General features: G+C 40.9%; 1 protein-coding gene across 1 annotated transcript; it reads right to left on the reverse strand.

The window, feature by feature from the left end:
• Nucleotides 1–27,774: 27,774 nt before the first annotated feature.
• On the reverse strand, nt 27,775–57,963 carry pcgf5b (polycomb group ring finger 5b). The gene is made up of 9 exons (XM_039784316.1): nt 57,942–57,963; nt 50,926–51,693; nt 49,589–49,685; nt 48,578–48,633; nt 43,777–43,836; nt 43,086–43,264; nt 42,669–42,767; nt 41,377–41,466; nt 27,775–28,206 (listed from the first exon to the last, which is right to left on the reverse strand). Exons 2-9 carry the CDS (start codon nt 51,038–51,040, stop codon nt 28,159–28,161), a joined length of 744 nt encoding a protein of 247 aa, XP_039640250.1. The 5' UTR covers nt 51,041–51,693; nt 57,942–57,963; the 3' UTR covers nt 27,775–28,158.
• Nucleotides 57,964–72,089: the final 14,126 nt, after the last annotated feature.

Genomic DNA, 72,089 nt, shown 5'->3' on the forward strand with positions numbered 1-72,089 from the left:
CTGTAAAAAATACTCTGTTACAACTAAAAGTCCTGCATTGAAAATGTCACTTAACACTTGTGTCGTCTTCCTATCAACCATGCACATTGTTGTTTTCTGGGTCAAAATTTTAACCTTAAACTTTTTGGGGCGCCTTTTCGATAGTTTTGACGCTTTATCCAATTTATTTTATTTATTTTATATATTCATTTTTGTCACTTTTTTCAACTTTTTTGTCACCTTTTTCAACTTTCTTATATAATTTTTTGACCAAATGCTATAAAATTGAATAAAACACCAGAATTCAATGAAAGTAGTGAACTGATCATTTATTTGACTTGTGAAGAGCGTCGTATGGAAGCATCCACGTTATATTTTTGGACACTTTGGCTGAAAGAAACCCAAATTTCTGATTTCTGAAGAGACATTTTGAAAATGGGTCAAATTTGACCCCGAGGACAACAGGAGAGTTAAGTAAAAGTCTGTAAGTATCATCAGGAAAATGTAGTAAAAAAAATTCTCACATTTTAGAAACTGGAAACGATCCAAACAAGTTGTGTGTTTTGTGTGCAGGAATCTTAATGTGTAAAGTAACTAAAACTAAACTAAAGCTGTAACAGATGAATGTAGTGGAGTAAAAAGAACAATATTTCTCTCTGAAATGTAGCGGTGTAGAAGTAGAAAGTGGCATGAAAAGAAAAGACTCAAGTGAAGTACAAGTACCTCAACATTTGGACTTAAGTACAGTACTGGAGTAAATGTATGTTATGTATCTACAGTACTGGAGTAAATGTATTAAGTTACACGTTTTCTTCAGCATGTGGTCCTTTCAGGCACGACAGATAAAAGAAGTAGGGATCCAGATTTCTGGGGTTCGGCCGAATACCGAATCCACTGGTTAAGATTCTGCCGAATCCGAATACCAAATCCTCCTCCCATCCTCAGTCCATGAACACAGTAAACTCATGAATGAAGTAAACAGTGACTGTCCTTCCTTTGCCGTACCTGAAGTTGCAGCATTCTGGCTGCTGTCTGGAGATTCCTTCATGCACAACTCGTATTCTTTCAGATGTTTCAGACCAGATGTTGTAACAGCGGCCATGTTGTGTATTGTTTAGGGTCCTCGCCACCACCAGACCAATCAGCATTGAACAAACTGAACATGTAGCTGGACTTGAACGGTCTTCTTTTGACTGAAAGTTCTGCCAAACAACAACTTTCTCTGCTCACCAGTTCCATGTCCACTTTCTCACAGCCTGCTGCACTGAACGCTCCACCTACGTAAACACCTTCCCGTAATCGACGGCGGCTAGAGGGGTGATCGGGACGCATTTTTCTGTCCGAGCCCCGGCCCGCTTCCGACAGAGCAGTAACCGAACCCGACCCGAGCCCGACAGGCATTAAGATATTTATGTCCGAGCCCGACACAGTTAAAATCTTATTTTTTTCTCATACTAATGACACATGTACATTTGTTTGTGTGGAAAAGCCCACTTTTATTAAGCAACTGTAGGAAGGCCTTCGGAAATGTCGACAGATGAGCGCATCGGCGCACACGGGGCAACAAGCGCACGTTAATAAGCTGTTTAATTTAAAATGTTCAATTTGTTAACCTTTCCTAATTATCGAGCCCGACCCGAACCCGAACATCATTTCTAAATATCTGTCTGAACCCGGCCCGTGTCGGGTATCACCACTCTAATGGCGCTGTCACTACGTCGACCAGCGTAGCGAGCGTAGTACAAGCGTAGTACAAGCGTAGGGTTCGGTTCGCTGGAAAGAAATTTGAACGTTCGGCAGAAACCCAACCCAAAAAAAAAAGCCCAATACGAATCCTGGATTCGGTGCATCCCTGAAAAGAAGATTAATAACAGACTTTATGAATGACTATTAAGAATCAAATTGAGTTTAATCTTCTCTGACACCATGGAGCCGCAGAATGTTTGGTTTTTGCCCGTGAAGTTACTGAATCTGTCCAGAATAAAACTGGCCTAAATTTGAAATTTAAAGTGAAAGAAAAGACATCTGGGTTTCATTTAAACAGCAATATTTCTCTGTGAAAGTGGTGTAAGTATACGTCAGTGTCACTCTCTTTAAACCTAAACGTCTAAACATCTGTTGAGCTACGATTCACCAAAAATCAGAGGGAATGTGAGCTGAGCTGCTTCGTCTCGTTACTGTAGAAGGAACTACAGCTACTTTATTTGAGTACAGATGTGTGCAGAGAGAGCCCAGTGCAAAAAAACACAAGCAAAAGGAAATAAACACATTCGTCACACTTAGGGAGGAAAAAAAGAAGCTGAATAAAACAGGAGCAACATATCTATCTGTGTGTGTGTGTGTGTGTGTGTGTGTGTGTGTGTGTGTGTGTGTGTCCGCTGTGATCCCCGCGAGTTTGCACTGATGTGAGAACACAGAGGAGCCGAGAGGGAGGAGAGGCATCTGTTGTCAGGAGGAATATTTGGTTTGATTCATAGCAACGCCTCAAACTGTGGGACAGAGAGAGAGGGAGAGGGAGAGAGGGAGAGAGGGAGAGAGGGAGAGGAGAGAGAGGGAGAGGGAGAGGGAGAGAGAGAGAGAGAAAGAGAAAGAGAAAGAGAAAGAGAAAGAGAGGGAGGGAGGGAGGGAGATAGAGAGAGAGAGAGAGAGAGAGAGAGGGAGGGAGAGGGAGAGAGAGAGAGAGAGAGAGAGAGAGAGAGAGGAAGAGAGGGAGAGCGCAGAATGAACATCTGGGGGAAAAAAATAAGCAGAATCCTCTTCTCAGACCTTTTGGCAGTAACACACACATGCACACACACGCACACACACACATACGCACACATGCGTGCACACACGCATGCACGCACACACACGCCATACACACACACACGTGCGCCTTTCCTCAAAAACCGGAGTGGAGAGGGAGAGAGGTTACTCCAGTTCAACTGAGATCCAGAGAGAGAGAGACACAGAGAGAGAGAGAGAGAGACAGAGAGAGAGAGAAGGAGAGAGAGACAGAGAGAGAGAGAGAAAGAAAAAAAAGAGAGAGAGAGAGAGAGAGAGAGAGAGAGACAGAGAGAGAGAGAAGGAGAGAGTGGGTGAGAGGGAGGAGGGTGAACGGTGCACCCATTTCCTGCACATGAGGGTGTGTTTCTGCGTCCGTTCTGAACATTTCAGTACACACACACTGAGCGTGTCCGAAGAAAGAAAAACAGAAAGCAGTGAAAGTAAAAACCAGGGAAAACTACATCAAAAATATGTATTAAAAAAAATGTATAAAAAATAATAAACAACAACCACCAAGTGAATGTAGGCCACAGACCAATGGAATATAAGGACATTTGGGAAAGGTAAAGGAAAGGGAACAGATATGAACTTCTTGTGAAGGTCTTATTTGGAACGAGGATGACGAGTCTCTGCAGCTGAACGTCCAGTAGTTCTTCATCTTCAATGCAGACCACGCGTCACGTCTTCTTTCAACACAAGATGGTGCAGTTTACCCATGATTCCCATTCATTTCAGTCAGCACAGTAGTTGTCTTCCAGTGGTTCTCATTGCTGCATTATGACATTGTGTCATTGTGACTGTTCTCACTCTATTGAATAGGGTTTCCAAAGGCTTCAAGGTTGTTTTTTTGGGAAGTATTCAAACTCTCAAAGACTCCAGTGTTCACTGTTTTGGTGGGTGAAGTCCATGTTTCTTTTAGATTTCAACCAAACATTTAGTATGTGTTTGTACGGAAGAGGATTAGGGCCACATGTGAAAAAAAAATAATATTTGAGTTCTGACTTTAAAATCAGAATTCTGACTGTGTGTTTAAAATCTAATCTGTGTCTTTGTAAATGTTTGGAAGATATTACAAGAACATACAAATGACAAAGTAAGACCCATCAAGAACGACAAAAAAACAGCCAGTACACACAAGAAAATGTGGAAATACACATGCCAACAAAAAGGTCAGGTCCCAGTTGGTGGTTTTTCCCTCCTGATGTAGTCAGTGAAAGGGCCCCAAATCTTCTTAAAATGCTAATATCATGCTCATTTTCAGGTTCATAATTGTATTTAGAGGTTATATAAGAATAGGTTTACATGGTTTAATTTTCAGAAAACACCGTATTTTTGTCATACTGCACATTGCTGCAGCTCCTCTTTTCACCCTGTGTGTTGAGCTCTCTGTTTTAGCTACAGAGTGAGACATCTTACTTCTGTTCCATCTTTGTTGGGAGTCACACATGCTCAGTGGCTAGGTAAGGACTACTAGCCAGTCAGAAGCAGAGTATGAGGGCGTGCCCTGACAGTACCTAGGTAAGGACTACTAGCCAGTCAGAAGCAGAGTATGAGGGCGTGCCCTGACAGTACCTAGGTAAGGACTACTAGCCAGTCAGAAGCAGAGTAAGAGGGCGTGCCCGACAGTACCTAGGTAAGGACTACTAGCCAGTCAGAAGCAGAGTATGAGGGCGTGCCCTGACAGTACCTAGGTAAGGACTACTAGCCAGTCAGAAGCAGAGTATGAGGGCGTGTCCTGACAGTAGCTAGGTAAGGACTACTAGCCAGTCAGAAGCAGAGTATGAGGGCGTGCCCTGACAGTACCTAGGTAAGGACTACTAGCCAGTCAGAAGCAGAGTATGGGGGGCGTGCCCTGACAGTACCTAGGTAAGGACTACTAGCCAGTCAGAAGCAGAGTATGAGGGCGTGCCCTGACAGTACCTAGGTAAGGACTACTAGCCAGTCAGAAGCAGAGTAGGAGGGCGTGCCCTGACAGTACCTAGGTAAGGACTACTAGCCAGTCAGAAGCAGAGTATGAGGGCGTGCCCTGACAGTACCTAGGTAAGGACTACTAGCCAGTCAGAAGCAGAGTATGAGGGCGTGTCCTGACAGTAGCTAGGTAAGGACTACTAGCCAGTCAGAAGCAGAGTATGAGGGCGTGCCACGCTAGCAGCTAGGCGAGCATTATAACGTGTGTTACAAAGTGACCACGTGTGTCTCTGAAGTAAAGGCTGGACTACAATAGAGCTGTTTGGAGCAGTTGGTGAACAGTGTTTTCTGTTGGAGATGGTAAGTCCCTTTGGGGGGACTTTGGGCTTTTTCACTTTGTAAACCTATAACGTGCACAAAAAAGATATATAACACAATAAAGGAAAGGGGAAAAGCCAAAAAAGCATAATATGAGCACTTTAAATTCATCGTGGGAGTTGGACAAAGAGAACCGAATTTCTTCAAAGTGCAAACAAGAAACCATATCATTCAGCCACTTTTTGAGGAGGAGAAGAAGTCGACTTCCATTCCGTTCTAATGGCCCGTTTTGCAATGAGCATAGCAACCATGAGGGCTTGTTGTAAAGCTGAGGGGAGAGCCAGAGCCCAGTCTCACCAAGAGACAGTCAGGGGCCAGTCGTCTGTCATATACGACACCGTACAAACGAAAAACGTCAACCCAAAACCCCGTGACCTTAGAGCTCACCTGCTGCTGTTTGACAGACGGATGAAAACCTGCCTTAGGCTATGTTCACACCTGGTGTCCTTTCTAGAAGCTGCCAGCGTCTGTTTTACATTAGAATCCTGTGGAGTAAACCTTGTTTTCAACAAAGCCCTGAGCGCCATTCTAAACGCCACCGCCGGCTTTTTTTCCTGCAGCTCGGAGCGTCTTATTTTTCTGATGCGCCCCTCGCTCCACCCCTGCCTACCTCCTATATAGATATACAAAGTTTTTCACCTGATATATGTTTGTCATATGTGTGTGTGTGTGTGTGAGAGAGACGTTTTGTCCGATCCTCACTTCTGTCAGGGTTAAGGCTAGAATTAGGTATAGGCTAGTGTGTGAGCTAGTGTCCTCCCAAGTATAGTAGAACAAACTGTGTGTGTGTGTGTGTGTGTGTGTGTGTGTGTCGTTTACTGCCTCACATTACCACCTATTTACAGCCTCCCGCTGCTGTGGAAACATGATCTAATTAATCACACACATCAAACTGCTCAGATGTTGGGGGTCCTGTGTGTGTGTGTGTGTGTGTGTGTGTGTGTGTGTGTGCGTGCGCATGTGTGTGTGTGTGTGTGTTGCACCTGCTGGGCCATCTGTGAGACTGCTTTAAACACTGGCCCATGTTCGATTCAGACTAATATGAGGTGTGATTTGTAATCATTAATGCATTAAATGGGTTAATTTTGATAAATTAGTAAAAGAATGAGAAGAAGAATGAGAAGAAGAAGAAGAAGAAGAAGAAGAAGAAGAAGAAGAAGAAGAATACATGCGTGCGGGAATATACTTTCACTGGGGGGGTGGGGGGCTGCAGCCTAAATGGGCGCCCAATGCACATTCTTACACATATTCTCCTTTTCATCCATTGCAGTAACATCACTCCCTTTAAAGCCATTTCAGACATTAAGACTTGAGATCTCCGGCCCTGCTTAACACCAACGAGATACAAACTGGGACCGAGGCGACTCATTTCAAACGGCACCATCCAAAATACGGTACAGCAGAGGGCGAGATCAGAGATTTAGGATTCTGGGTTTTTAGCAGCAGTGGAAGAAGTATTTAGATCCTTTACTAAAGTAAAAGTACTAATACCACATTGTTAAAAAATATTCTGATACAAGTAAAAGCTGCATTGAAAAGGTTACTTAAAGCTTTAGTGCGTAACTTTTTGATATTAAAGGGGAACTATGCAGTTTTTTTTTAGCTTAATTTACCCTAACAGAACAGCTTCGGAGTCATTGGTATGGTTATATGACTTTTTTCGGGTTGAATGGTGGCCGTCTCGCTTCCCCCTAGCGCACATGTGTCAGAGTCAAGGCCCGCGGGCCAAACTCGCAAACTTTGATCTGGCCCACATATCAATTCAGGTTCACAATAACTTTTTGCCCGCCTAGTTTTTGTCGCTTTTTCCGACAGTCTTGGCGCTATTTCTAACATAATTCATTGTCAATAAACTGTCTGGCCCTTGATGTGATTCTCTTTTTCCAGCGTGGCCCTTAGAGAATTTGAGTTTGACACCCCTGCCCTAGCGCCTGTGAGCGGTAAAACCACCCTTGCAACTTTCGGCCGGCGGGCCGTGATATCAGGTCTCGCCATGTAACGAATTGCTTCACGCCACTGCACACATCCAGGATAGCTATAAGAACAAGGCAGCGATGGAGTTTTTCACACTATCGTCATGGCTGAGGCGGCAAAAAAAAGAAGCAGAAAGCTCGGAAAGCGTTGTCGGAGGAAGAGAGAAAGAGGAAACGGCAGACTGACCGAGAGAGGAGTCAGACACTTTATCCGCAACGGAGTTTCTTGTCAGCTTGATGTTGGCAAACGCAAGTTGCTTCTGCTCCGACGGCGTTCTAAGGCTATTGTAGGAAAAAACGAATAGTGTTGAGGAATCGGGAGAGAAGGGTAATATTTCGAGAAAAAACCTCAGTGGACATATCTCCGTGCGTTCGCCGGCTTCTTTGAAAACAAATGCACATTTCAATTCAATTCAATTTTATTTATAGTATCAAAGCATAACAAGAGTTATCTCGAGACACTTTACAGATAGAGTAGGTCTAGACCACACTCTATAATTTGACCAGAGGAAGAAAATGGGAGGGGGGGAAGAGTCGCCAACGAGTTTTGCCAAATATCTATTCCGAAGCTGTAGGGGGAGCTCTATAGAGAAACCTGCGAGCAGTGATCATTTATTTAACTCATGAAGAGCGTTGTATGGAACCATCTGGTTGAAAGAAACCCAAATTTCTGATATAGAAACTTTTTGAAAATGGGTCAGATTTGACCCGAGAACAACAGGAGGGTTAAACACAGTTTCCCTCTCAAAGCCACACATTCTTATAGGGGTTGATTCAGTTGAAGTTTCTGTGAATTCAGATGTCATCATCGTGACTTTCTAAAGTTATTCACATGAACAAAACACATGGCGATCCCCATAAAACCACATGACGTCTCCGAGTATGTGGAAGGTATATTTATAGTGTGATACGTGTACTGTTTATAGATGTCTTGCCCTGTACTTTATGTCAGCATGCACTGTACGACTGTATGTTGTCTCTGCACCGTGTCTCACATTCTGACGCGTTTCAGTGTTAACGGTTCCAAATTCACATGTCGTTACGAACAAACAGTGGACTAATAAACCTCTAAAAACATGTCTGAGAGGTAGAAATAATATTGGATTGAATATCCGAGTACAAAGCTCATGAAGCTTTATTCCCGCAGCTTTTGTGTCACAAAAAAAAAGATCAATTTTGGCGCTTTAACGCTCCGTTATTTAGCATGAAGAGTTTCTGAAGAACTTAGGCCTAGTCGACTTGAATACAACAAAGGCTGGAAAAACTGCACTACATTTAACATTTTCCATTCATATATTGTCACATTTGGCACCCAAAGAGGCAGTAAAATATGGAATTCTTTTTGCGTCTTCAATTCCAAGCAAAACTTCTCAAGTATCCAAAAGAAAAAATCGCTAACTGAAGCAAAAAAAAAAAGTCATCTCAAAGGTCAAACTTAAAACTGGCAAAATAAAACGTTTGTGTATAGTCGTAAACTATTGGTCATTTATATGTGCTTTTGGTCACGGTTCCCTCTGCTTGTTTCTCAGTGATCAGTCTTTCGCTCTCTCCATCACGTCCGCGGTTGCGCTCCCGGCTTTCTCGCAAACAGAGATTTGCGTAAGACTCGTCCGAGTAGACGAAACAAATCTGTCAGAGCCACCGCTTAAGACGTCTTTTGAGGGCTGGAGGTATGCCCATTACTTCAAATTAGAATAACGATGAAGGAAATGGCGGCGCCAAAAATGCAGAGACAACAGGGCAGTGGCGAGCTTGAGGATTTGATCAAATAAAAATGGATACAAAAAAAAGAGTCCTGAAGAAAGCAGGCAAAAAACGGTAGCAAAAAGCATTCGGAGGAACTGGTGCCTGTTTCAACAGTGGAATCGCCGTCCTTCCAAAATACACTGGCCAAAATACAGATAATGAAGAGATAATGTTGTGCTGATGTTCACAACTTTGTTGTCAGCTCTGTGTTATTAAAGAGCATAACAGAGACATCTTGTGTATGTCCTCATTATAATAATGGTTTGTGTTGATCTGGGCATACATGAGGTTTAACTTTATATTGTTATTTGGCAAGTAAGTTATGGTGCATCTCAGGTGATATTACAGAGTAATCCAAAAGTAATGTGAGCAGTTCAGCAGTGAGTGATACAGTAAAATAAGGCATTACTTTTTTGAAAGTAACTAATAGTGTGTAATCTATTACTTTTTTGAACTATCCCAGCACTGATACACACACACAGACACACACAGACACACACACACACACACACACACACACACACACACACACACACACACACACACACACACACACACACACACACACACACAATTCATTCAAAGTGCAGAGTTGCTTGGCTATAAATCTGACTCTGATTTACTCCTGCCATCGGGATTTTTTCCGTTCAGTCCGAGTATAGAAAGCAGTCACAAGTGTTGATGTCACGGATTAGTTTAGCCGTGAATGTTCACAATGCCGATGATTCCCAGCGGCAGTGACCTGGGGGAGGCAGCGTGTGCAGGTATGCTCGGCCGAAACGTCTTTAGATCTCGTAAAGTGATCCCGTAAGAGACGATGCTGCTGAAACCTGATAACACAGCAGTCGTATGTCAAAGAGCACCGCTCAATATGTGGAGAGAGCTGTAAAAGGTACAGCATTTACACTCAGCACTTTGCTCACACAATACACATAAAACTAAAAAAACTACACTTTTAAATCCTCTAAGGCCCACGGGCCGAATCCGGCCCCTCGCAAATTTGTATTCCGGCACGCATATCAATTAAGGTTGACAATAAACTTTGGCCCGCCTAGTTGTGCGCCAAACCAAACAAATACGGGAAACTGCACTCAAAGCAGAATTTGGCAGAGTTGCTGATTTCGAGACCCAGAAATTCCCACAGAATTGAAACGGCTGTGAAACAGGTTGCTGGGAGTCGACTGTGTGGTAGCCTGCCTGATCGCTTTGCTTGTTTTGCTAAATTCTCTGATGGCTAATGAACTTTTTCGCTGACTTTTTTAGGGCTTTATGTCGACCAAACTGTAAGTGAGAAGGCTATATGAGACACGCAATAATATAGTCAGGAGCGTGCCTATGTTCCCACAGCCCTATGTTCCCACATTTCTAAGATCTTTTTCAAAATTAGGCCTTTCTCCCAATTTGGTAGCCAATTACACCCAACCTATTATCCAGTAGCAATGGACTACAGATGGAATGTAACCCTTACCCTAACATAGGGCCTAATTTTAAGAAAAATCTTAAAAATGTGGGAACATAGGGCTGTGGGAACATAGGGCCTAATTTTCAGTGAAAAAGAAATTCTTAGACTAAGATGCCACATCTTTAATAAGATTTCTTTCTTCAACCCTCTGAGGTCTAAGGGCATTTCTACATTCCTTTTTTAAATTCACATTTTAAGGATAATCGCACATAACCCTTGTGTATCATATCAAAATGTTCAGAGCAAACTCAGCTTTCTGTATAGTGAGGCTCAAATATGTTCCAGAGCAATGTGTAGACAGATAATTTGGCCCTGAAGCTGAAAAGTTGATGTTTGCTTTTTGAAATTTCTCAAATCTCTCTCCTAAACTCAATTGTTTTGGTGCTTGAAATGAGTTCACAAAGGTATTGGGTTCACAAAAGTAGCATAATACCAGTAATATATATATATATATATATATATATATATATATATAAAATAGTAAATAAATGTCTGAAATGAGTGTTCAATGTGTCAAACATCACTTGGACTCGCCGCTGCGTCTTTTGTCCTCAGAGGGCATTTCTTTTACTGCACTGTAACTTTAGTTCTTGAACTTTATCTGTGTTTTTGTTTGTTTTTTATATTTTTGACAGTTTTTAAAGGCTCCTTAATGTTCCTTAATGTATGTAAAGCAATTTGAATCGCCTTGTTGCTGAAATGTGAAATCAAAATAAAGCTGTCCTGCTTTGCGTTGCTGATAACTTACGTTGTTGTCTTTAGGGTTTGCCAGAGAAATAAGGTGCCATGAATGAAAATTCAGCTTGATTCCTTATTGCAGAAGGCAGCAGATTTCCTCTAATAACATCTTGCTATGTGGAGTCATACACTGCACCAAAGACATCTCATTGATTCTACTTGTAATTCACACTTTTTGGGCTTTTGTGGCCTTTAATCGTCAGGATAGTGCGAAGACAGTAAAGTGAAGCTGTAAGCCCATGCAGGGATTTAATGATTTTATTTTATTCTCTCACAATCTAAGAAGAATTATGTTGTAAAGTCACTCTTTTTCTGGATTGTTGACGACATATAAAGAAACCAGAGTTCACTTCAGGTCTGATCTAAGGTTCCTATGTTGCACACTACTACCACAAGCACAGTATCACTTCCTACAGAATATTATTACTGTTCGGTTGCAGCTGCAGTCAGAAAACAAATCTTGGTCACGAGACGAGAGCACTAAATTATTATTCTGATCAGATAATACAAACATGGAAAAATGTTCAGGCTTTTGGGTATATGTGCTACAATTTCAAACCAGTTGGATATTTGAGAGCATGCATTTGTTGTGTGTTAGAGAAACAAACGGCAGCAGCCAATGACAGCTCAGTTGGCTGCGTGGTGAGCTGGAGTCCTGGCAGACAAACGTTTTAACATCTTCAATACATTCAATATAAATACAGAAACACACACACACACACACACACACACACACACACACACACACACACACACACACACAGGCCTGCTCAGACAAAGTTACATGGGCGTTGAAGTAACAGCATATTTCACATATTTACTGCATGCTGTCACACACCTGCTGCCATAAAACACACACACCCACATACACATATTAACACACAGACACACACACACACACACACACACACACACACACACACACACACACACACACACACACACACACACTGCATCACCGTATAGATCTTCCATACAAGACACACACACTTCGTTACCCGCCCTCTTCTCACACTTTCACACATCTCTCTCTCCTTTTTCTGACACAAAATCTTTTCACTAACACACACACACACACACACACACACACACACACACACACACACACACACACACACACTTCTGTATCATCAGGCCGCCTGTCAGGGCATTATGTCATCTTTCTATTCCAGAAAAACACCTGTGGCTCAGCGACACACACACACACACACACACACACACACACACACACACACACACACACACACACACACACACACAAGCTCCTCCACATATCGGTGGCTGAGATGATGTGAATATATTTTGGCTCCTAACCTGTTACATGTATTTTTATGCCATCATAATTACATTGAGGCCTATTCATACACATCTATTAACATTTTAAAGCCACAAAGATGTAAATATTTTAGTCCGTGGCAACACTTTTGTGTTGTGTCCTCCGTTGGGCCTCATACCACACACTGGGAGCGTCTCAGAGGAGAAGCGTTTTGCCTGCGCGACTTGCAGATCTTGTAGGTTTTGTAATTTTTCCTGGACATTTGTGTTTTTACAAAAAAGTAAGTGGTCTACATAGTTAAATGGCCTCTTCTATTTTGTCAAGTTATGAAGACATGGATCACAGATTTGTGGCTGTGTTTTAGTTGTTAGTGATGTGATTTACCATCGGGCTACTGCACAGGGTGTTTATTTTGAAAATTGACCTTATGCTCGGTTCCATTTCCTGTCTGGCCTATGCAATGCCCTTCGGCTCCGCCAACAACAGACCTAGCGTGTATTTTTAGGGGAGCAAAGCGCAGACCCTAACCCAACCCTTACCCAACCCCAGTGACGGAATGGCCTGGAATTTGGGCAAATGGCAGAAGGGCCGCCCCCTATGGACCCCTATGTTAATTTTGATAAGTTATTTCATGCACGCAGCCACAGATATTCCAGATTGTACTGCGGCAAGGTGCGTGGAAAGATTAACTCGGACTAATTTCCAAGCTAGGTTATTGACAAAAATTGGGCCGGTGTGTTGCAAATGCCAGGGCCGTTGTTTGATCCCAGTCCGTCACTGCCCAACCCTAACCCTACCCTACCCTTACCCTAACCTAACGCAACCCTACCCTACCCTAACCTAACCCAACCCAACCCAGCCCTTACCCTACCCTAACCCTCTTGTAAACTGCTTATATGAACCTCAGTAAATAAGTGTCTCTGTATGTACAGTATGTCACTAGTAGTGATGATAAACCTTAAAAAACAAAACCACGGTGAGTCACATCTGAAGGAAGCATTTGCATCTCTTTACTTAGGAAAATCTGGCTAAACAAAACATTAGATAATGATAATTACAGCAAAGTAAACTGATAACCCAGCCATAACTCATGTGGAATAATAACTATTCTAGATAGAAACTTGGGTAAAAGAGTTAACAAAGTAAATTTTTCTACATGTGTCCTCTAAGAGACAACAGTCTCGTTGAATTAGCAGCTTCTGAGGCCAGACTCATTTACATTTCGCAAGGATCTGTCCTTTATTCACAATCTAAACTCCTCAAGAGAGAGCAGCTCTTTCAACTTTAAATCATCCCGCTGCTGCTGCTCCCAATAACTTGGAGCAGAATTTAGAGAGGCACTTTTGCATAATTCATTTCGGACTCTCTGGACAGATAGCAACTCCTCTGAGACAGAAAACACCAACAACTTATATATGCAGCTGTAAGAGGACAAAGAGTTAGGAAGCACATATAAAGGGTTAGCAGAATGTCACTCCAGAATTAGATTGTTGTTTCAAGTTACATCAAGCAAATGAGAATGCATGAGAAGGCACGACATTCTGGCCTGATGCAGACTGAGTAATGTTACGGTCGCTTCCCTTCTGCATCTTTAATTCTCGAGGGGCTGGAGAAGTAATTCAGATCCTTTTCTTTAGTAAAAGTTCTAATACCACACTATAAAAAATACTCTCTTACAAGTGAAAGTCCTGCATTGTAAATTTTACTTAAGTAAAAGTCTGTATGTGTCATCACTTAAAGAATTAAAAATAAAATAAATGGGACCTCAATTTACAAAATGAACATCATGCTGTATTGAAGAAGACTTGAAACTCATTATGAAATGGCTATGGTAATAAATCAAGTGAGAAGTAGGCTCATCATCAAAAATCTGACTTTTTTTGGGAACCAGTGTAGTCGTCCCTTGCTGTAAATTAAAAAAACTGCAGGTTTAAGGAACTGCACAGCAATGCAGAAGGCGCGTATTGACTTCAGACTAAATCTGTGAACCTGTGGTTCTGCAAACAGAAAAATGAAAACACAGAGTTTTATGGTCCGTTTTTACAGCTTCACTTTTCAGACCTGGAAGCTTTGTCCATTATTTTTACAGTCTCTGGCCTGTCCTTTAAGTTAAAGTTCTCTTAGACGTGCTCCATAGACACTTCATCAGCCACACATGCACTTAACCGTATCAAAAATCACACACGTGGCAGTCTCTCTAATATACTGTATCCTCCGCCTCCTGGACCCTCACACCCTGTTCAATGGGATTGACCTCTGACCCTGCAGCCCGTCTGCAGTCATGCAGTCACTCCTTTGGCATCCTCATGTGTCGCCAGCTCTAGCAGAAGCTGGCTCATTACACCAACGTGACATTCCCGCAAATGGCTGCTGTTGTTGAGCCATGTGCTGAGTCGACGGCCCTGCATGTCATCATCCTCATCATCACTAACACACTCCTAGTATGTCCAACAAATCCCTCACACACGGGAAGAGGCAAAATAAAGTCACAAGTCAGTTTACTGTAACTAAATATAGCAGAAATGCAACTGAGTGAATATTTCCACCTGAAAGTAGTGGAGTAAGTGTATAGCAGCATATGTAAATACAAAAAGTACCTAAAATGATTCTAAAGCACTGTATTTGAGACATGAGGAATGTTACTAAGTTACTCTTCATCTCAGCTGTGCTGTGCCATTAGATCATAAAAGGTGAACCCTTGCTTGGGATCTAGGCTCGTTTCGCTGTGGAAATCAGTTCCAGTTGGCAGTCAGCCTTGGGCCATAGATGAAACATGGAACCAGACCAAGTATGCTTGAGCCGATTCTGGTTCTTCATCCGTCACAAGTCTGACATGTCTCTGGCAACCACGAGGGCCAGATTAAGGCCACTCCTGTACAAGGCCATTTTGGATCTCTTAACCTTCATGTTGTCCTCGGGTCAAATTTGACCCATTTTCAAAAAGTTTCTATATCAGAAATTTGGATTTTGTTCAACAAAATTGTCAAAAACAATAATCGGGATGGTTCCATCCAACGTTCTTCACAATTAAAATACATAATCAATTCAAAACTGAATTTGGCATCAAAAATGTGGAAAGAAACTTCAAATAAAGCGCCAAACAGACAAAAACATTGGGTAAAGCTTCAGAAACGTCGGAAGAACTGACAAAAACATCAGGAAAAGCGACAAAAGTGTTGAAAAAGAAAAAAAAAGTTTTATTTTTAAATTTTGACCCAGAAAAAACTAAAAGTTGCACGGCCGACGGGAAGGCAACACGAGGGTTAGAAGGCTGCTTATAGTGAACTGCACGGGATTAAGTGTTAAGTCAAAAACTGTATATAAAAATTGACGGCATGACAGCTTCCTAAACGGGAAGCCAAAAGTGGCCATCTCGATTGCCCCCTGGTGGCTGGCTGCAGTAATAAACCCCGCCCCCTCCATTTTAGCCGATCTGACATGGGACAAAAAAATAAATAATCTAAGTTAAAGACATTTGTCCAAAAGACGTTTTCTGTCGTTTCAGGTAGTTCTTTTCACGCTGATGTTCAAGTGTTGTGATTGAGTCACGAGTGAGTCTGGCAGGTGTATTGGCAGGACCTTTATACCGCATGTCATGGATGTATTATATGACCTGGATACAGCGTTCAAGGAGGATCCCCGTTCATTCCTATAAGAGTTGCTCAGTGACGCGTGAAGCCATCATGGAGCCAAAAATGACCCGGATGATTGGCAGTGGGGAATAAATGATTTAATTGTGTGGCTCTTCTAGCCTTTCCAAATGTCATCAAACGGAATGGATCATATTCTGATGGTGAAACGAGTCATTCTGCCGGGGTTGAGACACTCAAAGAAAAGATCCACTGATTTACAGACGCCTCTTTCGCCATGCAAGTCTTTCATCATGTGATGGGCTGGTAGCCTGCCAGAAAGTCCAAGTTTGGGCGAAGGGGTGAAGGCTATATGGCACAAGCATACAGCTACAGTAACTGTGCTTTGTCACCCGTCAACTAAGCAATCATATCCCAAAACATCAAACACACCGTTTCCAGTTTAGTTCTTGCTTGAGAGCAGACATGTGCATCGGTGTTTGCGTGTTAGATCGCTGCCTTCACGGGAAGAGAGCAACACGCGCCCACAGAGGACGGAGGTGACAAAATCTGAAGGTGGGGCTGGTGCTGTATGCGATGCACATACACACTTTCATAAAACACACTCATAACACGTCTCACACATAGTCACAGAAACACTGGAGGGGAACAAACTAATGCAGACGCTTTTTCACAGTCACACATTCATCGAAATGCACACTGCAGCACTGTCACACACAATTATACAAACACACACACACACACACACACACACACACACACACACACACACACACACACACACACACACACACACACACCTCCTGTAATGTCACCTATAAAAATAACCGACATGTTCATCTTATTAATAGCACATACATCACCCCACCAGGGTGATATAGTCGTCTTTTATTAGTGTGACCTTCAATCAGAATCCACTTCCAAACATATTTCATAATTCATTCATTTCAATTCATTTTAGAAATGAACTGAAATAAAAGTTGATGAATATGTGTCACTTTTGTGGTGACATCAGTGCTATTGCAGCAGTGCAAGGCAAACACTAACAACGCTCGCACATCAGGATCACCGCACCCAGTCCGAGAATACACACCGCTGCTGCTGCTGCGTTACCGCCCGTTTCCGACACTTTATTGGCCTTAAACCAGAGGCCACAAAAGGCTTGATTTGGAGTCGGGTAGTCTGCAGAAACTTCCTGTGTTCTTCAGATTGTAAATGTTGTGATTTGTAAATAAACCTGAATATGACAATAACCATGATTAAACTGCAATCAAGATGTGTTTGTTCATCCGTCTCCCATTGGATCAACTCACTGATGATCACTTTTGAAAAAGGGAAGTGATGCATCTCCCAACTGTAATGTATCCTTCAAACTCACCGATCGACTGCAGACAGTTGTCTCGCCTTTTGTTGTTGTTGTGTACAATTACGGTACGGGCCGCCGAAATGGGTTTCCTCAGGAGGGGGGCTGGCGTCTCCCTTAGAGATAGGGTGAGAAGCTCAGTCATCCGTGAGGAGCTCGGAGTAGAGCCGCTGCTCCTTTTGCTTCGAAATTATATCTCCAAACTGACCTAGGAACGCCTTGGGATCCCCAAGTCGGAGCTGGTTAATGTGGCTCGGGAAAGGGAAGTTTGGGGTCCCCTGCTGGAGCTGCTGCCCCCGCGGCCCGACCCCAGATAAGCGGACGAAGATGGATGGATGGATGTTACAATTATGCTCACCTTTATTTAGGGTCTGGTGAGTCTACACAACATTCTGGGATGGGAGAAAAACATGCTCAAGTTTGAGCGGGAAAAGCCACGGTGCCTCTGCAAAATAGCCTCGGGAAGGAACTTGTTTTGGTGGAACATGTGTACGTTCAAAAGTAGTTTTAGTCGTGTAACAGAAAACTCAGATTGGACAGATAGTCTAGCTAGCTGTCTGGATTTACCCTGCAGAGATCTGAGGAGCAGTTAACCATGGTCCTCACAAATCCACCGGAGGTTAGAACGCCAACACAAAGGAAACCCAAGGCAACGGATATCCCGATTGAATGACTGAAATAGGGAAAATAAGTGGAATTTAAAGGATACAGACTAGTGGTTTAGCAATGACACACAATCTTGCACAGTACTTTGCACTATTACTTTTTGCACTTTACATCCCACTCCATGTGTGTCCACTTGTCTTGATATTATGTCTTATTTGTATATTTGTATTTTTGTATATTATTTTGATATGAGCCTATATGTATCTTGTTGTCTCTATCTCTACAGTATGTGTCTACATTACTTTTTGTCTATGTTTACTACTACATGTCTATTTGTTGAATGTATAGAGAGTTAACACCTACCAAAGTCAAATTCCTTGTGTATGTAAGTACACTTGGCCAATAAATCTGATTCTGATTCTGATATGGAGCTGCAGAGGACCACTGGCCTCCATGCACGCCTCCCTCGCCTGTGTTAGATCAGGAGGATGAGGAAGAAATTAATTATTTAGACCTCAAACATTCTTATGAAATGTAAGCAAAGTTTACCAGCTCAAATCCAAACACACACACACAAACACACACACACACACACACCTATGATATTGCTCACTGCAGTCAACTGCAGTTTTATATTGAGCGTGGATAGCTAGCACCGCAAATCCTATTGGATTGGATACAGCTGTGTAACTGTCCCTGTGTTCAAGATTTACAGGAAGACAAGAAAGAGCGATTTTGAAATAAAAGGTGGTGGAAGAAGTATTCAGACCCTTTACTTACAGTAAGTAAAAGTACTAGTACCACACTGTATATAATACTATGTTACAAGTAAAAGTCCTGCATTGAAAAAGTTACTTAAGTTAAAGTATGTAAGTATCATCAGGAAAATGTACTCATATTTTCAAAACTGGAAACGATCTAAACAGTTGTGTCAATCAACTAACTGTTTAATCTTCTATAATGGTTGTACTTGTAGGCCATTATATTGTTGGGTAGTTTAATTTAAAATGTAACTTCTTTTATCAACTACATGTGTTTTGTGTGCAAACATCTTGCAAAGAAACTAGTAACTAAAGCTGTAACAGATGAATGTAGTGGAGTAAAAAGAACAATATTTCTCTCTGAAACGTAGCAGAGTAGAAACAGAAAGTGGCACGAAAAGACTTAAGTACAAATACCTCAATTTCTACAGAAGTACCGTACTTGAGTAAATGTACTTGGTTACATTGCACCATTGAAAAACATTTTAGCATGTGACATATTTAGCATGTAACAAACTAAATCAACACGGGGATACTGGATTAGAACTTTGTAAATGTATATTTTCATTGTCTTTAATACATTTTTTGCGTAATGTAATGTTATTGTATTTTGCAGTGATCCAACCAACACAGTGTGAACATGCGCTCGTGATGCCTCGGTGTCACACATGCAGCCCCTCTCAGCGGGATCCTGCCGGCTGCTGTGTGTCTAAGCAGACTCCATGTCAGCTCCCCTCAGGCTGCGGGACGTCCCGTGCCATCTGCTGTATAACTTGGCCTAACCTTTGATGCGCTGATATCTGTGTCGAGTGTTGATAGTGATACACAGTGGTCAGATGGTATCAGGGTGACATAGCTTCATGAAGATGTATCTATGTTACATATTTAGTGTGTCAAATTCCCGGAGATTTCCCCCATGTCTCCTAATGCGCAAAATTTAAATGTGGAAACATGTTCGTTAAAGGCCTGGTGACACCAGCAGAGTTTATTTGGCGACTTTAATTCATTCCAGTGGCATCGCTGTGACAAGTGGAAGTAAATCTGCATTTTTTTTTTCATCTTTAGTCCAAGTTTAGTGAATTTTGGTACTAAAATTTGCGCCGTTGACTAGTATCAAGCCATTGACCTGATAGCTACCGTGCACAACAGACATGAACACATTTGCTATCTGAGCTTGTTATTAAAGTTACAGGATCCTATCTTGCACCCGGCACAGCGCAAAGCCTGACACAAATGTCTTTGCTAGTTTAAGACCGACGCAGCAATCATTTTCCCGTCCAGCACCCACGTCGTTTAAATAGCAAATGTACCTGCGCCCGTAGCCGTGCTGGTCTTACAGGGAGGTGTGTTCAGGTGCATTCTGGGCGTATTGCTATCTTGAGGCAGCGGGAAGTGATCGCGCCATCGACCAACAAAAACCTGGTCTAAAGTCAATAACGCAGCATTTCATTGTTATTTTAACAGAGCATTAGTAAAATGCGCCTAGGCACATGCACAGCGCACGCACACTATGCTTGTTACACACACAGCATCTCACACACATGCAAAAGATTACAAAAAAAATATTGCAAGTCTTCCATCATAATAGCAATGCTCCAAGGTCCAAACGCGCCTGGCTTTTAAAGGGAATGGGAGATGATCTCTGATTGCTTTACTGCATGTTACGCCCAAAACCCTAATACCACTGATTAATGAAGTACACCACAAAAAACCAAGGAAGGGGGGGGGGGGGGCGGCTTTTTTTTTTCCGCTATGAAACTAGCGAAAGTGGATTTTGACGCGCCCTAAATGCATTGGCGTCATGCGCTTCACGCCGTGCACTCAGATCGTTAAAATAGGGCCCACAATCTCAAAGATGTCTTTTTCCTTTCCTATGGCCATAAGCGGTATTTGCAGCTGTGTTTTTTTAGACCTCACCTCACCGAGTGTCACCTGTGTGACATCATTCAGTTGATGTGTGATGTGTGACATCATTCAGTCTGTAATGTTAGCTGTGCCTCTGGCGGACCACATTGACTGCCGCTGTCATTTTTTCTACTCTTTTGGTGCCTAAACTTAACTGTTGTTGCCACATGACAGTTACCTTTTGTCAGCTACAACTTACTTTACTAACTGTAAAGGCCGCTAAACTTAATTGTCATATTATCGGTTGCCATAATTTCGTAGGATGTCATACAAGTCTTTGTGCATACGTTTCCGTACCATATCATACAAACCAGTTTTAAGAATGTGTTGTCGCCACAGAGATCCAGTTTGTAATACTGCAGAAGCAAGAGCTTTCATCGGTGGTGATCGGGCCAAAGGCATCACACAGGACTCCTCCCACCCAGCCAATCACCTTTTCACCCTGCTGCCCTCTGGGAAGTGATACAGGTCTATTAAGGCCTGCACATCCAGACATATGAACAATTTCTGCCATATGTGCCATAAAGGAACTGAACACTAACAAATAATGGTGCAGTAGCAGTCTTTCTGCGAATACAAATGTGCAATATCTGACTTTTATATTATTGTATTTATTATATTTATTGTTTTTAATTCTGTGTCTTTTGCCTTATAAGGGTACTGTCATTTTATTTGTGCATCACTGAGGGTGACAGCTGCTGTCCAATGACAATAAAACATATTCTATTCTAAAGTGACTGAACAGACATTTAAATGTTGGAGATCATCAGTTTAGGCAGAAATCAACACATCGCTCTTTCAAATAACTGATCTTGTGCGAAGGACAGCTCTTTCTGCCACTGTTGTCCTTAGCAACACATTTCTCCTGCAGATGATGCAATGTCAACGAGTGTTTACAGAAATGAACTTTAAATCTCCCTGACTCGTATGGTGTTCAGCCGTATAGCTACAATAGAGTCACATTGAGGAGCGTCCTCCCAGGATAATGTATTCGTAATGAAAGGACACAGCCGTATCCAAGGTCGAAGCCACTGTCAGTCCACCTGAGCTGCAGGGATGAGACGGATCTGTATCTCGGGCCAGACGCTGTTTGCCTTCAACATCACTGATGCCACTGCACTGTCTCTGTGTCTGTCAGACTTCTAGCAGTCCAGAGCTGAAGGACTTAGAGGAGATGTGAAAGGATGTCTTTAGAAACTAGATTTAATTCAGTCGGTTTTACTGAACAGATCAGAACAGAGCCACAAGGTTGTGCTTGTACAGAGATGGTGGTTTTTAAAATCAGGTTCAAATATTGTTTTTTTGTGATGTCCAAAGTCAAAGGTAGAAATACAGTAATTAAAGATGGTCCAATACCATTTTTTCGCTTCCCGACATCGATTCTGACACCTGAACTTGCATATGACATGATTCCGAGTAAGGATCCGATACGAGTGTGTCATATGTTTGATTAGGTTTTAACAGCTGTATACTACTCTCCCTGTTTGGATGTGATATGATTTTAATATTTGCTGTACGGCCTGGCTCAGGTGAAACTCTATTGAGAAACATGAACAAACACAAACAATGAACGGCAAAGAACTTTCTTTTATTTTCCACCTTGACAGTCAGTCATAACGGAAAAATTACTTTAAAGTAGATTTTCTTAAATGTATTTTTTCACTTTATATGTATATATATATATATATATATATATATATATATATATATATATATATATATATATATATATATATATATGTGTTTCTATCTGTACATAGTTGTCAAATGGTTATGTTTTACCTTTGTTCAGCGTTGTTGTCCATGTCTTAGCTGCATGTCTATTTCTGTGTACACTGACAGCAACATAAACCAACTTCCCTGTATGTGTAAACGCTTGGCCAATAAAGCTGACTTAGATTCTGATGAGATGGTGACTTGTGGTCTGATATACTCCCTCTCCATATTGAAACAGGACGTTGGTCGGGCTGCAGTGAGAAAGACTGTGTTATTTGTTTGATCTCAATGAAATAGAAAATGAAGTTAATTTTGCTTTGTACTGGCCGTATGATTTAAGATTGCAATTCTTTCACAAAGTTGAAGTAAAAGAGATGAGGCAGGATAGAGATCTGTTAGTTTGGTTATTCAAACATGAAAAGGTTTTTATTTGCAGACTTTTTAGAACAAGCATGGGCTAAAAGGAAGACTGCTTTGTATTGATGATTCTCTGTCTGGAAGTGACATTTTTTTATTTTTTTCATTTTTTGTGTCTGTGGGTTTGTTTTGTGTATGAGGTGTCTGGCTCTGGATTTATGGGTTGCACCGTTGTGTTGTGGGTGTTGTGGTATGTTTTATTTGTTCTTTGTTTTGTGCAAAGTGGAGAATGTTGTGTGTGGACATTGGACGGGAAGCTGTGGAATTAATTACTGTTGTACTGGTGTCATGTAATTCCGTGTGGGATGGGCCACTTAGTGGCATGACATGTAAATAAAAAATATCTATCTATCTATCTATCTATTTATCTATCTATCTATCTATCTATCTATCTATCTATCTATCTATCTATCTATCTATCTATCTATCTATCTATCTATCTATGGCTGTGTACATCTTTTGTTCGGCCATTTATTTATTTATGGGCCCTTTTTTTTTACACTGGTTTGGTAGTAAAATATTTTCTTTTTTTTAAATGGGTAAAATGTGAATACACAATGTCACAAAATGGTGATGAAACACAGTGGAAACACACAGTGGTAACGATGACAATGACAGTGTCTGACAACCTGTAATGAATCAAACGAGGAAGTGAAACTCGTGTGTTTGTACGGCAGCTTCACTGAACCAGAGTGCACGCTGGGTTGTGAGTGCGACAGAAACTCTCACTTTCTCTCAGCTCTCCTGTTCTTACTTTCAGTATTGAAACTAGTCATTATCTCTCTCTCCACCCACACAGATACAAACCCACAGCACAAACAGACAGGTTCACACAACCCCGTATTGCATACTGGGAACAGTAGGACTTAATTAATATAAAAAAAGTTAGTTAATTTAAGTTTATTTTATTGGAGAAATATAATTAATATTTCATTAAAACAACAATTTTATGAAATCCGAAGCTCTTTGAGTCATTAAGTTCTTCTGACTCAAACCACAAATTCGATTTTGTCTTTTGACGTACAACTCAGCAATTATTTGCGGCTCTTGTAGGCATACTGGGTGCAATGCCAACAACGTTGAATCGAGTCTAATCTAAAAAAAAATCTAAAATTCCATTGTCATTATCCTATTTATTCGACATACAATACGCTAGGATACAACTTTTTTGCCAGTTCACACTGATATTCATTTTGCGTTGCCGAGCAGCTCCGCTCACAAGAAGAAATGAAAAGAAAGATTACACACAGAGCTAGACAACAATTACACATATACTACAAAGATGAAGACATATCAACAGCCATGATAAAAAAACATGTAACATGACATCCTCGGATCCAGATCTTAATTGGCAGCACACAGATTTTGGTCTAGTGACAGGATAGACTGATGACATCAGCTTGTTCTTTATTAAAGTTTTACGATGAGTTAAAATATTTAAACCAAAGACTTTATGTTTTTCTTGGCTGAACCACTATGTCAAATATTCTTGACATCTTGTATTTAATTTCATTCACATTTAGCCAAAATTTATCCTGAATATCTTAAATTGTTGGAATCTTTGGGAGCTTTACTAAAATGTAAAACTCTGTAGGTTTGAACCACATTTGGCTGCACAGCATGAGTATGTACTGATTGACCCACAGCTAACCTCAGAGCCCTAAGGCATCGTCCATGACGACAAACGGCACCTCTGATTAATATTTAGATAATTTGATAACGCTTTAATGTAGCTGCTTACCGACTTTTCCTGCTAAAAGCTAAGGAGTTAGCCATCACAGGGGGTGTCTTTGGTGGAGAGTGTGTTGACATTTTTCAACCAATGGGAAGGCAGGTCCGTCACACAAAGACTATGTAGTGGAAAAGAGAGTTCACTCCAGGGAATCCGAGCGAGAACAAAGAGTAAAGTGAAAAAGAGAGATAACTCCGGTCTATTACCGTTCTATAGAGAAGAATGGCATCACTGTTTAGATATTTGGGATAAATTTGGGCCTTTTTGGAAGAAATGTAAATAGTTTGTCATTTTTATGAGTTATAATGTTCATTATGTTTATTTTTGCACTGGATGACTCCAAATATATAGGAGAACAGTTTTAGACAACACAAATGCTTGTGTAGCATTGCTGTGTATGTGATATCAATAAATATGACATTATTATTTTGATTATTGCAAAAGCGTCTGGACTTTTTTTGAAAAAATGTATATATTTTGTCAATTGTATAAGTTATAATGTTTATTTATTCACAGTTTGACACCCAAGACATATGGGAACTGATTTAGACAGGAGATTGGCTGGTGTGTGATATCAATAAATATGTGAGATTAATTTTCCGTTTTATTTATTTATTTGTCTTTAAGGGCATACAACCTTTTTTTTTTACACTCAAGTGACCTCACTACAGCACAAATATTCTAATAGCCCAGTTTTTCCTGAAAAAAAATGATGTACATTGATTGACTATAGACAACAGGGTTGATGTTTTACAAGCTTTTTAAGAAAATAAAACCAGACGGACAAGGAATTGTAAAAATGGCCTCAGGGTGATGAGTGTTAAGAAACAGTGCTGGAATCTATTAGGGGTGTTGAAATGAATCGATCGAATCATTGCATCGATGCACCGCGATGTGGACCTGGACGATTCTGCATTGATGCAGTGACCAGTGACAAACCTTAATCGATTATAGCTTGCTGACATTCCTTGTTGATTTTCCAGATGCTGTTTATTTTTTTTGTCTGTTGTGTTCAGTCTCTGCTAAATTCAGAAAGTGTCCCTAACAATAAAAAGGGGAGTTCATGCATATCTGGCTGCTAGATGGCAACAAACATCAGGCAGGACACCTCACACCCTGGACACTCCCTCTTCACCACCCTCCTCTCAGGCAGACTGAGAACCCCCAATACACGCACAAATAGACTCCGGAACAGATTCTTCCCCAGAGCTGTGAACATATTACAGAAATCATCCACACATCCCTTGCCCCCTCAGTGCAAACGGACTCTGTGCAATAACTGCTGTTTACTGTTTTTTTAGCTATTTATTGAGAACATGGAATGAATGTGTATGTGCGACATGTGCTTGGGTGAGGATGTGCTGGTGTATGTGTATGTATATATATACACACATACCAGTCCCTCCTCTGCAGCGCTGTGGAGGAAGGTCTGGCAATGCGAGACTATTGACAGGATTAAGATTATTGAATCGTCAGACCAGTGAAGATTCATACTCAGGTGGACGAGATGTATCTGCTGTTGCCTCCCATTCATCTTTAATATGAACCCAGAGTCCAGGGGTGAGAGGTCAGCAGCAGCAGCAACACTGTGAATTATGTAAAGAACCACACTACTTTTTTACTATTATTGTTATTATCTATTGGTTTCATTTATTAGCATTTTTCTCTCTCTCCCTTTTCTTTTTTTCTATTTCTATTTTATCATTTTGATGTTTTGGTTGTTGACTGATGGTTAGACCTGATTTGTGGTGAGGTCTATTGTGTATTTGTTCTGTTGTTTGTGGAATGTATGACTTTTTTGGATAATAAAAAAAAAAGAGAACCACAGGGACCTCTGGCCTACATAACTCTGACCTAAAAAAACAACTACAAGGGCAAAACAAGCAGCTGGAAGGACGAGCATGTGAGCACGCACCGTCTGTCTGACCCTGCCCACAGCAACACATAAAACATGCTGTTTGTGTGTGTGTGTATTTTTGGATAGGGTATATATGACCTGTGACAGAAGAAGCACTCAAATTGTCAATTTCTAAGTCAAAGCAGTAATATTTCACTGTCTCTGTTTTAACAAAATGACTATAATTAATAAGTAAGACCTTATAATTGCTGGCAATCACTGTCAGTTGCTTCTCTGCGAGAGAGAGAGAGTTGCAGAGCAACACAGCTCAGTTTTCCCAGAACTGTGATTCGCCAAAACCAAATTGAACAGTGAGAGCAGTGACGGGCTGGATACAAAAATGGAAAGATATTAGATTCTGCAGATGCTCACTGTCTGTAACTAAATAAATCATTGCATCATCTGCATAGAGGTTGAAGATTGAAGAAAACTATTCATTCAGACTTTTTCTGAAGCGAAGATACCTGACTGATATGATGTACAGAGGAGCATCAGATCCAGATAAGCCATGCCTGTTTTAGGCTGACTGTTGCGTTAGCCCAGTGGTTCCCAAATCCCCCACCCACTGCCTTTGTAGAAATAAGTATCTTCTCTGTGAAGGGGCGAGAAAGAGAAAAAGTGAGATGATGAGGTGCCGTTTTCATTTGAATGAGAGATTGGCAGTCGGTTCCTCATGCCGACCTTAAACCAAACAACTTTACAAGCGAGCTCCCGTCATCTCCATCGTTTGGTGTAAGGTGGTCATAAAACTCATTCCCAGTCAGTCTCTTTCCCGTCTGGCCGTTCAGACAAAATCAAACGTGTTTGATATAATCGTAAGTTTTAAGTCTTGGTAGTGAAGTTAAATCACGTGAACGCTGTCAACAACCAATGGGTGCGCGCCCTCCAGCACCAAACAGGAAGCAGCAAACGGCTAGAGACGCTGTTGTTTATGGTTGCTATGACAGTCTTTACATATTATGACAGACTTTAATGTTAGAAGTGAGATGATTTTCTTTAGATGTGAGATGGAGTTAGACTTTAGTCTTTTCAAAGTATGTTCAAAGTCTAAGTGTATGGTAGGCATTAGATGAAAATGTGTGCAACACTTTCTTGCCTTTGTTTTGGTAGTTGTGATAGTTTTATGGTGTGGCATCATCATCTGCTATACGTTTACCTGGCAATCCTTTGAATGAATGTTTGAATGACTAGTTTATTTGGAACAACATACAAAAGAATAAACAAAAGAAACTTAAAATACAAGACACAAAAGCAGTTCACTACGAAAAAAGGAAAGGCAAGAATAAGCAAAATAAATCAATACTCTTAAATAAATACTCTTTTTCCTTTTCGAGGGGGGGGGGGGGGGGGCCGTTTTTTTTGGGTTTATGGTGGGGGGGGGGGGGGGCTTTTTCGTCGCTACCATTTTTAAATTATCAATTATTATTCATATTTAGGTATGTCTAATATAATAACCCCCCCAACCCCCGCACCCCTCTAGTTTTGGGAACCACTGTGTTAGCCTTCAGATAGTGACAGTAGATGTGATCAAACGGCAGAGACATGAACATAAAAACAGCCATCAACAGTAGAAAATCAACATTTAATCTACAGAGTTAGACAGGCAAAGTGAAGATATGGTCATACTTCATTTCTGACCTTGACAGGTTTTTAGGCACAGGGACATACATTTAAAAATATCATATATTATAGCATATATTATTCTATGTAGCATAAAACCTCTTTAGCATGACAACGTATGCACTTCATCAGTGGCTGTACAAAAATACATTTAAATCTCTTTCTCTGCACATGGTGGGCGAGTGTATGTGTATGTTGTGTGTTTTGTGTTTGTCCATGTGCAAATGTACGCATTTCTAATGTTTTATATACTTGTCATGTATGTCTGCATATGCCTGTGTGTGTGTTTGTGTGTGTGTGTGGTCCTCTTCTTGCAGCCGGGGGTTCAGCCAAAGTCGATTCGTGGCCGGTACTCAAGAACCATGGGATACGTCTGAGGGAGAGACAGAAAAAAGAGAAACTGTTTCAGAGAAGAGAGAGAGAGAATCAATGTTCAAATGTTCACCACACAGCTGCTGGAACACTGAGAGGGATAATTACACAAACATGTAATCACATCCCACAAAGTTAGAACGTTCTGTAAGCAGGTTATCGTAGATTGAACAGACTTTGAGGAAGTTTTAATAAGGTGCAAGAAGAGTGTGCCATAGCATGTATTTAACTCGATACAACGTGACATGCTGAAACGCACGCACGCACGCACAACCTAAATGAGGCAAGTGTTAGCTAAATGTCACAAATAGTGTGTCATATTTAGAAAATACTAAATCAGTAAAACAATAATGGGACAGTACAATATCTACATTTTGGTCGCAGAAAAATAAAACTCCTATTATAAAACCTATTAGGCTCAATAACAGCGTTTGTTCAGCCTAGAAATTCATATATAATATCATATTTGGTCACATCATGTCAAGTTCCATACCATGAATTTCTTTAATAAACCCTCTAAGAGGTAGAAATCGTCTTTTAAATCACCCTGTAAACAGAACAGTCAACAGGAGCAACTGAGAGAGATGTGATGAAAAAGTTAAATGTTTTTAAGTGGTTTAGGCCAAAAGGTTGTCAATTTTATTTATAAAAATGAGGAAACATGAAGAGGGCTTCAAGTATCATATTCATTCTTTAGGCTGTGAAAGTGCCTGTGCAGAATAAATATCAGTTAGATTTGCAGCCACATCGAGCCAGATACATTTCCCAACTTTTCAACCCGTTAGTTGAAGCTCGGGTGTCCAATGACAGACCGGGCGACTCCTTTTTCATCGGATGTCAAACAGCAGGTTTCCTGAGTTCAGAATTAAAGAAGAATGTAAACCCTGTTTCCATTAAAGCGTCCAGGATCCACCTGGCTCTGCTCTGCAGGAACACAAGCCAAGTGCCTGATGCAGAAGAGCCATATAAGAAAAAAAGTAATCAAGGTCTGGCTGCTGCTCGCTCTGCTGAAGCTCAATTGAAAAGGTTATCATTCGATATGAAACGCAGAGAACTGAGTGTGTGGAACAAGCCACTCTTTCTTTTAGATTTGCTGGAGCATATTATGAAAAAAATCCAGAGGTAAGCCTGTTTATCAAAATGTAATTTAGCTTTTAATTAGAGACAACACAAAGCCTGTATATGTACTTTTAGTGCATCATTTTTCAGATTTGTGTAGAAAAATTTGAAAATCCCATTGACCAATGGTACAGTCTACTTTCTGGATGGGTTGCTTTCAGCTCATTCATGTCAAGATTATTCAAATCCTACACGTTTCAGACCAATCAGTGTCAGATCTTTTTTTTGTGATTGAAATGGTCTGGTGTTCAGCTGTTTCTGTGAATGGAAAACCAACCAGAGCATTGGGAGCGGGATTAATCATCATCTTGCTGTGCCAGAGGCAGAAAAACAGACAAAATGTGATCAATGCAGCCGTGCAGGTTATTGTTATTGGAATTACAGAAATGACTTTTAAATCAACAATTTTCCGTGATCAACACAACATATTAACTGTTTCTAGCAACCGCTACCAAAGCCTTCAAATTATGTTAGTCAGACGGATAAGTCACTCACTGATGATTAAGGCATTAATAACCTGCACTCCAAAACAAAGAACGTTTAACACAATGACAATGACAGACTTAAATCACATTTTATCAGGGTAACTTGGACCGAGAATGTAATCAGCTATCAGAAACAAACACTATAATCCTATGGCTGTTTTCAAACAAAGAAATGCAAAGTGTGTTAAAAACGTGAGGGCAAGTCTGTCTCCTCGAAATGACGGGAATCCTATCCTGCACACCTGGATCCTATCTCCTCATTACCTGTGGCATAAAGACTCCAGGCTTCCAGAGACTCGACACCAGCTTATTGCCAGTTATTACCAGTCACGGTATAGATCCTCAGACCAACAAGTTTCTAGGCGCTAGTTTTTTGCTACTTCTCTTTGCTTGTCCCCCCGAGCACAGCGGAAATTGATAACCTTAACGATGGCTCAGTTCCATCAAGTGTCCCAGTAAGCTATTTCAATGAGTCAGCATGCACAATACCAGGACCTCTCCTAAGTGGAATGCAGCCATCAGTAATGGTTTAATACCAGGACCTCTCCTAAGTGGAATGCAGCCATCATTAATGGTTTTGAATACACCTGTACTTTTCCTACTATGACGTTAACATGTCTGCCGTGAAAAAGGTCTATTGCCGTCTCAGACTGGATCAAGTCTGTATCCACAGACTGATCTCATGAATTGGCGTATGTATGACACGCCAATTTGTATTCCGTTTTTGCGTGTTATGAAGACGCATAATCGCATTTTTGCGTGTATATCAACGCAAATCGGCCGCCACTGGCCTATATTGCGAGTCCATTTCCGCCGTAGCGAGTGGTATAAAGGAACGAGGGATTGGGTAAGGAGGTAGGTTGGGGTGACTTTCACCTGGGAGAGCCGGGTTCGCGCCTCGCGTGTGATGATTTTTCGGCCGTTTTTTGTTTTTAATTTTTTGTTTTTAATAAGCCTTACCCAATGTTTCTTTCCTAAACCCAACCATTTGTTGTTGTCGTAAGTGTGTTTTAGTCGTTATTTTCCGTGTTTTTGTCACTGTTTTGTTACTAAAGCCTTTCCCTGTGTTCTTTTCCTAAACTCAACCATTTTTTTTTTCTTGCCAGGCGTGTGACGTTGTTCTCGCGATAGTACGTTATGCGCTCGCTCGGCGACGCATACACGTGGCGAGGCCACGTGGTTCGTTTATTACATCAGCTGTTTCCAGCGTGTATCATACACGTGGATAGCTGAAAATGGCGTAAAATAACACGCCATTTGGCTTTATGAAAGTGGCGTATATATTTACGCAAAGTCATGATGCCATGTTGGTATCCACGACGTTTCATTTCCCGGATTGGTCCGGTGACGCCGGAGATGTCCTTTTTGGCCAGACGTCTGTTACCTTCCTCTTTCTTTGTGTTAGAATTCTAACCTCCGGTGGATTTGTGAGGACTATGGTTAACTGCTCCTCAGATCTCTGCAGGGTAAATCCAGACAGCTAGCTAGACTATCTGTCCAATCTGAGTTTTCTGTCGCATGACTAAAACAACTTTTGAACGTACACATGTTCCACCAAAACAAGTTCCTTCCCGAGACTATTTGCAGCAGCACCGTGGCTCCGTCCGGCACCGCCCAAGACGATTTGAAATGGTTTAAAGAAATGCCAATAAACCAGAGCATGTTTTTCTCCCATCCTGGTTAACAGTCTCTATATAGTTGTTTTGTCCCAGGGGACGCGTGAACTCTCAGGCCCCTGTGTGGGCTCGTGGCCTGTAGGCATTAGTAACAGTAATGCATCCATCATTGTGTTTAAATAATAGACATGTCAAAGCTGACTGCTCATTCCTGCCTCCTATGGCTGTTAAGCACATTTTAAAACCGTCAAAAGATGTGAGATTCCCTTTTCATAAGAAAAATGGCAAGTGTTTGTCAGAGTGGCTGCAAAGTGAAGCGTGTGTGTCTCCTGTTTGTGGAGTCAGTCTCCTATTTCTGGCAGCTCGAGGCTGCCGGTGCTGCAGAGAACAGCTGCTGTCATCTCCTCCAGCTTTCTGCATTTTGCTGCATCATGCCTCAGAAAAAAAAAAGAACACTGAATCCAACCTAACCACATTGTCACTGTGCCTCTGTAATCTGCATCTCTGACACTCTTTCGCTCAGCATCTCTGTCTCCAAAACAATTTAAATATACTGCACTAAAACATATTTTGTTCAGCTGTCGGCTACATTTAAGGCATTTTGTTCTGGTGCAAAATGACATAATCGTAGACCAACTTGCTGCACCAGCAACACTCCACAAGGGTGAAAAAATTGATAACTAAATTTGCTGTCAAACTGTTTTGTTCAGCCAAAAATTACTAAATTAACTGATTTTGCATAGTTCATATCCTTCAGGATTGTGATTTTTCATACTTAATATATTCTACTGTAATGTTTCCCCTCTGGTGTTGCACTAAAGCTCATGCAATGCCCAAAATGTTCCTCCACTGGGGACCCTGAATATTCACAACACATTTCATGGAAATCAGGACATCTGTCCTTGTAATCTGTTGTCATGAACCAAAGTGCTGATGAAGTGGAAATTTTGGCTGAAATGCAATGCTAAAGGAAAGCTCGGGGGGTCAACAAAATCATTAGGAACTAGAAGGACACTAGGAGAGCCTGTGAGACGCTAGCTAGTGTGCATTTGAAGTATAACTCTTGTTGTTGAAGAGCAAAGGATGAAATGCCACCACTGTTGTTTCAACCATCACACAAACTTTTTAAATGTCTTTTTTTGTCTAATCCAAATGCTAAAATTTGAAGTAATAAAGCATCCAGTCTGCGTACTCTTCTTACTCAGGGAAATTAGATGAAATGTCTTCTTGCAATTAACTACATGTAGGGTTTTCTCTGCCTTAGATACAAAATCCTTTAATAATCCCACAATGGGGAAATCCACAGTTGCTGAGAATTAACTTACCAAGAGCTACTATTAATATACTGAACAAAATTATAAACGCAACACTTTTGTTTTTACCCCCATTTTTCATGAGCTGAACTCAAAGATCTAAGACTTTTTCGATGTACACAAAAGGCTTATTTCTCTCAAATATTGTTGACAAATCTGTCTAAATCTGTGGTAGTGAGCACTTCTCCTTTGCTGAGAAAATCCATCCACCTCACAGGTGTGGCATATCAAGATGTTGACAGCATAATTATTGCACAGGTGTGCCTTAGGCTGGCCACAATAAAAGCAGTCCCTCCAGCAAAACGTGATTATGCGATTGCATAATTCAATGCATAATCAGCCAATGTCCGCATATTTATGCGGGGGCCGGATTTTTTCAAATATGCCGCACTTTCACCGCATAAATTACCGATTTCCGCGCAAAATATGCGAGGCTTGCATGATTTCATACTCCCCGTATTTTTGTTGCAAAAAAGTCACATATCTTAGCAGAAAGTTGAAAAATGTTGCGTTTACTTCACATGAGAGCAGGCATTTTCCCTTGTTGCCATGGGAACGTTATGAAGTGACGTAATTACACGATGTGAACATCATCGAAAAGCAGGGTGTTGGGGGGGTAATCACTTTTTTTTTCTCTTTTTCATCAAACCGCAGTTTTTGCAAGTTCCCGCAATTTCCTCGTATAAATATCCCGCATATTCCATCGCATTTTTTAAGAAAACGTGCCGCATAATCAAGGATTTTTGCCTGCAACAATCACAAAAATACTCCACATTTTTCTGGAAGGACTGTAAAAGGCCACGCTAAAATGTGCATTTTTCCTGTATTGGGGGGTATCTGGTGTTAGGGTTAGGGTTCACCATGAATAGAAGATCTCTCCAAAGTGCCTGACGCCATCGAATGTGAGCATTTTCCCACTCAAGTCGGTTACGACGATGAACTGCAGTCAGGTCAAGAGGTCGAGAGAGGTCGAGGGAGAGGGATGAAATGTACCCCTACCCCTAACACCAGATACTGGCTGCTTTTCAGACCCCCCTCCCCCCCGGACCTCCTCAATACAGTAAAACTGCACATTTTAGAGTGGCCTTTTATTGAGGGCAGCCTAAGGCACACCTGTGCAATAATCATGCTGTTTAATCAGCATCTTGATACGGATTTGGATTTTCCTAGGCAAAGGAGAAGTGCTCAGAATTAGATTTGTGAACAATATTTGAGCGAAATAAGCCTTTTGTGTACATAGAAAAAGTCTTAGATTTTGAGTTCAGCTCATGAAAAATGGGGGCAAAAACAATGTTGCGTTTATAATTTTTAAACTTTAGTATATTTGTTTGTATGGATTTTATGTTCTCCAATAAACATCTTAAGGCACTATTTTCCCTTTTGTTGTTTAGTCTTATCCTAGAAAAAAAAGCCTTATTTTAAATTCCTGTGTTTTGAGGTTGTGAAGAGGTTCAGCTTTCTCTGGATGGAGCACTTGCTTGAAGGTGTTTAGGAAAAAGGTTTTGGGTTTCATTCTTAAATTTTGTTCCATCATTCAGGCCAGAAACTTTCCTGCTTCTGAACAAACGGTGCCAACACCTGAAACTGATCAGTGCTAACGAGGTGAATCCACTGCTCTCAATTACAGGACGAGTGGAACGAGTCTGTCACAGCTTCGGCTGATCTTGGAAAACACATTTTGTGGTTAAAAACAATGTGATTACGCTTTCTAATCTAATCTCAGAGGGATTTGACCTTTTTGTCTGAACAGAGTAAGCACAGACCCACCACAACCGTCTGACATTTAGACTGTGCGGTATGTCGTTTAGGACATTTTATCTGGAAAGTCGGGGTCAGGTCAAGAGTCTCTGTCTTCTTTATCACCACTTGCCTCTTCCTACCTACTGTTACTGTTAAGATGTTGATCATATGACAACACATATAGATTTTAGCCTATTTTGTATTTTTAATACCGAATCTAAGGTTGTTAAATAGATTGGTATGCTATAGCACATTTAAAATCCTTTTAATATTTACTACATTCACTCTACTATATTATTGTCAACACAGATTTGCCCTTGCTTTATAGAAGTGTGTGATTTGGTGCGTGATGTGTTTCTATCATTGGCTTAGTTAGAGCACGGTCACTTATTAGGTACACCTGTACAATCTAATGTAATCCAGTAGAACTGGGAACAGGGAAAGATGGTCCCTTGAGATGTTTTGAATATTATTATCTAAACCACCATCCTTCCCTACCTCAACCTTCTCCTGTCTGGGCTGTAATAGGATGTTGCATTTCCTGAAATTAAAAGAAAAATTACTTTGTTCCAATTCCAACATAGTCGAGTTGGCAATTTATTTATTTTCCAAAACATATTTGCTTTAATGGAGACAGGGTTGCTGGGACAAATGATTCAATGGTAGTATGCCTTTTGTGATGCTTTTTAAATTAGAGAAAGATTGACAAATAATTTATCTCATCTATTAATTTTGGAAGGAAATGTTAGCTAACATCTTAGCTGCTGAATGATATAATTGACTGCCAGGCAGCGATGACGGACCTCAAAGTGAGTTCACAGTAGGGACAGTAATCAGTATTCCCCAGGTACATTGAGTCTTTTTTCTTAAATAACCATGGTGGCAATCAGAAGGCTGTGTGACTCCTGTTGTGACAAAATGACGTCCCGAAATGCCGTGTGTGTGTGTGCAGCCGTCCCGACTGGCCTCAGCATGTCTCGGCGTCGGAGTAATAAAATGAAGTCCAGCTGCGGAGTTGTCAGAAGGATGAGACTGATGAATGACTCGTATCTTCTTTCTCACCGTCTTCTGTCTCCATGCCTGTCTCTCAAGCTTCAATCTGTCTCTGTCGCCCTCTCCGTCACTCCCCCTCCCTACCTCGTCCTTAAGCAGACGGTTCAAACAGGATTCAAAAATAATTTCCTGGTGTTTATCCTTCTGACTCACCAGGAGGGACATAAATAATTCTGACGGACTGATTCCGGTCTGTTGTTTTGGAACACGGGTGGTGGGCAGAACAGAGGTGAAGAAAACACGGACGAAAAGACATTCAGCTCAAAATGGAGCTAGGTAATAAAAACCAACTCATTTGACTCTGAAAAAGGCGTCGTCTCGTGTTCAAATTCAGTGCTTTGAATACATTCAAATTCAGAGCCTTCAAATCAAGTGAATGGGACTTCTACACAGCATCTGCCACTGTATATGAAAACTAGCAAATGTTTGTCATCCTGCAGATATTCCCTTAAAGCTGTAGTGATCGACTATTTTATATTAACGTCAGTTTTATATTAACGTGCGTTACATTCAAGCCATTGCCAAATGAGGCTAGACAAAGCTAATTAAGCCTATTTGCTCCACAAAACTCTTTCTGCAATTCTCAGTATGGCTATGATTACAAAATGGTGTAATCCGGCGTCTTTCGCGTGCAGCAGCTCGAGTGAAGCGTTTTACATCAACGCTGAGAAAGGACAACAGCAGCAGGAGTACTGCTACGGGTGAAGCATGGCTGAAAACCAGAGGAATTGCGACAAAATGTTTCAGTCAGTGAAAAGTACCAATTGCAAAGACAAACATGGATAACCATTGGTTTCCCAATTAGAAAGCGCTGAAAAAAGTAAAGGGGTTGAGATCAGACACAGATGTCGCCTTACTGCTCTTGAACAGGTTAGTAATGGGTTTTGTGACGTATTAGGAGTAGGAATTCTTGCTATTTTGTGGTGCGTGATCCCCGAAGGCTTGCGTCATGTGGATGCGCCGACAGTGTTGTTGTTATTACTTAGAACTCCTCATGGGGGCGTTCCTGAGATATGGTGTTCACGATGCACGGACAACCCGAAAACGTAATGCCTCCGGCCACGGATGCCGCTGGCACGTGTAGAAATATTTCAAAACTAGATGTGTTATTCTTAGTATAAAAGTTTATAATATATGGGAGCTGTGTGTGGTCATGAGACGTGGGTTCGGACACACAGACGGTTATCTTAAGCTTTGATTACATTATAGTTCAAGAATGTGAAGTGTATGTTAGAAGCTGTTTTTTAGTGCCAGACGGAGAGTTGGAACGGCAGGGGGTGGCTCTTGGGTCAGTGTGTGTGTGTGTGTGTGTGTGTGTGTGTGTGTGTGTGTGTGTGTGTGTGTGTGTGTGTGAGAACTGAAGAAATCTGCTCGGAGACAGAGGATGACGCCATCAAGGAAGAAGATAAAAAGATTAGGAATATGGTCAGATGGGGTCCACAATTTGAGAGGGACTGAGTGAACCTGAACCCAGGGCTGGACTGGGACAAAAAATTGGCCCTGGCATTTTTGGGCTCAGGCGGCCCACACCCACCGTGATTGGTCAGACACATTCCCTGCAGACAGTCCTCTTAAAATATGCATTCATTCTTAGAGTTATGATTTGTATATTTATGGTATATCTATTATTGATATTTGATATTGTATTGCTATTATTGTTATTATTACTAGTATGCTTAATATTGGCTTAGCAACTTTAAAAACAGTTTACTGTTAATTTTAACTATTGTAAGATTCATATTTTGTCGCTTTGGACACAAGTGTCTGCTAAATACTATAACCATAACTATAACCCTTCCCAAAAGCTACAATAAAGCTGATAGTATATGCCCTGGAAAAGAGCACCAATACAAGAGAAGCTAATTAAGCCATTCAAGGAACAATGATGCTTTTATCATCACTGATTTTATAGATCACACACACTTTTCAGCTACCCAGCAGGCTAACCGCTAGCATTTTCAATGTAAGTTTAAGCAGTTAGGTTACTTGACAACCACTAACTTTAATGTTACAGACAAACTGCTTGTTATCGTTATGACAGCACACACACACACACACATACACACACACACACACACACACACACACAGCCTCCCTCCCTTCCTGAGAGTCCCTGTTAATTTGCCTACTCCTTACCACATCGTAAACTACTCTCTCCTTCCATCTTTTCCTCACTCGCTCCCATGGCCCTGTCATGGTCACTCGGCTTCTTCCCTGTCATGATGCCGTTTCTGCTTCTCTGTATAGCCAGCCACCTCTCCTCCTCGGCTTCAGGTAATGCTGATGTTGAAGCAGCTACTACAGCCCCAAAAATTTGCCACATTTTGAGGAATCCGCCTGTAGATTCTTAATCTTTTTCTCCTGTAATTTATCTGCACCTCCCTTGCGCTTTGGTGGTCGTTTGTCCATTTTAACGTGAATGCTAAACTTCCAGCATAACTATTACAGCTTCGTGTCTCAGGGCCGGGAGGCGTGGCCATAGTGGGATTCGTAAATTTGCGCCCGGAGTGGGGAATGGGGTTCCTGGATTTGATTGGGTCAGGCCAGTTCCAATAAAGAAAATTAACCAATGGGCCGCTGTGAGTTCTTTATGGGCCGGCCCCGCCCGGCAAAAAAAAAGGCCTATTTATATCGCCGATTCGGCCCAAAAGTGCGTCGGCCCACCGGGAAAATGCCCGGTATGCCCGATGGACAGTCCAGCGCTGCCTGAACCCTGTATATTTTTGTCTGCGGCCAGGGATCCTTTTTGTGTAGCCACACGTGTGTTTAACTTAAATGCTGGACTGCAGTAAACTTGCTTAACTGAACTCTTCTTCTCAGATTAATCCTTGTGTTCTGGTAAACTTAAATCCAATCCAAAAGAGTCAGATTTTACAGGCTTTAGGGCCTTATTTTAGACATAATATCCTCCACACGGATGCATAAAAAGCATCCTCTTGTGTGGCAAAATGTGCTCACCTAGTAACCAAAAACCAAGTTCTGAGCGGGACTGCCAATAGTTGCTGTGATCTGTGGAGCAGCCTTTTTTCTGCCGTGCATCGTGAGTACAAATCTGCGTCACAATCCCTGGTGTAACGCAGTGTTTACATATTGTGTGTCCACAACTTTCCATACGAGAATAAGGCCCAGATGGAAAATGACATGACCTACAATCTGTTTAAGCTAAAGAGACAATCTGTATCGCATTATTACATAAGAAAGATGTCAGTTCAAACTGTGTCTGTGTTGATAGTAAACAGACGGCGATTTGTTCTGTTTTTCTCCCTATGAGCCTGATTTAGGTTTTTTATTTTAGATTAGAAATTTACTTTATCAAGCAGTAATTTGGAGAATGTTTGACATTTGTTGTGCCGCATGATTATATAATGACGAGGAATAATACGTAAATAAAATGTTTTAATTTCCACCCATTCCCAAAAGAATATACAGAACATCTATAAATATAAGATTCCTGTGTGTGGGGGAAATAATGTGGAAGCAAATGACTCTGTTGACACGTTTAGTGCAGCTGTAGCTGAGAAAGTGCAGACTTTCTACGTCTCTCACTTCATACGGACTACCTCTTCTCTGCCCTGCTCCTCCTCCCATCATCCTCCTCTCCTCTTCCTGACCTGGTCTGAGGCCTCCTGTGGTGCCAGCTGTCTGCGCTCCTCAGTCGCCGTCCACAACTGGGCGGGACCTTTCATTAACCAATCACTCATGTAAACACACACACACACATCGCCATGTACAGGAAGGAAAGCATTCACACACAAGCAAGTGCATACTACATGTGTGGCCACACACACACTGACCTGCTGAACCACAGAGTGGACTGATGACCCCAAAGCCTTAGGCTGAGAGTGCTGTCAAGTCAATGACCATTTTAGACCTTGAAAGTAAGGACATTTGATCTAGTCCTTCTTTCGTTAACAAGAGTTTGAGGGTTAAGTTTTTGTTTCAGGGTTAAGCTTAGAATTAGGTTAAACTCAACTGTCAATCTGTTCTTATCTAGTCAATATTAAACTTTGATAATCACGAAAAGTCATTAATTCTTGTTATGATTCAAAGGAAACTTGATGAATATGTTTGCGCCGCGCGTCCATAACAGTTTCTCACATTTCTTAAAGTCAAAATGATCTACAACACTTAAAAGAATCTAGGGAGTCAAAGCAAAATGTTGTCAACTGGAGTTCTGTAACAAAAAAGTTGACTGAAGTTTTTACGTGGGTGTACTTCTCGAGTGTGCATTGTTCAAAGTGGTGTGGGAATCAAACCGAATGTAAGCCTGTGGCACTTGAGTATACAGTGTGTAGTTAAAAGGACAGAATTAAGGCCTAGAATGAGTCTGTAAGTGTGTAAATGTTTAAGACATTAATGTTTGCCAGTGTTATGATTGGAGCTTTGGCATGAGAGGCACAATAAAAGGAAGTCAAACTTTCTTAAAAGAAAAGTGTTTCAAAAGTGACTGGTTTTATACAAAGAACACAGCAATTACCAAAACAATGAATTCTCCCCTTTACAGAATCTGAGTCATGAAAGACATTTTTTTTTAATAAAAACTTTCTTCCGTAAACTATTTAGAATAAAGAATAGAGCAAACTAACCCACAGTAGTTGTTCAACTACTCTCAGTAGTTGTTCAACTACTGAGAGCATTCTGTTTATTACCAGCCGGGACAGGGACACTGGTATTAATATCACCTTGTGAGTCTCTGTGTGTGTGTCATCATGGCAAAATGTGGTCATAGAGACACCTACTGTAGCGGGAACTACCACAGAGGCGGTTTTGAGTACTTTGCCAGGTGTTTGTCTGTCTGTCTGTCTGTCATTTGTAACTCATTCAGGGTTCAAAATCACATCATTTGTTCACCAAATACTATTGGCAATGTGGACACTCAAAAAGAAGGTGATGAGCCTTCAAGTTCTCAGGCAGTCTGTACAGACACTCCAGTAACCAGCCAGGCCTCTGTTGACAAGCGTCAATTGTTAAATGTGTGGTTCTATTGTAGCACAGTTGCAACCATCAGGTGTTGCTGAGAGAACTGCCCAAGCAATGGTTAGAGAGGTAAGTCGATGGCAAACAAGAGAAGCTGTTCTCAACTGTACTTCTCCAAAGACTCAATGCAAATATTTGGAAACGAAGGTGGAAAATCCTTTCTCAGTCTCAAAAACAGCAGCAACGTTCTTTGAGGGGAAAGTGAGACATAGTTAAAGCTGCAGAAAATGTTCTTGGGATGTGTTTTGATTTGCACAGATATCAGACAACAGGAGTTTACAATGAGATCCCTGTAACTGATACATTTGATAAAATGTTTATATGTCTGCCTGCGGACAGATTTTGTCACCGCAATAGAGTCGTAATATGCAGTCATAATACAGTACAGGTGTGTAGTTGAGATAAAAACAAAGGCCGACTTTTGAAGATGGGTGAGGTCTGAGCAAGGGGGCCGGAAGTAGGAAGTAGGGAAAGGACCACTGGCACCGAATTTTAACGTTGCGTGGCGTTGCAGCTGATGTTATACAATTGCAAGTTTCTCTCTAGTTTACTGCCATTATTACCCTAACCCTTAACCATATTGTTAAGCATGCCTAACCACAACCCTGAGCTTTACTTGAGCCTAAATCTAAACCTTAACTTAGAACAAAGTCTTAAAAGTTTAACTTTTTGGGGATGAACTTTTAGTCTCTGTTTGGGGAGGTGAGTCCCCACAATGTAGCTAAATGCACAACATGCACACATGCATGCATGCACGCACTCTCACACACACACACACACACAAATAAATGCTTCCCTGCACAAGTGCATCTACAGATAAGCATGCAAACACGCACACACAAACAGGAAGTGAGGGTGACAGCCTTACATTCTCTCCATGAAGCCTCCACCGGGTCATGTAGATGAACTCCAGAGTGTGATCTCTGCCCATGATCTCTCCGTTACACAGCACATCCAGCTGGAGAAAGCAGAAAACACATGATCAGAAATGAGTTAATTTATGTATTTTTTTTATAAAATAAAATGAAAGAGATGAAAGAAAGACGTTAATTTAATAAAACAGGGTAAAAATGACAATGTGGTGCCAAAACCTGACAAGACAGAAACTGACAAGGGAAATGAAAATAAAAAGGACCTCAGTCCTCATGCATGAAATGAAAGGGGAAGTTCACTGTGGTAACGTGTGGGAGGCTGCTCTCAGTGTGTGGTTCAGTTTTAGATGCGTTTCTAATCCCACGATAAAGCTGACTCTTGATGATGATAATGTGAATGAAATATTAATGAGTATCTGGCTTCATAAACACTGACTGGTTTGAGAGTCAAAGTTGACTTGGATAGAGTTTGACTTGACTTTGTTCTTCGCACAAGTGAGACCTTCACTCATTTGGTATAGTTTCTGCTTTTTCCCACATTATATAAAGTTTCTAAGAGTGGTCCATGTTTGATTCTTTAGATGTTCTGTTTATTTTGTTAAAGCGTAAATCTGTTAGATTAGATTACTAAAATTGTATTTATATATTTGACACATAATGTGAATGAATGTGCTGTCTCATTATTCTGTGTCAACAGAGCCTGTTGCTATTCAAACCACTGCACTAGCTAATAATACACGCTTTAAATGCACTGTGTTGATAATGTTGCTGGTAGTCAGCTAGCCAGTTAGCCTCATTTGACAATGAGTAATTGTAGGTTACATGTCACCAGTTCAGTAATAAAATCATAGCCTATATTTAGGCATTTTGCCGATTCATTTCTCAGCACATTGGGTAGAAGTGTGAAGGAATTTGCATCAGCCATGTGACTACATCAGCAGCAGAAGTTCACTAAACTGTAGTCAACAAAGCAACATAACATGCTATCTTAATAGCGAACAGCTTTACAGATACGCTAATTACAATATGGAGATGAGGTGGATCTATCATAGTGGAAGATTAAATGTATTATTTCAAAGCTTTTGAAGAAAGTTGCTCTTTGATCCATTCGATATCCAGCATTTGAGCTAAACTAAGCTATTCTTACTCATCAACATACCTTCAATTAACACGCAGACACATGAAGATGTCCAATCTCATAGAAAGTTAAAAGACAAGACATCCCTAAATGTTGTGCTATCACTTTAAACTGTAGTTTCTGATCTGGAGGATTGGATCTGTTACTTACCTCATAAGAGCTAGGCAGCTTTAGTTTAAGACTGAGAAACTTCTTAATTGTTCCCACTGTGACTCTACTGGAGCAGCGGATGAACCTCTTCATCAAATCCTAATTGGACCAAGGACAAATTATATTACACACTGAATAAATTAGAGAGGAAGCTAAAAGATGAATGTACTTTTTCCCCCAGAAAACAAATACCCCAAATTATTCAAACCTTTACACTTTAGATACTGACTTTCCAAAAAGCTTGGAAACATGTCCAAACATAGCAGTGGTACTAAAACATTTCCCCAATTAACATTTTTTTTCCTTTCAGAGAAACATTAATGAAAAACGATAGGGCTCCCTGTTTGTAAGGATTATTAATTAACAAAGTCCCTTACACTTTTGGTGGAAAATGTTACACATTATTAAAACACACACCGTGACAGTGCTCTCCCCCGACTGTCCTGTGTTGCGTAAGCAGTCCAGACAGATGGCTATCTGAGGGTCACTCCTGTGGTAGTCTTCATTGCCGCCGTCGTCATCTTCATCACCACCGCCACCGCCATACTCGCCTCCAACATCGGGCAGCCCGAGCCTCTGACGCCTCACATTTTCTGCTGTGGTTTGAGACAAATGTTCACACAAATATCCATACAAATCTCTTGAATATAAAAATTGAGTATCAAATTAGACAAACTGTATATTAAGATACATCATAATAATATGATTAAAAGATGATGATATTGAATTATTGCCCTCTACAAAGCATGTGTGGGGTGTATGATCTGATGTATGAGCAGGAAATTCCCTGAAATCCCCCAGATTTACATGAACAAGCAGAAAATGTGATTATTCACATGCTGATGAATCAAAAACTCCCCTTCTTCTGCCTCCTCTAATAATCAGAGGAAGTAGACAAAGTTCAATTTTCCCAAGAATAGTGTTACCAGCGGACCTCCCTCCTTCCCAAAAATGGTGTGTAAATTACACAGAAAGACATGCTCGATTTTCACACACAATCACGCAGGATTTTCTCCCGGTACAGCCAGAGACAAAGTAACTGTATTAAAAAAAAAAAAAAAATCACAGTGCTCGGTCATATGTACAGTGTGAGTCACAACCCGCTCACCTTGGCCGTTTTCTCTGGGCTGGTTCTTCTTCCAGAATTCAAGTTCCTGCTGTTCCTCTTCTGGTTCACATGAGATTCACAACAGATACAAACACAGTGTTACCAAGCAGCACGGAGACACCGAGAAGCATTCAAATATAAAGAAGGAAGGGCGATTCTAATCTAGCATTAGCTTTTCCAATGATTGAAATCCTGTCCAGAAGTAGAGACCTTGAGTTTGAAGTATTTGTGTTTGAAGAACTCAATTAACAATTAACTCAATGTTAAAAAGCTAGCAAGATATGAAAGTAGCATCTCCTAGGGGCCCTAGCCCATAAGTTATTTATTGCTGTCGGGGTGTAAAGACCATTTCAAACAATATATAAAAAAGTGTAGAATGGAAATAGAAACCAAACCTACGTTTAAGTTCGAAAGTTCATTTGTACATAGTTCATATACAGGAAATCTCATTATAAAGGCTAGATGAAAGCGGATACTGCCTTGCCATAACTGTTTTTTAGGCTTGAGCCATCAGCACTAAATAGATTATACAAAAGATACACTATCTACGTACGTCATACTAGGAGCATATGGCTAATATCTTGTCACAACAGTATAGTGCAACCTACACAAGCATTTTGTTGTTGTTTCTGTCTCTTACAGTTTTTTCCAACTGCTTACACACGTTTTCAAAACTATGTCTCCTTTTTTCAAAACTCTACACACAATTCCCAAAACTGCACACACAAAATGCAAAATGCCTCACATCTCCTTCAAAATGAAACACTGCATTCAAAATACCATAAACACATCTCAAAATGAAGCATTTGCATCAAATGGCAAACACTTTTTTCATAATACTAAATTTTTGGATATACCATGTACACACTGTTGTTCTAAATCTAAAGCTCCTTTGTCTTTCATAGGCTTATATCTACAATGTTCTAGAGAGAAAGTAGTCTGCTGAAAGTGGTTGAAAAGTGCACTGTAAAAAACAATGTAATGTTACAGTAAAACAGAAAATATGTATTGGGCAAAACATTACGTCTGTAAGAGTAGCCCAGTGTTGTATACAGTAGCATGAAACAAGAAAAAAAAAGTATAAACATATGTAAACCAAAGGTATCATTTTTAGAATAAAGAATATGTGTGTGTGTGTGTGTGTGTGTGTGTGTGTGTGTGTGTGTGTGTGTGTGTGTGTGTGTGTGTGTGTGTTGTGAGTGTTTGTGCGTGCTTGTGTGTGGGCGGGGGGGGGACAGAATTGTATGCACTTTGATTGATTTGTAATGCTGAAATAGTCATTAGATAGTTGCATGCAGTATGGACGCCACTGTAAAGCTACTCAAGATGGGCTTCTCTCCCTGATCACATCAGAAATGGCTCTCCTTCCTCTTCTTCCCTCCTCCTCCTCGTTGTTATCCCCTGTCTCTCCCTCCTCCTCCTCTTGCTCTCTGTCTATTGTTGGCATCCATTGTTCCAAACAGGTAATCTGACCTTTGGCCTCTGTATAGGCCTATACTAAAGCAATGATTGGTTAGTGTTCAGTTATGACATAATGTGTTTGCACATGTGAGGAGTGTGTGTGTGTGCCCTGGTAAATAAGTGTAGCATTTTGATTGGTTGTGTTTAGAAATGGATAGCAAGTCACTTCTTGTTAGATTTTTGTGTCTTAGGTAGAGAATTGTGTTTAATGTTTTGAAAAAAGTGTTTTATGCAATTGAAAACTGAGTGAAAGGCTGAGAAATAGCTTATGGTTTTGGAGATTTGCTGTGTAGTTTTGCACTTTGAGTGAGAGGTTTAAAAAATCGTGTGACATGAAAAGATATTGTGTGTAAGCAGTTGGAAAAAACTGTAAATAACTTTACATTTGAAGCTTTTTGTTGGTTTCCTGAGGCTAATGATAAGTGAGTAGGCGGTTTAATGAAACTTGTGACCAGTCAGTCACATTGCAATGTTGTGTTCATACTGTCTGTGAATAAACATTTGTTTTATTCCACTCTTGAAGTATGTTCTTGCCTCTAATGAGCAATCAAAAGAAACAGGATGGCTTGATTTTAATGTAGAGCGCAAAGAAATCCTCTCCATGGACAGGACAAGTGTGGTAAAGACAACAACACAGAAGTCTACTCTTCAAAAACCATAAAACAGAAATCATATGACGCAGATTTTTACACCACTTGGCCGAGCCCCCACTAAAATATATGTTAGTTCCATCTTCCGGCTGCCAGAGTGCTCCATCAGTGGAGGTGAAGTTACGGCGTCATAAAATTATAGCAGCATCACAGCTTTAGTTAGACATGTTGACTTGGCTTCTTGTTGGCTGTGCTGCAGAGAGAAGGTTGTGCATTTTCATCTTTTTTAACTCTTCAGCTTCCACCTCTCTAACATATTGGAACCCAGATCTGATTACTTACTAGCTTCTATATGCAGTGTTAATAAAAAGAAATAAGAACATTGCACTCATTATGCAATTATGAAATATGAAACATTAAAATTGACATTAAGACTACTGGGCATGAATATTCAACATGGCAATGAGGACACTGTCAGACAAAAACTACCACAAACATAATGTTTGCATAATTTAAATGTTTGTGCTAAATAAGATTAAATCTCACGTGGATTTTGAAATTGATAGGTTTGTTGCTAAGAGGTCGGTATTGTATTACTGAGATGGGTTCATTTTGAGGTTGTGGTTAAGGCATTGCTCGTAGTTAGGATGTGTTTTTGGTAGAGCTATGTGATTGGGCCTGCAAAATCAGGCCTGACCCTACACAAACCTGCATAATTTCGGTCCAAGCCGGATTAAAAACCCGAATTTCCACTGCTATTTTTCCCATGCATGTTAGTTATTGTTTTTTCCAACTGCTTACACACAAAATCTTTTCATGTCACACGATTTTTGAAACCTCTCACTCAAAGTGCAAAACTACACAGCAAATCTCCAAAACCATAAGCTATTTCTCAGCCTTTCACTCAGCTTTCAATAGCATAAAACACTTTTTTCAAAACATTACACACAATTCTCTACCTAAGACACAGAAATCTAACAGGAAGTGACTTGCTATCCATTTCTAAACACAACCAATCAAAATGCTACACTTATTTACCAGGGCACACACACACTTCTCACATTTGCAAACACGTTATGTCATAACTGAACACTAACCAATCATTGCTTTAGTATAGGCCTATACATAGTTCAAAGGCCAGATTACCTGTTTTGAACAATGGATGCCAACAATAGACAGAGAGCAAGGGGAGTAGGAGGAAGAGACAGGGGATAACAACGAGGAGGAGGAGGAGGAGGAGGAAAAAGAAGAAGAGGAGAGCCATCTCTCATGAGATCATGGAGAGAAAAGCCCATTGGTTTTTAGTAGCGGCGTCCATACTGCATGCAACTATCTAATGACTATTTCAGCATTACAAATCAATCAGATTTTGTTTTGCACAAAGTGCATACAATTCGTCCCCCGCAACCGCACACACAAGCACGGACAAACACTCACAACACACACACGCACACACACACACATATTCTTTATTCTAAAAATGATACCTTTGTTTTACATATGTTTATACTTTTGTTTTCTTGTTTCATGCTACTGTATGCAACACTGAGCTACTCTTACAAACGTAACGTTGTGCCCAATAAATATTTTCTGTTTTACTGTAACATTACATTGTTTTTTACAGTGCACTTTTCAACCCCTCTCAGCAGATTACTCTCTCTCTAGAACATTGTAAATGTAGATATAAACCTATGAAAGACAAAAGAGCTTTAGATTTAGAACAACAGTGTGTACATGGTATATCCAAAAATTTACTATTATGAAAAAAGTGTTTGCCATTTAATGCAAATGCTTCATTTTGAGATGAGTTTATGGTATTTTGAATGCAGTGTTTCATTTTGAAGGAGATGTGAGGCATTTTGCATTTTCTGTGAGCAGTTTTAGGAATTGTGTGTAGAGTTTTGAAAAAAGGAGACATAGTTTTGAAAACGTGTGTAAGCAGTTGGAAAAAACTGTAAATGGGCGGTCATGCACAGCGTTAGACAGTCCATACATAAGACTATAAGGTCTGCATTGAAAGAAAGAAAGAAAGAAAGAAAACACTGGAAAATCAGTATGAACCTGACCCAAGCCTTGGGGAATTTTGAGAAAGTACAGCATGGTCGGGTCAGACCCAATCAGGTTCAGGCAGCAGTGTGGTTTTTTTGGTTTTTTTTGTTGTTTTTTGTGTGGTTTTTTTGTTTTTTTTTTTTTTTGGTTTTTGTTTTTTTTTTTTTGGGTGTTGTTGTGGGGGGGGTTTTTTTTGTTTTTTTTTGGGTTTTTGGTGGTGACAATTTTATATATAGTATACAACAGATTGCTGCCAGAAACCATAGCTAAATAAGCTCCATGTGTCAATGTATAATAGGTATTTGTAGCACTGAAACAGTTGAATGAGAGGATAAAAAACAGCCAAAAAGAATAAGAATAAGAAGTATGCAAAATACTAATGAGTGTCATAAGAGAGCTAACATTTTGTGATTTTTTTAATCTGATAGAATCACTCTGATTAAATATGATTGTGTTCTTTCTTTGCCCATATGTAATTTGGTGTTTCCCTCCACTGGTTTAAATGCATATAATCCACAACATTTACTTACAAGGCCATTCATGCGTATTAAGAAAATCTTTGCATTTCTTGTAATAAATAACTGTGATTGGAGTGCTGTCCTTTACTAAATTATTTTTCCTACCCCCCATGAATAGTCACATAATTAAACACGGACTGCAAACTGAGGAGACAGATTGATGAAACCATCTGGCTAACTCACTTTCTCTGAGTCCGGGCACCAGCTTGAAAATGATCTCCTCCAGGGTGTTGTCCAACCTGAGAATTTGGAGCGATAAGAGCATAAGAAGGAGGTCGGAGGGAGAGGAGGATGATGAGAACGCGAAGAGGAAGAAGAGGATTTAAAGGGACAGGAGTTACGAGGGGGGAGCAGTTGTGGAGGCAGAGGAGAGAGGGGTCATGTGGGCGGAAAGCAAAGTAAAGAAGTCAAGAAGGAATAGAAAATGGGAGAAAAAGGGAGGATATAACAAAAAAATGAATGACTTGGCAAAAAAAATAATCAAGGAACAAAAGATGAGTAGTTGAAGGTAGTGACGGTTGAAAGGCCAAACATTTAAAAGTCAAAGCAGATGACAAATCAACAAAAGAATGAATAGGTGGTAATTAAGATAAGAGGGAAGCGGTAGTATAAAGAGACAAATATATTTTAAGAAGAGAAGGATGAAATGATCAAAATTGAGAACAATAACAGGTGGACCAAGGAGGTCGCTAATACAATGGAGGTGAATGGAATTAAATTTGTGGTAATAATTGTCATTTTAAAAACTTAGCAAGAGTGTCTTTAATATGAAGAGAAAGATCCTTAAAGAAGAAAGAGAGTGAGCTTTAAGCCACCTACACATGATCCGCGGTAAAACCGCGAGGTAGGGTGCAGAACAAAGAGGCAAAGCGCAGCGCTGGAACATTCTGGAATTGGTTTCGCCATGGTTGCATCTTGAAAGGTCAGCAGCAACTAGGTCAAAGATATACAATATGAACTTTGAGCGCAGCACTCGGCGCAAATCTGAGCGGTCCGCGACGCCAAGGGTAGCGCAGCGCTTAATTGGGTGGCACCGCTCTCCCCATAGGAAATCAATGGAACAGCCAGCACAGTGCAGTTTTGCCACCCATCATGTGTAGGCGGCTTGAGGGTGACAAACTACCAATGAAATAGAAAAAAGAAGCTCATTCAAATAAAAGAGGACAAAGTGAGAGAAGAGAAAGTACATCTTACCTGAGCATCTCCAGTGGATTGGTCTCATGCACTTGAATGCCACATTTAGGACAGTCATTGCTCTCCTCAAAGTGCTGCACAATACAGCTCTTACAGACTGCAGAGAAAACAACGTGAACATATTTCATTGGGTTTCAATTAGTATCTCCGATGGCGACGATTTGTCTAGACAGTTTGACGCCATCTTATTTAACTATTCCGATAAAAGAAAGAAACCTGCCTGGGGCATTGCTAGTTAGCTTGCTAGCTTGCTCATTAGTAGTTTAGCTTGCTTGTAGATCAACAAATCCTCCAAACCATACAACGATATAGGGAGTTCATTCCTACCCTGTAATACGACCCACAGGAGCATTTTCTGTCTTCATATCTAAACCAGAGAACGTAAACGATCGCGGTTTAAAACACGTCTTTAACATTGTGAAACGGTTGCAGTTTGCTTATGTTTAGGCACCAAAACTACTTAGAAAGTAGTTGGTTTGGGTTCAAATCAGACGTTGCCTCATCTCGGTTTCACACGTGACGCTGTAGCGCGTGTTGGTTCGACCCATCTACAATCCCAACCTCCTTATGCGGAACTTGGTGCTCTTATACTTCGTCCCATTATGTCCTGTGCTTCCCGTTATAATTACTACGGCCACTAGAGGGCGCCGCCACTATATACCTATGTAACGTGAGACGTAAATGCTGCTCGAACAAACTATTGGGAACCTATGGGAGTGTTTTCCGCAGGAGGCCAGTCTCTTGCAGATAGTTTGCTTGTTAACTCACTTGCTGGTAGGTTAGCGTACTAGCTTGTTTCACATTGCCAGACCTTCCTCCACAGCGCTGCTAGTCCACACAGCTTACCGGGATGGGAGAAAAACGTGCTCTAGTTTATTGCCATTTCTATAAACGGGTGGAACGTGTACGTTCAAATGTTGTTTTAGTCATGTGTGAGAAAACTCTGATTGGACAGATAGTCTAGCTAGCTGTCTGGATTTACCCTGCAGAGATCTGAGGAGCAGTTAACCATAGTCCTCACAAATCCACCAGAAGTTAAAATGCCAACACAAAGGAAGAGGAAAGTAATGGACATCCGGCCGAAATGAAGGACATCCGGCGGAATTTCCGGCAGTACCTCAACAATCCCGCAAGTGGAACGTCGTGGATATAGACTACGCGCTAGGTAACAAGCTAACGATGTGTTTACAAAATGCATGGTGGGACAATTCCAAGTGAACAATATGACGTCAAACTTATCTTGAATTTCTGCCATTTATTTTCAGTCGGTGAAACTGACTGTTCCTATGTAACAAATAAATCTGCAGGTGCATTTGTGTGTCTGTTGTTTCACTCACAGGTGTGCAGGCACTCGGTGACCGTGGTCGGTTTAATCAGATAACCTCGGCACAGGTAACAGGTGATGAAATGGTTAAAGTCTTTCACCAAGTGCTTCCTTCCTGTAGCAGCCATGTTTGGAGTTTTCTTTTCTTTTTTCTTTTTTTTTTTTTAGCAACACTACAGCAAGATAGGGACCAGGGAAAAGTAACCTTCTAGCTTTTAGAAGTGTCAGACGTCCAGTCACAACAATAACGAATGGAAAAGATAGCAGTTACAGGCTAATGTTGGGTGTAAAGAGCTGGAATCTTCACCAACACTGGCTAATGTTAGTCCAGGCTAGTGCATAGCCTACAAGTGTTCACTATCCACAATTTACGACAGAGATAAAAGATCCTTCTGTGTGAAATCCTGCTCCATCCTTGACTCAAATTCTATTTTGTAATCAGTTTTTCTTTTGGAACATCTCCCACTCAGACCGTATTCCTTCTTCACGGAACCATGTTAATCCCATTGAGAGAGAAAAAAAAAAAAAAAAACACAATCCAGTTTCAAACAAACAAGTTTCTTAATTTCCCAGAATTCCTGGAGAGTAAGATGTCTCGCTTCCCTTCCTGTCTCAGCCAAAGTGCCATTTTTAATCCACGAGGGGTCAGAGGTCAGTTGACGACAGTGAGGCCAAAGGCTTCTACGTAGTCCGCCTCATCCCAGTCCTGTTCATTCATCATCATGGCGCTGCCGCTGTCGACGTCTTCATTCGTCTAGTGGCGCATGGTCACATGGGATACCTGAAGAGAATGAAACACAAAAATAAGGGATTGTGGTGCAGAGTAGGGATAAAATAAGAAGATTAAAAAAACAGGAATGAAAAGATATATTCATTAAGATATATATATATATATATATATATATATATATATATATATATATATATATATATATATATTAGTGCTGTCAAACGATTTAAATATTTAATCGCGATTAATCCCATTAATGTCATAACTCGCAATTAATCGCAATTAATCGCACATTTAACACACAAATACCACTTCAAGGTTACCATTTGAAGTGGTATTTCAGACTAGACGTGCTGCAATGATAACTCAGTTCAGAACGACAAAACCCACAGATCACTTTGGTCTTGTCAATGGAACCATTTGGCAACTTTTTAAAAGTAAACTTTCCATTCAGAATCTTATTGGCATCCATTTCAGCATCTCGCGCTCGCCATCCACTCAAAACACCTACTACTCTTTGGTCGGCTCGCAAGCCCAAGCAAGTGTGTGCGGCGTGCCTGTTGTTTAGTTTCCGGTCTAGCTAGATCCGGTGTGGTAGTTGTAGTTTTTCTAATGTTACTAGTTGTTGCAACAGCATGTGAAAAAAACTACAAAGTTTGCTAGGCCAAAAAGAATGTTAATCTCGCGATAAATAAATTGACGCCGTTAAAATGGGTTTGCGTTATATATATATATATATATATATATATATATATATATATATATATACATACATATATATGAGTTTTCATGCTCGAACTTAAGTTACCTAAAAAGAATGAAACAACTAATTAAAAATAAGAGTACAGATAAAAAAGATAAACAGGAATGTAAAAGGTATATATATTAAAAAGAAAAGCAAAATAAATGTAACCCTTTTCCTCAGGGCAAATTTGACCCATTTTCAATGTTTTTTTTATATATAATAGTTTAAGTGAAATAATAATAATAATAATAATAATAATAATACCAGTCTGTGATCCACTCAACATCCTCTGAGCTTAACTATTAATTGAAATAATTCATAATTTCTGCTTTTTTTAACTTAATTTTTAACTCAAAATTTAAGTATAGTGTCATAATGTCGCACGGACCGCTACAGGCAATTAAACTTTTTAACACTTCATCACTGAGTGTGAGATAAGACTCCTATACATCACAACTGCACTCTATGCACCTTGCACAACCTTGCACAACAGGTTTATCTAAATCTATTGTGTAGTATTCTATTATTATTTCATGTATATTGTTTCCTATTATTTAATGTATAATAGGAAGTATGTATGTGTGCTGTGTGTCTGATATGTTGCTGCTGCAACAACATTATTTCCCATTTTTTGGGATCAATAAATCTATCTATCTATCTATCTATCTATCTATCTATCTAGCTATCTATCTATCTATAAATTAGGTTTATTGACCATGAATTGAAAGAAATGTTGAAAAAAGTGACAAAAACTTTTAAAAAGCGTCAAAAGCATAGAAAAAAAGTGAACAAAACTTAATTTTAAATTTTTACCCAGAAGGACAACAAATTCATGGTACACGGGAAGACAACACAATGGTTAATTAATTCATGAGGAACGACAGTTGACAAAATGCCCTTCTCAATCACAGGAACTTTCCCCAAAGGACTAGGAACCGTTTTGAGGAACTAATTGCGTTTGGACTGCAGGGACCAGGGTCTAAATTAAGTTCCGGGGACATTTTACCTCCATCTACAGAAACTATAGGGGTGGGATTGGCAGGGATGACAGTCCCTGATTGGTCAAACACACACAGCGTGGCTGCTTCAACTCGCCTATACCGCTTAATTCATAAAACAAGGAAGTAATCTCATATTGATTTATGACCATTTTACGACGGGAGGAGAACATTTCTCTTTGTTAGATAAGATAGCTGACAGCTTGTAACAGGCATCTTCTAAAAAGAAAAGCAAAATAAATGTAACCCTTGTGTTTTCCCTCGGGTCAATCTTCACCCATTTTCAATGTTTTTTATATCAGAAATATGGGTTTCTTTCAATCAAATTGCCCAAAAATAATAGTTTACATGCTTTCAAAACAGTATCCTGACTAAACTTTGACATGTACCAGTCAGTGATCCACTCAACATCCTCTGATCTTAACTATTAGTCGACATAATTCATAGTTTCTGCTTTTTTAACTCAATAATTAAGTATAATGTCAAGGAAGTACTTTCTTAAACTACAGAAACCATAGGTGTGGGATTGGCAGGGATAATCGTCCCTGATTGGTCAAACACACACGGCGTGGCTGCTTCAACTCGCCATCATTCATAAAACAAGGAAGTAATGTCATATTGATTTATGACCATTTTACGACGGGAGAACATTTCTCTTTGTTTGATAAGATTAAAAAGTCAAGTTATTCTTTGTTGTCGGCTTCTTACAAAAAAAAAGCCAGAGAGATAAAGAGATATGTGTCTATATTAATGTAGAGGTTCAGGCCGTACACACTCATCAAGTTGACACATATACAAGTCATTTACCTTGTTTAACAGCTGCAATATTTGCATTATCTTTTTCCCACTCCATAACTTTTTTTTGTGTGTGCTTTCTCCTACATGTCATGTGTAATAAATGTGATTATCATTAACTAACAGTGACATGAACATTGGTCCAACGGGATTGTTGCAGTTATGACCTACATGCATCCGTCTCTGGATTACCATTACTATGAATAGCTAAACTCTCCAATTTGCCCCCATTCTATCCCCCACTTTGATGGATTGGAATGAATTTAGGGTTTGCCTACTTCAAATATAGATATTGGGCTGAATATTAAGCTTCATACAGTAGTGGTGGCTGCAAAAACACTCTGGAGTTTCATGTTTACTGTGCAAAGCTTTTTGTAACCCATGTATTTAAATGGGATGGTGTCAGTGGTGCTGTTACAGTAAATGAACTGAGAAAGCCAGTAAATGTGTCTGGATGTGGGATTAGTCACTGTTCTCAGGTCTGATGCGTTCCCTTTTTTTTTTAAACACACAGCGGCCTGTGTACCTGATAACAGGTTACCATCAAATACTCATCATCATGCAGATTACGATAACAAGTTACAGAATAAACAGACCGGCGGGTTGTATTTATGGACTGCATCCAACACCTCATATGATGTTTGACACATCTTACTGTGATGTTTGCTATGAACGTAACCGTTATGCAATTAATGTCAGAGTCTAAACGGGTCTCTCTGAGTTTTGATGGGTTTAACTGCACACATCAAAACCGATGAAGTGCCTACTCCGGGTAGGGGATGATTGTTTACCCCGAGTACAGGGTTCAGGTATCTAGGGGTCTTGATCCCGAGCGAGGGGACAATGGAGTGGGAGATTGGCCTGGAGAATCGGAGCAGCGGGGGCGGTATTGCACTCGCTTTACCGCACCGTTGTGACAAAAAGAGAGCTGAGCCCTAGGGCAAAGTAGCTTTTGAGTCCCTGCTCCTTTTTGGATCACACTTTTAAAGTGCTCATATTATGCTCATTTTCAGGTTCATCATTGTATTTAGAGGTTATATCAGAGTAGGTGTACATGGTTTAATTTTCAAAATACACCATATTTTTGTTGCACATTGCTGCAGCTCCTCTTTTCACCCTGTGTGTTGAGCTCTCTGTTTTAGCTACAGAGTGAGACATCTCACTTCTGTTCCATCTTTGTTGGGAGTCACAAATGCTCAGTTCCTAGGTAAGGACTACTAGCCAGTCAGAAGCAGAGTATGAGGGTGTGCCCTGACAGTACCTAGGTAAGGACTACTAGCTAGTGAGAAGCAGAGTATGAGGGCGTGCCCTGACAGTACCTAGGTAAGGACTATTAGCCAGTCAGAAGCAGAGTATGAGGGCGTGCCCTGACAGTACCTAGGTAAGGACTACTAGCCAGTCAGAAGCAGAGTATGAGGGCGTGCCCTGACAGTACCTAGGTAAGCACTACTAGCCAGTCAGAAGCAGAGTATGAGAGGGTGCCCTGACAGTACCTAGGTAAGGACTATTAGCCAGTCAGAAGCAGAGTATGGGAGTGCCCTGACAACAGTACCTAGGTAAGGACTACTAGCCAGTCAGAAGCAGAGTATGAGGACGCGTGCCCTGACAGTAGCTAGGTCAGGACTACTAGCCAGTCAGAAGCAGAGTATGAGGCGTGCCCTGACAGTACCTAGGTAAGGACTACTAGCCAGCCAGAAGCAGAGTATGAGGACGTGCCCTGACAGTAGCTAGGTAAGGACTATAGCTAGTCAGAAGCAGAGCAGAGTATGCGGCTGTCCTGACAGTACCTAGGTAAGGACTACTAGCCAGTCAGAAGCAGAGTATGAGGGCGTGCCATGCTAGCAGCTAGGCGAGCATTATATCGTGTGTTCCAAAGTGACCACGTGTGTCTCTGAAGTAAAGGCTGGACTACAATAGAGCTGTTTGGAGCAGTTGGTGAACAATGTTTTTGTTGGAGATGGTACGTCCCTTTGGGAAGGACTTTGGGCTTTTTCACTTTGTAAACCTATAACGTGCACAAAAAAGATATATAACACAAAGGAAAAGGAAAATGCGAAAAAGCATAATATGAGCACTTTAAGTTGTTGCTGATATTGTGTCCACCTGCTGTACAACCTTAATAGGTCCAACAGAAGTACTACAACAATAGGCTACTTTTAATTAGGGGTAGTCTATAGGCTACTTCAGTGTTTTCCCTAGGTTTTTTGTGGAAGACTTATGGCGCTTACCCACTGCTAGTACCAGCTCTAACCGGCTCGGCTCAACTCAGCCACGGTGCCCCATCCAGGCTATATTTGTGAAAGGCAAAATATGTGTCAAACCATTCTGAATGAAGTATTGTGGTGCTGCAGAGACGTCCCAGCCTACAAATCCTATCCTACAGACTAAAGAAAACATCTTTGTTTGGTACAGATCCTCGCAAAGAAATCACACTATAATCATTTACATTTTTTTAAGATTTAATATAAGTCAATGAAAATGAGAATGATACAAACATGATCACTCCCTTCGATATCGTGAATCATATTGCAATCGCAATATCAGTCCAAAAAATTAGATATTTTCCTCCTATCGTGCAGCCCTAATTATTATTATCATATGTGTCTAAAATGTTGGAAAAGCTAGAGCAGACAATACATATAATACTCAAAAAGCTTAAAGACAAAACTTGCTAAAGAAGTCCACTGAAGACCAACTACAACCTTTTAAATCGGAGAAAAATAGTTTAGTCATTTCGGCTTAGGTGGTGTACAAACCGACTTGGGTGCTGCGCCTGAATCTTATAATGGCATATGGAAAACCCTGTACTCTATTCTCATGTGCAACTTCCATCATTTTGAAATGACGTCACATGAACTGCATGTTGACATGCTGCGTGCGGGCCAGGCTACGTCAGGTGTGTAAACACTGTTGGACGCATGCAGAGATTCTGGCGGCTTACTCACTGCAGAAAACAAACTAGGGACAGAGGGAACACTGTGTGTGCTTAACTCCAAAAGAGTCCTGGTCCTTCTTTCAGCGTGGGTCGCTTCTTTTGCTAGAAAAATCTCAAGTGCGCAGCTCAGATATTCCCCTCAGTGTCCGTCTGTGAGAGGCGCGCGCACACACACACAACACACACACACACACACACACACGCGCGCTATTTATTCACAGAGCCGATCTGCTTATCTCATCGTTAAGGCGCGTCACGGTCTACGTCACCTGTGTCAAAACAACATCAATGGACGACACGCGCACATTACAGTGACACACAACTACAGCCAGCCTATATAATAGTTCAAACGCTGTGTACGCTTTCGCGCGCAGGGCATATATGCGCGTGGCGCAGCTCGGTTGTAGCCTTGAGGCTACCCATCCATGTACACACACACACAACACACACACACACACACACACACATAGACACGCGCACGCAGCACGTATCGACAGTAAAAGTTGCAGAGCTTCACGTCACGGCCTTTTAACGACACGAACGGGAAGCGCACCACACGCGGGTTATTTGGCGTGAACATACCGTAGTCCCGCATGTGAGTGTGCAAGGCGACGCACTTTGCGTTTCAAGAGAGAGAGAGAGAGAGAGAGAGGGGTGAGGGAGGGGTAGAGCGAGAGACAGAGCGAGAGAGAGAGACAGAGAGAGAGAGAGGAGGTCCAGCCAGCAGCGTCAAAGTTTTGGCTGTTAACGTATCGCGACCGACGTCGACTGATGAATTCGAACATCCGCGCAGAAATAATTCCGTAATAACAAACACATTCCTCACCTCCGTGTTCACTTTCCTCTCTATGGATGCCGCGGCTGGGCAGGAATGTCCACCATGACACCGTCAGGTCCTCCTGTTCCGTCTGCTCCGTGTACTGGGTAAAGACAGAACACGGAACTGGTCGGCTCGGATCAGCCCCAGTCCGCCCAGCAGGCAGGCAGGCAGGCAGCAGAGAGCAGAGAGCAGCGGTGGGCGGGGAGCCACCAGGCAGGCAGGCAGGCAGGGCTCGGAAACTGAAAGCGGTTGTGTAACTGAGTGACTATTGGCCTACAACACACACACACACACACACACACACACACACACACACACACACACACAGAGCGCCGTGCTGATGAGCAGGGATGAAGCCGCAAACAAGAGTTTGGTTTCGTTTCCAAGCAACATTTTTAAATATAAATATTCAACTACAGTAGATCAACCCTTTCAGAGTCTTTTTTTCTTATGCAACAGCTATAGTATAGCTATAGTGTATAGTATATTTGTTATTCTGTAGGCTATGTATTGTTTATTTCATACATTCATGTTTAACCTTCCACCGAGGCAATTTCCACATAAGTGTACTTATTATGGCAATAAACCCTTTTCTGGTTCAGAATCTAAAGAAAGACACCATACGGGTATTTAGCCTACCATACAATACTCATCAGTCACACAAATAAAAATATATCCAGGTGTCTGCCACTTGTTTAGCACAAACTGAATTATAAATTGATAATTGATTTATTCTCCTCTTTATGAATCAATTACTTTCTGAATGAATCGATTATAGAGCTGCAAAGATTAATCGGTTAATGGATTAGTTGTCAACTATTAAATTAATTGCCTACTATTTTAATAATAGATAAATCGGTTTGAGTCATTTTTTCATGAAAAGAGTCAAAATTCTGAAAAGAGTCAAAATTCTGATGTGCTACAAATTCTGACTTGTAGGAACACTGGAACATATTCACTATGTTCTAGTGTCTTCTGTCCTCAGTGACAGTAAACTGAATATCTTTGAGTCGTGGACAAAACCAGACATTAGAGGACGTCATCTTGGCCAACACTGAGCTACATTTTACAGAGCGAACAACTAATCCATTCATCCAGAAAATAATCAACAGATGAATCGACAATGGAAATAATCGTTAGTTGTAGCCTCGTCTCGCATTGCCAGACTATCCTCCACAGCGCCGCGGAGGAGGGACTGGCTAGTCCACACAGCATTCTGGGATTGGAGAAAAACGTGCTCTGGTTTATTGCAATTTCTTTAAACCAATCACAATCGTCTTGGGCGGCGCTAATGGCCGGACGGAGCCACGGTGCCTCTGCAAAATAGCCTCGGGAAGGAACTTGTTTTGGCGGAACATGTGTACGTTCAAAAGTAGTTTTAGTCATGCAACAGAAAACTCCGATTGGACAGACAGTCTAGCTAGCTGTCTGGATTTACCCTGCAGAGATCTGAGGAGCAGTTAACCATAGTCCTCACAAATCCACCGGAGTTAAAAATTCCAACAAAGAGAAAGCGTAAGGTAATGGAAATTCTGACAAAAATAAGGACATATGCCCAAATTTTCATTGGCAATGGAGCAGTCCCGGAAGTGGAAGTTCGTGGACATAGACTACTTGCAGCCCTGATCAGAATTTATATGCGCTCACGTCATGCCCATCACACACACAAAACAGACTTGGCTGAACCAGAAAACTTATTTTTTTTATACCATAACAAAACATCATTTAATTGAATAAAAAATTAAAGTTCAGATCTGTATTTTTCTAGTTGGCAACCTGTGATAAATGATTTGTCTCCTTTTGTCAAGTAGAAAATAAACACTTATAGAATCCCGTATTTCCATGTTTTCATGCAACATGTTGCATGCTTCATGCAATGGTGCAACAGTCTTATTGGATTATCATCAACAGTTGAAAACTGAGACATATAGTAAGCTACAGTATATCCTGCTGTTCATCATCTGTTTTGAAGCGGTGGAAGTATTCAGATCCTTTACTTAAGTTAAAGTACTAATACTAAACTGTAAATATACTCTGTTACAAGTAAAAGTCCTGCATTGAAAATGTTACTTAAAGTGATGGTTCGGAGTAATTCACCCTACGGTCCTTTGCACCATGACCTCGAGCCAAACACCCCCCCAGAAGCTTTTTTCACCTGGGTCTTACATTGGAAGAGTTAGCTAGAGTAGCGTTATCAGCTGAATAGCTTAGCGCAGGGGCTAACGGACCCACGTTTGTATCTCGTAAATTACCCCACTAATATTGCCCGAAATGATACCAAACGTCTACAAGTAGTACAAATAGGTTATGCTCTCATAAAACGATGGATTGGAAAGTTTGTAAGTACACCAGAAGTTTATGTAAATAACACTTGCCTGCTGGCTTCTGCTCTCTGCTGTTGTTGCTGCTGTAAGACGAGTGCTTAGGGCCGTCTACAAATTACAACACCGAAAAGAGATGCACAACAAAAATATTTATTAATTTAACTTTTTTTTTTAAGTAAGTGCTGTAGTATAACTAGCAGGATACAAGTAATAATTGAGGTAAGTTTGGAGACATTACCTTATTTAATCATTGAATTAATACATTTTTGTTGTAACTCTTTTCGGTTGTAGTAATTTGTAGACGGCCCTAGTACTCGTCTAAACGACAGCAGCAGCAGCGAAACAAGAAGAGCAGGCAGGTGTTACACTACAGTTGTTGCTAAACACCGACTTACAAACCTTCCAATCCATTGTTTTATGAGAGCATAACCTATTTGTACTACTTGTAGACGTTTGGTATCATTTCGGGCATTATTAGTGGGGTAACTTACAAGATACAAACGTGGGTCCATTAGCCCCTGCGCTAAGCTATTCAGCTGATAATGCTACTCTAGCTAACTCTCCCAATGTTAGACCCAGGTGAAAAAAGCTTCTGGGGGGGTGTTTGGCTCGAGGTCATGGTGCATTAGGGTGAATTACTCCGAACCATCACTTTAAGTAAAAGTATGTAAGTATCATCAGGAAAATGTACTTAGTATTAAAATGAAAAGTACTCTATGCAGAAATCATCCCATTTTAGAAAGTGTAAAGGATTCAACCAGTAACCAATATCAGATTTTATAAAATGTGTTTGTGATGCAAACATCTTAATGTGTAAAGTAACTAGTTACTAAAGCTGTCAGATTAATGTAGTGGAGTAAAAAGTACAATATTTCTGTCTGAAATGTAGTAGAACGTGGCATGACAAGAAAACACTCAAGTACCTCAACATGTGTACTTAAGTACAATACTGGAGTAAATTTTATTAAATACTTAGTTACATTCCAGCTTTGCAGTTTTGTAAACAGATTGTTCATTATGTGAACCTACTTGTACCCCTTTACACTAAAAGAAAGGGACACGTTTGGAGTTATTAATCGGTTATGACTCAATGTTTTTTCTGGTCCGGCCCACTTTAACTGGGCTGGACTTTGGCCCATGAACTAAAATGAGTTTGACACCCCTGAGTTGTTCGTCCAGCACTGACACACATATAAGGGGCCACTGGATGGGGAAACAAAGTCCACAGTGACATCACCCTGTGGGATATGACCTCTTGTTTTGGGAAGGGGAATGTATCACCATGGCAACACAGTTCCCAGTCACACAGGTGGACAGTTTTTAAATTATTTTGCCCTGCAACCATTTCAGTGAAGAAATGTGTTATTTTCTCTTTTAAAAGAGACACCTCTCAGGATTTTTGAGTGAGCGTGTCTCCAGAGGTGCTTCTCATTAAAGTGGCCCGGACTTCATGCATTATTTCCTATCTGCCAGATGACTTGACAAAATGGAAATAACTCCTGTTTTCATCAAGATGAGTGACTCGCTCGCCAATTTTTTTTAACCCTCTAACTATAATGATAGTCTATATCAGTGTTGTAGTCAAGACCACCTAAACCGAGACCAAGTCATCACCAAAACCAGAGTGTATCGAGAGGGGTATTTGAGGGGTTGAGACAGAGTTGAGACCAAGATCAAGGCAGGGCGACACCGAGTGAAGACCAAGGACCTCATGTACAGTGCCTTGCGAAAGTATTCGGCCCCCTTGAACTTTTCGACCTTTTGCCACATTTCAGGCCTCAAACATAAAGATATAAAACTGTAATTTTTTGTGAAGAATCAACAACAAGTGGGACACAATCATGAAGTGGAACGGAATTTATTGGATATTTCAAACCTTTTAAACAAATAAAAAACTGAAATATTGGGCGGCAAAATTATTCAGCCCCCTTAAGTTAATACTTTGTAGCGCCACCTTTTGCTGCGATTACAGCTGTAAGTCGCTTGGGGTATGTTTCTATCAGTTTTGCACATCGAGAGACTGACATTTTTGCCCATTCCTCCTTGCAAAACAGCTCGAGCTCAGTGAGGTTGGATGGAGAGCGTTTGTGAACAGCAGTTTTCAGTTCTTTCCACAGATTCTCGATGGATTCGGGTCTTGACTTTGACTTGGCCATTCTAACACCTGGATATGTTTATTTGTGAACCATTCCATTGTAGATTTTGCTTTATGTTTTGGATCATTGTCTTGTTGGAAGACAAATCCGTTCCAGTCTCAGGTCTTTTGCAGACTCCATCAGGTTTTCTTCCAGAATGGTCCTGTATTTGGCTCCATCCATCTTCCCATCAATTTTAACCATCTTCCCTGTCCCTGCTGAAGAAAAGCAGGCCCAAACCATGATGCTGCCACCACCATTTTTGACGGTGGGGATGGTGTGTTCAGGGTGATGAGCTGTGTTGCTTTTACGCCAAACATAACGTTTTGCATTGTTGCCAAAAAGTTCGATTTTGGTTTCATCTGACCACAGCACCTTCTTCCACATGTTTGGTGTGTCTCCCAGGTGGCTTTTGGCAAACTTTAAACGACACTTTTATGGATATCTTTAAGAAATGGCTTTCTTCTTGCCACTCTTCCATAAAGGCCAGATTTGTGCAGTATACGACTGATTGTTGTCCTATGGACAGAGTCTCCCACCTCAGCTGTAGATCTCTGCAGTTCATCCAGAGTGATCATGGGCCTCTTGGCTGCATCTCTGATCAGTCTTCTCATTGTATGAGCTGAAAGTTTAGAGGGACGGCCGGCTCTTCGTAGATTTGTAGTGGTCTGATACTCCTTCCATTTCAATATTATCGCTTGCACAGTGCTCCTTGGGATGTTTAAAGCTTGGGAAATCTTTTTGTATCCAAATCCGGCTTTAAACTTCTCCACAACAGTATCTCGGACCTGCCTGGTGTGTTCCTTGTTCTTCATGATGCTCTCTGCGCTTTACACGGACCTCTGAGACTATCACAGAGCAGGTGCATTTATACGGAGACTTGATTACACACAGCTGGATTCTATTTATCATCATTAGTCATTTAGGTCAACATTGGATCATTCAGAGATCCTCACTGAACTTCTGGAGAGAGTTTGCTGCACTGGAAAAGGAGGCTGAATAATTTTGCACGCCCACTTTTTCAGTTTTTTATTTGTTAAAAAAGTTTGAAATAGCCAATGAATTTCGTTCCACTTCATAATTGGGACCCACTTGTTGTTGATTCTTCACAAAAAATTACAGTTTTATATCTTTATGTTTGAGGCCTGAAATGTGGCAAAAGGTCGAAACGTTCAAGGGGGCCGAATACTTTCGCAAGGCACTGTATAAACGTTGCGTATGCTGGTTTTCATGGACACTTTGTGATGTATAAAAAATTTACTTGACGTGAGAATGTGCGGGCCGTCCGCTAAGTCTTTTCTGTCTCTGTAACGTGGCCAATTCTAACTGAAAAGTGCCGAAAATCACTGAACATTACAAAATAAAGTTTCCACTACAGTTACTGGCATACGTCTGTGACGTTGTCTATGAAAAAACATAATTATATCCGCTGATACTCCATAAAAGTTTGATCATATTATGTGGAAAATGTTTCACATCTTTCACACTATCAACTATTTAATTCGCAGGCTACTTAATCTCTGTTCAACATGAGGATGGGAAATGAATGATAAATCCACTTAGAAAATATTTTCAGTCATCCTCTGTATTTCCCATAGATGAAATATCTTACTGGCAACTAAAAGATCGGCACGGAAAATGCAATAGTGTCTGTGAGTCTTTAGTTGCTGAGGCTAAGGCATCCATGGCGCACATGAGGCGGGACGCACGGATCCATCTCCCCAGGAACAAACACGTACTAACACTTAATAAATAAAATAAATGGCATTACATCAGTGAGTTCAAACTGCTTATTATGCATAATTTGGACTGACACTGAGATGCATGTTGTTCTGTAACTGGTGTGGCGCTGCCGCTATTCTCTTCATTTCCACTTCGACATTAAACATTTTTTTTTATTTCTGCCATGGTTCGGTGCATTTACCGCCCGGTCACCATTTGCCATTCTGGGCATTTTCTTTTATTGCTTATCCAAGATGACAAACCTCCAAACAGAAAAAATATCTCGCCTCCACCTCCGCGATCAGCACCTCATCCTCACAGTCGCTGAAGTTAGTTTTTTTTCGTCTGCAGCGGGATAACCCGTTGTGATTGGACAAAGAATGACGTCTGGGGCGCATTTATAGTAATTTCCATATTCATTTATGGGAGGAGGCAAGGCGGGGTCGGTCACTCATTCATGTGCGCTCAATTTCATGTTGATTGTGATATATAAAGGAAAGGTGCGCCGGACCTGGCGTACGACCGGTTTTATACATGTGAATATTTCTGTGCGTAGGTACTTTTCAAGTTTTGGCCGTACGCCATCTTCTGGTATGAAAGCTGCGCAGTCTTTTATACATGAGGCCCCAAGACTTTGAGGGGTTGAGACACAGTCAAGACCAAGACTTTGAGGGGTTGAGACACAGTCAAGACCAAGACTTTGAGGGGTTGAGACACAGTCAAGACCAAGACCAAGGCAGGGCGAGACCGAGTCAAGACCAGACCAGTGCCAGGCAGCCAGAGCTTTGCCCGTTTCCCGCATTCACTTTCTTGGGAGTGCGTGTTAAGGGGGCGGGGAGAGGGGGTTAACAGTAACACATTTTTAATTAGAAATGAGCCAAGTCATCGGTTGCATTTGAAGCAGGAAGTTTTACATCCAGTCACAGTAATGATGTTAAATCAGACAATGCTCAGGTGGTTTAGTGATATCCCTGCACTAGTGGTCTTGACTGGTCTTGAAATAAAATCCAGAGTCGAGACCGAGACCTTCAAAAAGTGGTCTTGAGACCAAGACCAATTTCGAGTACTACAACACTTGTCTATATCAACAACATTTCATTTACGGGATTGTTTCGATGCCGCAGGAGGTTTCGCCGAGTGTCCGTCACCTTCCGCTTTCTTTGTGTTGGCATTCTAAACTCCGGTTGATTCGGGAAACATCCTCCGAGCTAGAACCGTCCATCAATTTATATATATCTATTTTTGAGTAAAATTCTCATCACACCCCGAGCCCGTCTGCCTACGTGCACATGTTCCACCAAAACAAGTTCCTTTCCAAGGCTATTTTGCAGAGGCACCACTGCTGCGGTTGACACTTAGCGCCGCCCAAGACAATTGTGATTGGTTTAAAGAAATGCCAATAAACCAGAGGAAGTTCTGGCAATGCGAGACTAGATAAATGATGCTGGCTGCAAAATGAGTCAATCAGTGACTAAACAGATCCTGAATATGAAACTGTGACAGGTACATATTTGAAATGTTGGCTGTTAACATAGTGCTTCTACTGGGCTACAAAACAGCAATATAATGCTTTGGGGGGTTTTCTGTAAGGGGAAATAATGTGAACGTGTGGTGGCATAAAAGCTATCTTGCATAAACGGACAGACATACACAGACGGTAAATGCAATATAGTGATAAAACGGGCTACCCACAGGGTCTTAAAAGTAATAAAAAAAGTCTTAAATTTAATGTTCCAAAAATAAGGTCTTGAAAGTCCTACATTTTGTTTACAAAGATCTTACATTTTTTCTTGTCCTTTTCGTAGGATTAAGTGCCGTAACATCATAAATAAAAATTTTCCGGGATGAAACAATCACTGAAGCCATTGACATCGGCATATTATCTAACATTACATATCTTATCTTGCCAAGGTGGAACTAATCGTAACAACTTCTGCTGCACTAGCTTTTAATTTGTTAGTGTTCTGTTTATTTTGTATTTTTTGTTTCATAGCATAAGAGCTCTAAATGCAACAAATAGTTTATTCGAGGACAAACACACTTCACAAAGATATTGTGTATTGAAATATGAATGTAGGTATTATGAAAAAAACATTTATTAAATTCAGCTGACGTTACTTGGTAAATAATTATCTCGTAAAATACATCTAGGGTTTAAAATTTGGTTTTCCATTGTATGGCCGTGAAGTTAGCATTCAATTTCATCCCCCAGTGGTATTTAAAATGTCTTAACGTGCTCATATTATGCTTTTTGGTGTTCCCTTTCCTTTATTGTGTTATAAATCTTTTTTATGACTGTAATAGGTTTACAAAGTGAAACAGCCCAAAGTCCCCCCCAAAGGGACTTACCATCTCCAACAGAAAACACTGTTCACCAACTGCTCCAAACAGCTCTATTGTAGCTACAGCCCATTGGCGATTTTAGACACTTTTTAGGGGGGCTCAAGCTCATCTCAGCTTCCCCTAAAAATGGTAGCACTTTTGCAAGGCCCTATATCCGTTTCACATTCTCATTAGGGGCTGAGCCCCCTTAAAGGTCTGATCCTACAATCACCCCTGGTCCAGCCTTTACTTCTGTGACTAACGGCCGTCACTTTGTAACACACGCTATAATGCTCGCCTAGCTGCTAGCGTGGCACGTCCTCATACTCTGCTTCTGACTGGCTAGTAGTCCTTACCTAGGTACTGAGCATGTGCGACTCCCAACAAAGATGGAAGAGAAGTGTGATGCCTCACTCTGTAGCTAAAACAGAGAGCTCAACACACAGGGTGAAAAGAGGAGCTGCAGCAATGGGCATTACAAAAAAATAAAAAATAAAAAATAAAAAAACAATTTTTTTAATTAAGCCATGCAAACCTATTCTGGTACAACCTCTAAATACAATTATGAACCTGAAAATTAGCATCATATGAGCTCTTTTACAACCCTCACCCCCAATAATCCATTCTGGGCTTTTCCAATGTTTTTGTCTCTGTTCTCAATACATGCAGACATGTCATGTGACCTCCCTAGATAGTTGCAGATCTCAACACCCCCAATGCTGAACCCAAAGTTACGCCCTTGGCCAACTGTAAGGATTAGTGTAGCGAGGTTCATGTCCATCCGAATTACAATAAAATCTAGAAGACAGAAAGAAAAAGAGAGAGAGAGAGAGAGAGAGAGAGAGAGAGAGAGAGAGGGGAGTTGGGAGAAGAGAGAAAAGACATACTGATTTTAAAACATACAGCTGTAGATATGAACTGATGAAACATAGAACAGAAAAAACAAAGAGATGATGGAAGTAAAAAGCGATGGAAGAGAAAGATTGTGCTCTGTCTGTAAGAAAGGACAGAAGGAATGAGACAGAGGAGGAGAAATGTGAAGGAATTTGGGGGAAGAGGGTTGAATAGAGAGATAAAACAGACAGAACGATAGGATACAGACAAGAGATAGATATCAAAGAAGAACAGAAAAAGAAGACAAGCTGCAATGAAAGAAAGTAAAATACAGATTCACAAAGACAGAAAGACAAGAGGAGAGGGAATGTGTGAGAGAGCGTCTCAGCTGTCTACTTAACATGGCAACCGTTTCACCAGTTTGTATTTTTATCTCTTTATTTAAATCGCACAGCGTCACACTTCATCTATTGTGTAATGTGCACACTAGTCTACATAGATACAGGAGCTAAATATACATTTATATGTTTTTATAGCTGTGTGTGTCCATGTGTGTCTTAGAGAGTGTGTGTATGTATTGTTTATTATTCAGTTTTGGGATCATTTCCACTCTTTGATACATTACATGTTACCACTACAGAGGTAGTACGCTAAGTCGGAGTCTAAAGTCACGTTTTCACACTTGGTCCGTTTCAGCCCTCCAAATGAACTCAGACATATTAGTCAGCATTTTTTGCACATATGTGAACACTTCAAAATGGCTCAGAACGAACCATAAATAAATTGTGATTTCCCCACTGGGGATCAACAAACAGTATAATTATTATTATTATAATTATACTCAGACTGTTCACTTCAAGCCAGCACTGCGGTTCTCTTCACCTGTGCATTGTAAACACAACATGATTCAGGTTCGTTTTGCCTTTTGCTAATTTATTTCGGCCCTGAGGCCTTGGTCCCCTAGCCTGACGTGGTCCTACTCAGATTCTAGTCAGAATCTGAGTCTGATACTGCTCCATTGGGCAGTGATTATGGGGCGTGTTTCAACCCAAACCAGGAAAGAAAATGCCTCTGCACTAAATTGGATAGACCTACAACCAATCACAGCAACGGAGTATGTGACGTATGTTGAGCCACGCATAGTCAACAGAACTCAACTGCACGCACGCTGGAAGAAGTAGAAGAAGAAGATGAGTGTAAACGATCTTTGCCAGTGTTGTAAAAATAATTTAAGGATACACGGAGTACTTACCAACACGATCATCATTTTTGAGAGAAACAGTAAAGGTGAATGCATGTTCGAACAATTTTTCCGTTCTTTGGTGACGTGGTTGATTCCGTTACTGTTGATCATCTGTCCATCATCGTATAAAGCCCGCCCTGACACTTTGATTGGTCCAAACAGCTCTGGTTCGAGCATAGTCCACAACGGATCAAGTCCAGACCGAACTTCCCGACCTCACATGTTGTGGGCGGGGCTAAGTTCGGCTGGCATCGAGGCTATTGGTCCCTTTTAAGAGGACTGAGTTTGGTTCTTTTACGTGGGACTATATGTGAAAACTATCCCCTAAGAGTCTACATCCATGCTAGTGGCTCTGTTAGGCGGTACCTGGCTGAGGCTGACAACATTTAACACACTGATGCAAAACAGGTGTGTTTCCAATCGTAGTTTAGTGTGTAACGTTTGCTAATTAGCAGACACCAAGTACAGATGAGGCTGATGGGATGTCATTAGTTCTGCAGGTATTTTGTCATAAACCAAAGTATTGAACCATTTCAATGTTTGACCTGGTGATTGTTCAAAGTACGTATTACAGCTACGGTAGCCGTTCGGCATCTCTTTCGGTCCCCTTTTCCTTCATCAGGTCTTTCCGTCTTTGGAAGGCAGCCCCAATGTTCACTCTTTTTTCTGATGACGTCGGTCTCTTGCTCTCTTCAATATCCTTTTTCATGTTCTGGGCGAAGAAGAAGAAGACTCCTGTTCCTGAAATTTGGATTTTGAATACGTGTGGTCCTCTATGTTTCCTTCTTCAAACTTGCCGGGGGCCAGGAAGCTACGATACCCATTAGCAGCATTAGCAGCACCTGTGAGTTTATCATGTGACAGCGAAAACGTGAAAGGTGGAGCAGTATGTCCTGTATGTCCCTTACCGGCTAACATATTTTAAGATGGAGCATGAATATGGAGCATCTACCCCAGTTTGTGCGAATGCAAATGTTTAATTTCAAGCCAATAGGAATACTTGGAATTGATGGTGGCGGTAAATATTCATGAAAAAGGACAAGTTGGTGAACGGGCAACACAGATTTTGATAATGAACAACTAAAAACGTTACACACTGGACCTTTAATGCGCATTCAAATTCGCGGAGCGCTAAACCGGAAGTAGCCGGCTCGGCCGCCGGAGGTCTCTAGTGCGCCTGATCTATGGGCTGCATACTGGGAAGCAGCGCGGATCATCCGGGTAACTTTATACGCAAAAGTTGAACTTTTTTGACTTCATGCGCACACTGAGCAACTCTCATAGGAATGAACGGGGCTCCGCCTCAAATGCTGTATCCAGATCTTATTATACATCCTTGATGAAAAGGTATCCTTTGGGCAACATTATCTAAGCCAAATGTGAAAGACAATCCATCCAATAGTTGATGAGACATCTAAAACCATAGATGTCAACCTCATGGTGGCGCTAGAGGAAAAGTCAGGGCATCACCAAAGTCAGTGGGATTGATCGTCTGGGGATCACAAACATCCGTGCAATTATTGTTAAAAAATCTGTCATCAGTCTAAACCAAAGTTGGGCCCAGAGCGTTCGACAGAACGACATTTCCATCCCTAGAGACGTTTCACGTGGTTAAAAAAATAATGCAGTTTAATTTGATACTCTGTGAGGATGACTTAAGATGAAAGACGAGTGATTTATGGAAGAAAAGACGGACATACTTTGACGTAACAATCTGTAATGCAAATGTAAATGATGAAAAAATTACATCAAGGAGATAATTGTCTGTTCTCCTCATCTCAGGATGTCTCTGTGCCTTACATAGAGTAGACTGCTGGCAGCCATTGCTATATATCCTCACTCTACAGGAATGTGGATCGACTTCTGAACCCCCAAATTACTGGCCACTGCTTTATGAATTGCCCTCTCCTTTCTTTCTTTTCCTCCATTCTGATGTGCTCTGTTCTCCTCATCTTCCTCTTATAGACCTTTCAGCCCTTAACTCTTTTTTTCTTCTCATTTTCTCTGCCATCTTTCCCTCTCTTGTACCTCAGTCCTCCTGCTTTGTTTTTTCCCCCTTTTTCTTTTCAACTCAAAGCCTTTCATTTAAATCATATCCCAACTGCGTTTTCCCATTTATTTTAATCTCTTTTTTATCCATCCTCCCCTCTTCTCATCTTTTTGTGTCTGTACTTCAGCTTCAGTTCTCGACTGACTGACTCATCCTCAGACATCATTTCACTTTGAATGACTCATTATTCTCAGTGCAGCATTTACACCAGAGAAACACTGCCATATTTACCAGCGGTGCCATGGATGAGTAGTTGCATGGGTAAAGGGAGCTTTGAACACAAACAAATCTTACAGCAGAGAGCTAAAGAGCTGCAGTGGTTTCAACTCCCGTACACGCACTCGCTAACATGGGCAGATGACAACGTTGACATCACTCTGACTCTCGTGGCTTTGTGGCTAGATAAAGTTGAATTTGGCCTTAAAAAGAATAAGTCCAGTCGCCTTTGACTGAGTGCTGCTATAAGCTGCAGTTTGACCTGGATGAATGGGAACCTTCAGAGACATTTTTCATTTTAATGATTAAAGTGATACTTTACCATTCTGGGAAAGCCATGTATTTGCGAGATAGAAGAGAGGATGAATGCAATCTACATCAGTGCATTCAATACAAATGTAGTTGTGTGCTGTGTTCACCCTAGACTAGTACAACGACAGCAACGTCAGACAATGGAGACATTGTGCTCTTAAACCCAGGATTGAACCCGAAACCTTTAGATCATATTGCTAATGTACACTTTACCCGGATCGTTGGTCTGATTGGTTGAAGGACTATCCAATTGCGGCCAGAGGCATTTGAGCGGCGTCCGTTGGTGACGCCCCTTTGGAAATGAGCTGTGAATGAACCTTCCCCAGACCCACTCTCAGTTACAACTGAGAAGGCTCATCACACTAAACTATTCAAATATTACAATTGCATCGTCTTGCCCTTCTACATGGTTCACTGAGCACCAAGTTTTCTGACAAACATTTGCCAGTGAATATTTGATCTCCCAAGGAGACAGCTGGGCCACATCTAAGTCTGTCTGGATAGAATCACAATTTCAAGACATTTCTTGATTAGCTATTTGTCAGAAGCTAGGACTTGCCTGGCTTTTCTGATTTATCATCATTCATTTCAGTTCAGTCCAGCCGAGCAACTTAACATTGAGCTTTGGAGTCGGCACGTGCATGCATCGACTGAAGAACTTATTTAGGACCAAATAACTACAGCCAATTTAGTATCCATTCAAACTTCTGATTGGAGAAAAATGTTGATTATTCACTTTTTCAGTCTAGCTGAGCAACTTAACATCGAGCTTCGGAGTCGGCATGCACCGACACATATATGCTCTTAATATCTATCTATAATTTCAGGAACGTCTGTCTGTCTGTCCGTCTGGGTGTTAAGCTCATATCTCTCGAACCGTTAGTCCGATGGATTTCAAACTTGACATGTGTCTTGATATGGGCACGGGTAAGTGCAGTGCATTGTTTGGATTAAAAATGCAAAAGATATCGTTAAATATATAGGTAAAAGAAGCAC

The sequence above is a fragment of the Perca fluviatilis genome, chromosome 19, assembly GCF_010015445.1.
Source record: "Perca fluviatilis chromosome 19, GENO_Pfluv_1.0, whole genome shotgun sequence".
NCBI classification, from domain to species: Eukaryota; Metazoa; Chordata; class Actinopteri; order Perciformes; family Percidae; genus Perca; species Perca fluviatilis.

What these genes read in the sequence shown, in the direction of transcription:
- pcgf5b (XM_039784316.1), bottom strand. Translation starts at nt 51,040, where the DNA reads ATGGCTGCTACAGGAAGGAAGCACTTGGTGAAAGACTTTAACCATTTC. An exon ending in CACCGAGTGCCTGCACACCT is followed by an intron (nt 49,686 to 50,925) that starts GTGAGTGAAACA and finishes TTTTCTCTGCAG; the next exon opens with TCTGTAAGAGCTGTATTGTG. An exon ending in GGAGGCTTCATGGAGAGAAT is followed by an intron (nt 28,207 to 41,376) that starts GTAAGGCTGTCA and finishes TCTCTCCCTCAG; the next exon opens with ACGTATCCCATGGTTCTTGA.